Source organism: Onychostruthus taczanowskii, unplaced genomic scaffold (genome assembly GCF_017590055.1).
Source record: "Onychostruthus taczanowskii isolate IOZ18803 unplaced genomic scaffold, ASM1759005v1 scaffold5, whole genome shotgun sequence".
Taxonomy (NCBI): Eukaryota; Metazoa; Chordata; class Aves; order Passeriformes; family Passeridae; genus Onychostruthus; species Onychostruthus taczanowskii.
The window spans coordinates 15,539,762-15,611,155 of NW_024502568.1; the positions used below are offsets into that span (position 1 = coordinate 15,539,762).

The window sequence follows — 71,394 nt, forward strand, 5'->3', positions numbered from 1 at the left end:
ATGGTGACTCGGAGTTAATGAAAATGTCATTTTAAAACGTCTTGACATTTGTCTCTATTGATTTGTATATTTCCATCTCATTCTTTGCTTTCCCCTATTTGATTTTTTTTTTTTAATTTTTGGAGGGGGCTATATTTCTGGAGAGAGGGAATGACCGCTCCGTGGGGGGAGGAATCAACAGCTGGAGCTCGCAGAGACCCCCGCCCCACCCAGCTCGGGCAAGCCGGGGTTAAAAACGCGGTTCCACGGCCCCTGCCAAGGCCAAGGGTATTGCACCTGGACATGGATGCGACCAAACCCACCAGGATTTCCGAGCTGCAGCAGCGCTTCCCGCTCCCTCCCCTCCGCGGGAGCCTCCCCGGCGGCAGCGGGGCTGCAGCAGCCGGGCAGGGCACGGCTGCGGGCTCGGGGACAGCCACGGACACGGACACGGGTGTCCGCGGGGAAGGAGGGCCCGGGAGGGAGTTCATCCCTCCGGAGGCGAAATAGAGAAAGCGGGGGAGTGCAGGCGGAGAGGGCGGCGGGGTGTGCCCAGGGCACCTCGCGGACCAGGCTGGTGCTTTCCACACCGGCCCCGTTACCGGGGCTCCTTCCTGAGCCACGGCGGTGGGAGAGAGGGCCCAGCTCCCGGTGCCAGGCAGCCGTCGGGGCTCGGTCTCCGCCCGGTACCTCCGGGGAAAGGGGTTCCAGGCCCCAAAACCGCGGCCTGGGGAGCCCCTGGGGCTCCCAGCTGCAGCTCCTGCTGTCTGCGCTAAGGAAGGTGATGGGTCCTGGCAGGGTCCTTGCCCTCGGCCCCACGTTCCTTGGGGACAGGTGGGACACAGCAGCTGCCACCTGCGGGTTTCCCCTTCCGAGGGCAGGAGCGGCGGGGGAAGAACTGCGCTGGCTGTGATTTATACTCGGGAAGAGTTGGGAAGACTCGGGAAGAGCCCCCGACTCCTGATAAAGTTTATTTGGAAATGCAGCGGCACGTACCCTCCCTCCCTGCTCCCCGCTTCCAGGCCCGGGCATGAAAGCGCGGGAGGCATTTCGTGGGACATTTGTTACCGGCTGCAGCACAGCAGCGCAAATCCCGGATTCGGGAAGGTTTCCCAGGGCTGCCAAGCAGGCAACACACACCGTGACAGGTTTTTTTTTCCTCCTTTAATGAGGAGCAGGGTAAAGATCCCCGGATATGCACAAGGTGTTTATCCCGACACCCCCCGCCCCCGGCCGGCATGAGCCATTCAGCCCACGTCGCTGTCGCCCACTCGAGGTGGAGGGCAGGAGGGATGGCGGGCGGCCAGCAGCCCTCCTCCGGGGCCGCGGGGTCAGCGTAGCCCCGGGGGACGGCGGCGAGGACCCGCCGGGGGTTCCCCCCTCCAACTCCGGCGCACCCCCCCATTCCCGGAGCCCGCGGGTTTCCAAACTTTCCGTGTCCGCCGCCGCCGTGATTGGCGCGGCGGAGGCCACCTCCATGCAAATGAAGCCCCGCCGCCCGCCGCCCGCAGATCAATAGGGACGCGGGGGAAGGAGCATGCATTCCGCCTGGGTCGGCGCGGGGAGAGCCGCCCGCCGCCCGCCCCAAGCGCCCCCCGAAACACGCCCCACCGACGGCTCCCCGCAGGCTGCCGGGGCACCCCCCTCCCGCGCACCCCGAGCCCCTCTAAAGCGACAGCTTCCCTCCTCTGCTTTCTTATGAACCCAGGATGAGCAGCAAAGAAGACCCGAGCAAGTGCTGTCCGGCGGCTGCTCCCATCTCCAGTTTCACCATCCAGTCCATCCTGGGCAGCGGCAGCGCCGACCCTCCCCGGGAAGCCGCAGACAGGGCGCCCGCCTGGCCCGCCCGCGCCCGGACCCTCTCCCTGTCCTCGGAGGACGAGGAGCCGGAGGAGAGCTGGAAGCACCGCGGCTGCTTCTGCCCCGAGGCTCAGGGCCCCGCCGAGGCGTGCCACAAGCACCAGCCCCTGAGCTTCACCTGTCTCGGTGAGTACCGCAGGGACGGGACGGACGGGCCCCGCCGGGAAGGGCCGCGGAGGGCTCGGCCCCGCTCCGGCCCCCGCCGGGAAGAGGGAGGCGGGGGCACGTCGCATCTTCTCTCCTTTCGGGGCACAGAGTGTTTGCGCCGTCCGTGGGTGAAGCGGGGAGGAAGGAACTCCAGGAAAAATGGGGTGGCTTTTTAAACAAAAAATATTTTCCATCCCATCCGGTGTTGATATCCCCGAGGGATGCGGTGCGATGGATAACGCTCGTTTTCTTAGCTTCTGATTACAGCTCGGGCAGAGGGAAGAACGATGCTTATTTTTTTTATTTTATTTAGCATTATTTCTGAATAAACGGTCTATGAAATGCGATGCTGTAAAGTAAAATTTGCCGGCTCGTGTCGGATAGGAAGCCTGGGACTCAGCTGCTTTCACTGTGGCACACACAGTCACCTGTCCGTCCATCCATCCATCCAGCCATCCATCCGGGGCACAGGGACACCCAGGAGGGGATGGCTTCCCCAGGCGTCGGTTGTGTGTTCCCCCGGGAGCAGAGGCGGGTGCCTGCCCGGGGTCTCGCCTCGGTGCTTCTTCCCTCCGGGCCGGGGGGCTCGGCCGTCGGGGGTCCCGGTGCCGGCCGCCGTGCGACCCCCGCGCTGTCGCTCTGTTGCAGGCAGCGCCAAGGGGAGCGGAGCGGCGGCGGCGGGCAGCGGGGAGCGGGGGCCCTTCCTCTCGCCTCCCCCGCAGGACTGTAAGGACGAGAAGGAGAAGCCGCTGGGACCCTCCTCGCCTTCCTGCGGGGAGAGGCAGCGCGACGGCGGGGACCGGCAGGCCGGCGCCGCCAAGAAGAAGACGCGCACGGTGTTCAGCCGCTCGCAGGTTTTCCAGCTGGAATCCACCTTCGACATGAAGCGCTACCTGAGCAGCTCGGAGCGGGCCTGCCTGGCCTCCAGCCTGCAGCTCACCGAGACCCAGGTGAAGACCTGGTTCCAGAACCGCAGGAACAAGTGGAAACGGCAGCTCTCGGCCGAGCTGGAGGCGGCCAACATGGCCCACGCCTCGGCGCAGACTCTGGTGGGGATGCCGCTGGTGTTCAGAGACAATTCCCTCCTCCGAGTGCCGGTGCCCCGGTCCATCGCCTTCCCCGCCCCTCTCTACTACCCCGGCAGCAACCTCTCGGCCTTACCGCTCTACAACCTCTACAACAAGATCGACTACTGAGCCCCGCGCCCCCCGCCCCGTCGGGAGCGCAGCGGGAGCGGGGCCGGGGCCGCCGCGGGGGCTCCGTGCGGGCTCTCAGGCCGCCCCCGTGGAGGGGACACAGCACCGAAACTGATGGGAAGGGACGGGCACACGGAGAGCCCGGGGCGCCGGGGGCACCCCCGCTCTCCCCTCCTGCCGTCCTGTCACTTGAAAAGGAAAAAAAAAAAATTAATTAAAAAAAGCGCGTTATTTCAGATCTGTAAATATTTTTAAAGAAAGTAAGAAAGGAAAAAAAAAAATTAAAGCGTTTTAAGCCTCGTTTGTACATTTGCCACCTCGGTCGCGTGTCCCCGCGGCCGGGCCGGGAAGGGCCCGGGATCGATGCACGGGAGAGCCAAAACGACTCGTAACGCCGAGGGTTTGTTTTTCCGGAATTTTTGCTCCTTATCTCGTTTCCTGCAGGGAATCCCAGCCGGGCCCGACCGTCCGCCCGTGCCGGGGCCGACGGGGGCTCGCTGCCCTTCTCTCGGCTGGGAGATGAGGGGCATTTCCCGGAAAGTTTCGTTAAACGGGGACTTTTTCTTTTATTTATTTTTTTTTTTCTGTTTTTCGGAGTGTTTCGGTGGAAGCCGCGGTGATGGGCTCGGTGCTACCGGGGACTGGTCGCTGCTCTCCGCGGCTCGGGTTCGCACTGGGCATCCTCGACGGCCCCCGTGGGTCACGGCAAACCGGTAAATCCCGCGGCCACCGGCTCCGAGCTCCGGCCCGTGCCGAGCGCCGGGGCTGTAACAGCAACAGCAACGAGGACAGCGAAAAACAAACCCCCGAATTTATTTCCCTGATAAAATACCCGACGGGATAAATGAGGCGTTTTGCCATGCGGGGAAGGAGAACGCGCTCCCCGCGCTCCACAGCCGGGGTTTGTGCCACAGCCCCGCGGTAGCGGCAGCCGGGCTGGGGAACACGGCCCCGCTTCGCCTTTCGGACTCTGTTTTTAGGGGTAATAACTCGTATTTCGGGTTTTATCCGTTAGCACCGCTAAAGCCCAGCAGCACCCTCTCTCCCCGTGCGGTTCCTCCGGGGGCACCTCCCGGGCCCCTCCGTTATCAGCCGGGGTGGGACGGGGAGGAGGCACCGTTCCCCTCACGCCGCCACTGCCCCGGGAGCGGCGGACTACAACTCCCGGCACGCCCCGCGGCGGCGGGCTCGCGGCGCACGTCGGGGACGCAGCGCCACGCGCGTTCGAACCGGCCAATCGCGGGGGGAGGGCGGCAGTGCGCGCGCGCGGGCGGCGGCGGCGGCGGCGGCTGAGGTGAGGCCGCGACCTCGGGACCGGGGATTCGGGATTTGGGATCCGGGATCCGGGACCCTGAGCACGGCCTGGCGTGACCCGGCCCTCCCGTCCCGGCCGCGCGTTCGTTCCCCCGTGCGGCGCTCTCCCTGCCTGGTTCCCAGGCCCTTCCCTCACTCTCTTCCCTTCCCGCAGCGTTTTCCTCATCCCGGCGCTCCTCACAGGGACCGAGGCCTCGGGGCTGCCCTGACTCCGAAAGCTTTTCCTTGGCGGCCCGTGGAGCAGCGGGAGGAACTCGTCCAGCATGAAAACGGTACTTTGAGTTTCGTGTTTTGTGAATAAAAGCGCGGGAGGGGAGTCCCGGGGCTCCTTCTGCTTTGTTCCAGCTCCTCCGGCCAGCTCAGTGACACCCGTGCCAAGAGGAGCTGTAAAAGCACAGATTTCTTGCTTGCTCACTAAAAATTCTTTTTTTTCCCCCCAATTTTCTTTTTTGCCAAACTGAACCCCGTGGTTAAGTCAGAATCGCCATTTCAGCAGCATGTGCTTTCTCTGTAATATTTAAAAACTTTTTTTCTCAACATTTTACCAGGATTTTTGTTTGAGGTGGGCACAGCGCTATGGTTTGGAATCCTGGTTGTGTTTTTGTGAAAATGTGGAGCTCTGGGTCTGATTTTTTTTTTTTTTTTTATGAGGCAGGATATACTTAAATTCTGATATTATGAACATTGTTCTGGATTTAAAATATCTTTGGGACATCCTTCCAGGTTTCTTGTGTTAGTTGCTTTGCCTCCTGGAGTTGCTTTTGGGCTGGTTAATAATTTGTACCAGGCCCCAAATGATACAGTAAGTCGTACCTCAAACCTCATGTTTTGTTTGAGTTTTCTGGCCTAAGTAGGCACAGCAATAATCTTGTCCAATTTAATTGTCTCAGTTGTTCTGAATTCCTTTAGGTTTTGTGTCTCTGGATCTGCATCTGAAACATCCTCAGCAGGTGCTGCTGAATCCCAAGTAACATTCCCGTGGAAAGATGTGTGGCAAAACCTCAAGCTTCTCATTTCCCAATGTTCCCAAAGCAGGGCTAAAAAGGGGGCTCAGAAAGAAGCTTCTCTATGATTAAAAGGGTTTTTTCCCTTCACTTCATGCTTCAGTAACAGAAATAGCACTTTATGTTGACACAGTGGGTGTATTTTTGTGTTTTATAGCAGAAATAGCACTTTATGTTGGCACAGTGGGTGTTTTTTTGTGTTTTTTGAAGGGTGTCTTAGAGAGCAAAGCTCCCACTCAGGAAATCTCTCTGGTGTAGGAATGTGTGTTCCTCACTTTATTCCACAACCTGATGATTGTTTAGCTGCTGACAAACACCAAACTGTGCCCGAAATTTGCACCTGGCCCTTGGTTCCTCTGCTCCTTGTCTTCTGATTTATTCTGAGGGCTGTAATCTTACCTTCACAGTTGTGCATACAAATTCTGTGACAGTGGTACAGAAAATCTGAGCTAAAGTCACCTTTAGCAGAAGGTAAATGTGCTGAGAAACCTTGAAAAGAGGCTGTGGTTGTTTTGTGGTGTGTAACCAGCACTTTCTTCTTTCAAAGTGCTTGTAAGGTGCTGTTTTGCAGCTGAAATTTGCAGTTCATAACTTCTGCTGTCCTTGGAAGTTTTCAACAAACTGGTCCTGGATTGGGAGTGCTGCATTTGCCTTGCAGTCACTGCTCTTTGATTGAATTGTTGATGTTTTTCTGGTCACATCCCAGTTCTGGGGTCACTCCACATTTCAGCACTTCTCAAAACATAACTTTCCTTTCTTTACCTGCTCTTTGGATTCGAAGAGAGGGGCAAAAACAATCTTAAAGCTTTTTGTTGCACATATTTCACAGCACTTGTGGAAGCCTAAAGGTCTGAAAGTTGCACAGTGCCCAAAGCTGTATAAAAGATGATCCAGTTGCAATTCTTGCAAGCATGTGACAGTCATACCAATCCAGGAGCAAAGCAACATTTTTTGGAGTTTTCAAATCCAATTTTTTTTTCTGCTAAGACATGTTTCTTAAAGCAATTTCTTGATGTTCACAATAACTTAGAAATATTTACTTCAGAAATCACAGCCACACGCTCAGCAGAGTGAGGGAAATACATTTGTAAGTAACAATATCTAAGCTTATAGATTATAATAATGATCATAATATTTTTGTGTTGTTTATTCATGTTGCATTTGATATTTAAAAGCCCTCTGTAGAGAAAGGCATTTATTGAGGTTTTAGACAGGGATTGGCATCTTGAATTCTAGAGTTTGGAGAAATTTGGGTGTTCTGAACCTGTTCTGTGTAAAAGCCACTGAAGTTTTCAGGTCTGCTTTGGGCTGCCTTTCAGAGGCTCAGTCTTGTTCCCTGCTAGGCCTGTGTTCTTTAGTCATTAAAATTGCTTTGTGCCTTGCTGTGTGCAGATGACAGGATCAAACGAGTTCAAGCTCAACCAAACTCCAGATGATGGGATTTCCTCAGTGAAGTTTAGTCCAAACACATCTCAGTTTCTGCTCGTTTCATCCTGGGACACGACTGTGCGGCTCTATGATGTTCCTGCCAACACCATGAGACTCAAATATCAGCATTCAGGGGCTGTCCTGGACTGTGCTTTTTATGTAAGTGTGGGAGGGCTTTTTAAATTATTATTTTACAGCTGTAGAGTGGCCAAAGTATGAGAAATTGTCAATCTCTGAAATGACAGAGCGGGCCTACCTGTGCTTTTTTTCACTGAATGTTTTGTCATGTGGCTGATGCTGTACTGTGGATCAACACTCAGGTTCTCAAATTGTATCTCCCTTCTAAATCCTAGTTTTAGGATTATCCTGCACCTAGATGGGTTCTCAGTCATTTAAAATATGAAGAAATGGATATTATTTGGTCTAGCCTCTATCTGCTTTTTTAAAATTTTTGTTTTACTTCTAAACTAAAGAAATTCTTATTGCTCAAAGCACTTAAGCATTTTGTAAAGCTTCTGTCTGCTTAAATCTGGGTCAGACTTTAACATTTGTGTCTTAATTCCTATCTTCCCAAAACTCTTGAAAACAAGTCCTATGTTATGAGTTTAGAATGCTGAAAGCAGAGCAGCCATGGAAAATTAACAAGGTAAATTTAATTGCTTTATAGGATCCTACCCATGCCTGGAGTGGGGGGCTGGATCAGCAACTGAAAATGCACGACTTAAACACGGACCAAGGTGAGCAGATTGAATTCTAAATGCTGTCAGCAACTGGCCTGAGCTTCAGATTTATGTACTTACATGCACAGATTATTCTTCAGGTTCTTTAGGTGGGGGATACTTAAGTATCTGGTCAGTAAATAACCAGTGACCCTAGCAAGGCCCACCTAAAAACCTGGAAGAATTTGGCATTGCCAGAAGATTTGGTAGCTGCTTGCAGGATTCCTTGAATTGTTTTTCTCATGATAATCCTGCCCTGCCATAGGCTTCAGTGGCTCAGAGTGAAGTAGCCAAGCTGATCTAAAACTGAGCATGTTGTTTTTTCAGAGGTTTGTGGGTTGGATGTATTTAGAATGATCTTTCATGGCAGAGGATGTACAGAGCTTTTGCTTTATCAGTCATGACCTTGTGCTGCAGTTTTTTTCTAAGAAAACATTGCTTGAAAGTACCAGTTCCAATGCCTTGTTGGTGCAAAATATGGATCTAGTTTGTCTTACTTTTTTGTGTATTTTTAGAATGTTAAAGAGAGAAGCAAATTTCAGCCTATCACCAGCACCTGCCAATAGCCAGGGCTTGACAAATCAGTGTGTGCAGTAATGGTAACAAAAAGTTAAAATAATTCTGCCATACCTGACTTCCTACAAGTGTTTTAATATTTTTATTAAGGTGCTCATTGGTTTCTCTTGTCATATTATTGAAGAACACAAGCTTAAGTTGCTTTCTGTGTTAGTGTATTTGTCAGTGTGATACCAGTTGATGCTTTATACCTGTAAAGATCTCTCAGTGACTGCCTAAAATTCTTTAATCCTAAGATCAAGAAACATAAATTTAAATGTAACCATCCTGATCTTTGCACAAGTTATGCTTCTGAAGGCTGAACTATCCTTACAGGGACTTCTGGCATAGAAATGCACCTGTAGAATGTCAGGAAATGCTTGTGCTGCAGTTGTGTTCTTTTTTTATTCTTTATTTCTCATTCTGTTTGTAGGGCCATTAAAATTGCAAAATTTTGTGTTTTCTTACAGAAAACCTTGTTGGTGCCCACGATGCTCCTATCAGGTGTGTGGAGTATTGCCCAGAAGTGAATGTCATGGTGACTGGCAGCTGGGATCAAACTGTCAAACTCTGGGATCCCAGGACTCCCTGCAATGCAGGAACCTTCTCCCAGCCTGAAAAGGTTAGTGCTGCATTCCAGAGCTAAATAATGAATCCTGGGACTGAAACACCACAGGACACTGCCTTGGGCTGAAGCTGTGAAGCTGTGAGCTGAATCTGTGGAGTTACATTTAATGTTTTTTAAACTGAGTGGAAGTGTAGCATTTTAAAAGATTGGAATTCAGAATGTATTGCCATTTTTGTGAGGGCTTTGAGCTTTTCCTCAATGTTCCTTAATTCTTGGTGCTTGTGCTGGACCACTTTCTTAAAATTTAAAATACATTTGAAGGAAAACCAAGTATCTTGGCTTCGTTGTAAAATGCACAGTTGATTTCCTTAAATGTTAAGATTTTAGGTGTATCAGACCCTGACAGTGCCAAGGCCTGATTGTTCTGGAATGTGCACAGAATAATATCTCTGTAGGAGGTCTTTTATGTTGCCTGAAATAATATTTTTGGTTTTTACTTGTGTTCAAAAAATGGAACAGCATTGCTTGTATTGTGATTTGCCTGTTTTGTATTAGTGCCTAGTAAATTTAGATATTCTCCTAAAGCTGAAAACCTCTGTGATAATGGGAGACTCAGAGAAATAAGATAAAATGTGATGATGTCTTCAGCTTTTTCTAATGGCCATATGATGTGTTAACTTCTCATGCTGCTTACAGCAGTGTCATTGAAGGAATCAACAGAAATTCCTGTTTTTTTTTCCAGAGACTCCTAAACACAGGCTGGCTTGCTGGATAATTTTACATATGATTTTTTTTTTGCCTGTACCTTTTAAAAATTTCATTTAGCACTGTGACATCCTATTGTCAAGTCCTAATTATGAGCCATCATTACCTTCCCTTTGCCCCTAAATAGCTCTTACTTTTGTTCCAGCAGAGCTGGATCTACTTCTGGCCAGACCTTTGTGCAGAATAAAGTAATTGCATTATTTCTAGTTTTGATTTATAGATGTATGTAGCATGTAAAGAACTGTGATAAATTGCTGACAGAATATCATATAATGGACAGCCCCGGTGAATCAAGCTGCTTATTGGTTCAGCAAGGTTCATTATGTCATTTTTTTAATGCTGCCTTTGATGAATGTGTACACCTACTCCACTGCATGACAACGGTTTCATTTGATTTATGGCTGTGTGGTGGAGAAAGAACACTCACTGTACAGGTGTGACATCAGTTTGTGAAGAAGATTTAAGATATTTCATGTTCTTTATGCCTTTGTTTCCCTGTATGTACACAAACACATTTTATATAGTGTTTATGAATATTTCTGGACGGATTTTTACGTCAGTAACAAAAAACTGTCTTGTTAAAAGGTGTAACTGCCATTGGCTCAAAGTTTTCTTACCCTTTTTAGAAGTAATTGGGATCATCAGAAATTTTGGGCAACCCCCATGTGAATATTTAAGACTTTCCCATCTTAAAATCTCAGTCTTAAAGAGTTCAATAATCATATTTTAGACAAGAAAGCATGCTGAGTGGATGAGGATTGGTTAAAGGAAGCTTTTTTATCTGTATGTATACATACACACCTGTCTGCTTAGCTTTTTATTAGAAATTAACTTTTTGAAAACCTCTTTGTAGCAAATGAAGAGAACTTGTGTGTGATGTTCCAGTGCTCTCTTACCAGAACCAAGCAGCTTTGTTGGGCTTCATCAGAGAACCACAAAGTGAAACCAAATGAAATCATCCAAGCATGTGCCAAAAGCAAACTGATTCCCTCTGGCAGATCTGTTACACTTTTAATTCCTGATCTGAGGAGTACACAAGATCTGTTTCCTGTGTGTTTGGCTGCAGTTGATCACTGGAAAAAGCTCATTCCCATCGTTTGCTCTTGTTAGCAGCTCAGTGGCAGCTGTGGGTAGCTGGATTCCATCTGCTTATGTATCAACAACCTGGAATTCATTCCATTGCACAGGGTTTTTTGACTAAACCACTTTCCTTTTTGTTGTTTTTTTTTTTTTTTTTTTTTTTTTTTTTTAACATATTGAATGAACTGCATCCCCAACAATAGCTGGAAACAATAATGCACTAAATATTTTCATATGAAATTTGATAGTACAAAATTTCCCACTGAGCCAAGTTTTGGGATAGAGTTAAAATTACAAGCCATTATCTTTTTTTTTTTTTTTTTTTTAATATGTCAAGCATATTGCTTTCTTCAAATTCACTTAGTTTTATTAAAGTACACAAAGTAATGTGTTTTTTTTTTTTAATGATTTCTTGGCAATTTATTTTATTAACATGAAGCTCAACTCAAAATATTCAGTTTATAAATAAAAATACTTGCTTACCAGGTGGAGGAAAACAGAAGAAAATGTGTGATGTGGTTTTGGAGGACTAAACTGCAGGATCATGATCTGACAGTGGGAATGCAAAACCAAGCCAAGATTAATTCCAATATCCAGCATTCCCCTTCTGTTCCTTTGTATGGGTTTTTCTTTTGCCATTAATTTCAGTAAATTAATGCCTGAAATAGTTTTTGAGCTTTTGAATGCTACATCAGGGTGTTCTCACTGTCCAGCTGCACATTCCTGCTGCTTGTCCCAAATTTGGGTTCTAAATGAAAGCTGCAGGGAATTCTGTTGCTGTGCATTCCATGGGAGATGTCTCCAGTTGTGTTAGTGCTCATTGCTGACAGCTTATTCTGTACAAAGAGCAGGGGGGTTTCCAGGCTAATATCACTGTTAAGTACTGTAAATATTGTTTTTTGGCAGGTCTACACCCTCTCTGTGTCTGGGGACAGGCTGATTGTGGGGACAGCAGGTCGGAGGGTGCTGGTGTGGGATTTGAGGAACATGGGATACGTTCAGCAGCGAAGGGAATCGAGCCTGAAATACCAGACCCGCTGCATCAGAGCATTCCCCAACAAACAGGTATGGGAGCAGTGGCAGCAGTCACATTGCTGCTGAAGTTCTTCAGGGAAATGGGGGTTTATTTTCAAGTTTGCTTTTCACTGGGGATGTGTTGTGTAATCAAACTTTGGGAGGGGGAAACTTTCTGGGGTACATTAATTCTTTTTAGTGCAGCTTAGCCATGTTTGCTACTGACTTGCAAGCATATTTTGTTGTTTTGTTCCTCAAGATTTGTCTCCTCTTTAGAAATGATCATGCTTGCTACTGACTTGCAAGCATATTATGTTGTTGTTTTGTTCCTCAAGATTTGTCTCCTCTTTAGAAATGATCTGTTTAATGAATCACAATGCTGACATGTAATTAAAAATAACATCCTTCCCCTCCCCAGCTGCAGTAGAAGAGAGAAAGCCAGAATTGGTGGTTCCTAAGCAGCTTTTATGCATTGTAACCCAGGGTTCTTGAACAGTCTGTGAACAGGGGCAGGATTAAAACTGCATGAATGTCATTTATGTATTTTTCTTTTTTTTTCTCTCTGTGGCATGCACTGCAGAACCCTGGATCCATTATCCAGGGGGAATTGTACAATTCAGGTGCTCCTACAGCTGTTCTGTGCAAGTTAACGTGGTGTGTCTGTGGTATTTCTTTCTTCAAGGAAAGCAAGAAGATTGCTTTTCTCTGCCAAACTAATTTGTAAGGGAATTTTCCCCTGTACAGAGTGATAGTACAGGAATTGCAAGACCTAGTTACTTGTTCTTGAACTGGCATGAAAGCTTTGTCCATTTTCAGTTCTAGTTATAGTAAAACAAGCTGATCTTCCAGATTGTATTGTATGATGGATTTTAAAGAGCCTTGTTATAGCTAGATATCATTGCAATCCTATTTCTGAAAAGATCTATTATGGACTTAACTCAAAAGTGATAATAAAAGCATCTCAGGTTGCTCCAAGTCAGGACTGTAATTAACTGGATAAGTGAACACAACTTGTAATCAAGTTTCACTGAAAATACTATTTCAGCTTGAGTGTTTAGTTGTTAGTATAAAGCTCTGAACTAATTTTAATGTAATGTAATTCTGAAACTAAATAGTCCTGTGAGTATCTCTCATATTTCAGATATTTAGGCCTTGGGGAATAGGTGAGCAAATGGAAGGTGCTCTTATCACTTGAAATTTTTTCCCCAAAGACAAGCTTGTTTTTTGACCTGCAGAAGTAATTACAAGTCTCATTGTCAGCTTAAAACTATGATGCAATGAGAATCTCTCTTAGAAAGCTTTTTTCTAAGCCTTACCACTTTCCTAGAATTTAGAAGGCTATGAAATAAAATCGTATTGCAGTCTTTTCTGCAGTTGTAAACTTCTAAAACATGTAGCTCATTTTTTTTTTCTTGTTAGGGTTATGTTTTAAGCTCTATTGAAGGTCGTGTAGCCGTGGAATATTTGGATCCAAGCCCAGAAATCCAGAAGAAGAAATATGCATTCAAATGTCACCGTCTGAAGGAGAATAACATCGAGCAGATTTATCCAGTTAATGCCATTTCTTTCCATAACGTCCACAACACGTTTGCTACAGGTAAATATGCAATTCTTTGTAACACTTGCCTCAGTTCCTTTAGTTTTGGTGTAAACAGATCAGCCTTTACTTCATATACCCTGGCTTTTTAAGCATTTAAATTGTATTCATGCCATAAGCAGGGTTTTAAAATTATTTGGTATGGTGAGAGTTCTTAACTCTTAATATTTTTTCCCCCAAACACAAGCTTGTGTTTGGATCTGCAGATGTAATTACAAGTCTCACTGTCAGCTTCAGATGCAATCACAAGTCTCAGTGTCAGCTTAAAACTATGATGCAGTGAGAATCTCTCTTAGGAAATTTTTTTCTGCCTTACCACTTTCTTAGAATTTAGAGTTCTGTAAGATAAAATTGTGTTGCAGTCTGTTCTCCAGTTAACTGCTTTAACAGGGAGTTTGGGAAATGCTCATTGTGCTCTTTACCGAATGAATCCACCCTGTGTTTTTCCTGACAAACTAATTACGAGTAGTTCTCCTTTTTTCCCGTGCTGCATCTCTTCAGTTTTATTCCTTTCCTCAATCCTAACTTTTTGAAACCCTGACTCGCAGGCGGCTCTGACGGCTTTGTGAACATCTGGGACCCCTTCAACAAGAAGAGGCTGTGCCAGTTCCACCGCTATCCCACCAGCATCGCCTCCCTGGCCTTCAGCAACGACGGCACCACGCTGGCCATCGCCTCCTCCTACATGTACGAGATGGACGACATCGAGCACCCCGAGGACGGCATCTACATCCGCCAAGTGACAGACGCAGAGACAAAGCCCAAGTGAGTGTCTGCTTCACCTGCACTTGAGGCTTCCTGAGCCTCCACCCCAAGATTTATTAATTTTCCTAAATTCATGAATAGTATTACTGATGGCAGGAGATAGTGCAGCTTGACAGTAGGGCTGGGTTTGATGTTATCTCCTTCGCCCAAGCTTTCAATATCCGTAGGTTGATAGACGGCTGATGGATAAAATTGTGCCTGGTTGTTTAGTGGGAGAAGAATGTCAAACTCTTCTCCTCTTTCAATGGGTGCTATTATATGAAGCTGTAGAGTTATTGCGAGCTCATTGCTGCAGGAATTGAGTGAGGAATTCAAGAATAATTTATTGGAGTAAATGTTACCGTGTTTGGATATTTAAAACTTGGAATGAATGCAATCTGTCACACTGAGTATGCACCCAGCTGTCAGAGTGAGCAGTGAATTTAGATTCTGTTCTAGGAAGGTTGTGTAAAATCAAGGGAAAGCTCTCTCAGTTCCTGCATGTTGGAGTTTGCTGCAGCCCTTTGATAACACGCTTTCCTGTTGTTGTTGCTGTCAAAACGAGGCAAACTGATTGATGGAGGTAAAAATTCCTGTTCAGCTTGCTTTGGCATCAGTGTTACATAGAAAAATTGCCATCCCAGTGCAGAATTGTGCTGCCCTAATGATGGAGGCACAGGAGCAGTTGGCTTTATTTTCAAATTCCTGTGCTTTACCGCTCCTAGGTTTTTTCTCTTCTAGTACTCAATCTGTCTTACACCTTATCAGGTTGTCTCCATTATTAAAGTGGCTGTGAAAACAGATACATAAATGATCAAATTGCTTGAGTTTAAAACCTCAAGATCTTTCCCTCCACACCCTTAAGTAACTTGTCTGTTGCTTTGGAGCAGCTGTTTTATACCTCCAAAGATGAGATATTTATTATCGTATAACTTCCACATCTCTCACTTGGAGATACTGGTTTTAAAGTAATTTTGATACTTCTAGAAAAATAAAGCCAGAACTGTTTTAGTATTTATTTCTCAGAGTTCCTCAAGTAGAAGAATCCAAATATGATAATTAATTTTTTTTTAAATCAGGTTGTACTTATTACATACATTTATGAGTTGTTTTATTTTGTTGTGTTTTTCAAAGTTGATAAAAGAATACTTGATGCTGTTGGTTTTCTAATAGTAAGAACTGCTTTCAGGGTTTTTTTTTCATTCATTGCTAGTTGGAGTTGCTAATTCTGTAGATGCTTCATTCTGCTGCACAAGGAGGTTAATCTACAATTAAACAATATTTCCTCTTGGCCCTCCATTATTTTCTGAAACAGATGGTTCATCATTTCCTGGGCTGTTAAACACAGCAAGGTTAAGGTTAGACTCTTGGGAATCAGCTAGTTTGGAATCTTATTAGGCTGTAGAAGGAAAACTAATAAGAATACTCCTTAATATCATTTTGTGACTGTAAACAATTATTTATTAGCAAACAATTGATCCCAGAAGGGCAAATTGTTTGAGTCAGTAATGAGCTGAGAAAAGACAGAGCATATCTGTGTATTTGGAAAATAATTGTAACGTAATTGCAATGCATTTAGACAGGCATCTTTTTGGACCTGTTTCTATCTTTAAATGAATTTCTGAAAACATTAACGAGGTTTATATGCTTTTCTGACATTTGCAAGTTGCTTGTGCCAACCTTAGGGCACTAAGAATGATGGGTATATTTTAGTGGTTCAGTAGTGTGAGTCATCTGGTTTATTCTAAAAATAAGTTACTTAGGAAAGAAGACTAATGGCAGTTCCATTGTGATCTTTTTGCATGTTAATTTGAGTCACAGTGTTTCTGCACAATGCATCCTTAGTGCATCAAGATGGTGCCACATTATATAAAGATCACTTTTTTCATCATTAAACTCCTATATTCTGTGTCTCGGTACAAGTGAAAGCTGGCTTTCTGCTTTCCTAGGATGGTCAATGTTCTACCTGCTAATGATTGCTCTAAATATTCTTCCTAAAATAGAGTTTATTTATTGCAGGTCCACTTAGACCACTGCTGCTAGTCCTTCTCTACAAGAGATGCTCACCTGCTCCTAACAAGGCTCCACTAAAACCAGTGAAGTGAGAAGAACAATCTTTGTACTCCCGTTGGTTTTAATTAAGAAATGTTTGTTTGTTCATTGTAGTTTGTCTAAATCTGTCATTCCTTGCTTGCTTATAATGTCAGTGAAACTATTTTCTTTATCTGCTGTCTGGAGCTGAATTATTTCAATCCTGTAGATAACCTTTTAAAAATTTAGCTATTTTGTAGTATCTGATTATGAAAACTTCCACTGCTTTCTTATTTGTTCAATAAATATCTATAGATTTTTTGAAAATAAATACTTTGTGTAGCAGCCTTTACTGATTTTGAAACAAATGTTGAGACCAAACCCTTCAGTTGCAGGAGTTATTGAGTTCTAGATCTTCCTGATGGAAAAATTTCTGAATCTTTAATCTTTTTCCAGTGAGATGAACGGGGAAATAAAAAGGCATTTTTTCTTTTGAGTATGACACTAAAAGCTGTCTCACTCAACTCTGTTTGCAGAGCAGACTCAGACTGTTCTCCTGGTAACTTGTATTAGGTGTTACTACTTAAATATTTATTTTACAGTGAATTGTAAGGAGGGATAGAAAAGCTGAGGCTTGAGGAAGGTGATTGAGCTGTGGGTATTTTGGGTTGGAGATTGGATTCATTCTTTGCTTCCAACTTCTTCTCTTCTATCAGTGCCTGTGTAGCCAGTGGGAGCACTTTATTACCTGTAGGAAAACAAACTTGCTGACACCAGGAATGGTACCAGATCGTTGCAGAGAGGGTGGTGATGGAGAGGAAACAGCTCTGTGTGTGCAGAAATCTGACAAACTTGAGCTGTTACCAGGTAGATGTGCTAAATGAGTTGTATGTGGAATATTTTGTAGTTTGTCACGAGCTAGATGTGGATTCTTTGGTAATAGAAACTGGTTCTGATAGGTTTGGAAAAAAGGAAGATCATCCTGAGTTAAATATGAATAATGCCCTCACCACAGTGTCACCCAGCCTCTGTTCTGGTAGCTGTGCACCACCCCTCTTCCTTGCAGTTTTAATTGGCTTTTTTGCAGTGAGGGTTACATGGCTGATGTTGGGCAGAGGTTTAATTTTTGATATTATTTTTAGAATTTTAGCTTTGCTAAAGAGGGCCAAATGGAGCCCAGTCATGGGAGCTAAAGGCTTCTGTCAGAGTGACTAGCACAGCAATAATAAGCTTGTGGAAAAAAAAAAAGTGAGGATGTGTCCAAATTAAAAAAAAAGTCTGAAGGCAGAATTAGGCTGGGACTAAGGAAAAGGTGGTTTAGTGATGATGTAGAGAAAGGAATATGTGAAATGGAGAGAGGATAGAGTGGGGAGTTACAGGTGCAGAGCTGTGGGGAGCAAAGTGACATAAGAGCTAGAAACACAGGGCAAAACCAACAGAATTAGAGGAATCCCAAATACTTTGGTTGACAAAGGAAACCATAATATAACTAGGAAATGATGCCACCTGTGCAACTTTTCAGTGGTAAATATTGGGGGAAATACTTGTTAATATGCTGAGATCTGCATGTTCTAGTGAGCAAAGTTAGCCCAGTATGAGGGAATGGATTTGACTTGCTGGTTCTCTTTTGGCTTAAAACCCAGAGGGAGAATTCCTTGTGGTGAGCTGGTGTGTTATGTAAATGCTTGAAACAAACAAAAATAGTGAGACAACCAGTGGGGAAAATGAATGCTGGTTGGTCAGGGCTACAGCTGTGTCCATGGGTTGGGTGGAAATATCACAATGTGCAGTTGAAATACAGATACTTCTTTTACAAGATTAATCTCCCTTTTATTAGCACTCTCCTAGAAATGCAGGTCAAGGCATAGGTTCATAAGCTGGAGGAATCAAGAAACAAGCCTTTTCTGACTTTTGTAACAAGCAGCTGAACAAAGGATGTACTGACTCTTGATAGAGGAATTGAGAGCTGAAAAAGCTCCTTAAGTCGCTGCTTTTTGGCTGGTGTTGAGGGCCGTGGAGAAAACATGGAGCCACAGCCATCACTGTAATAGAGTCATCAATCACCACTGACTGCTGGCAGCAGTGAATATCCAGGGTTGTCTCTCACAAGAGCCTCATAACACTGTGGTATTAGAAGCCAAGTGGCATCTGTGCCCTGAATGTCACAAAAGCAAGCTGGTAAGTACTTCTTTCTGTTGGCCAGTCCTTCAGGACAATCAGTGTGTGCTTACTTCATGCAGGTCTGGAGCTCTGCTGCATCTCAGGTGGGATGTTTAGTGCTGGTGCTGCTGCAATTATAATAAATATTAAAAAAAGTCTTGTTTAGGTGGGTGTTTTCCCAAGCAAAACCAGTCAAAGCTGAGCTCTGAGCCCCCAACAAAGGCTGAAGTGATGCTGCTGAGGATGACTTTACAAAGCTGTGTAGGTATTGCCAGCTCCATCTTAATTGCCTCACACTTTTGTATGTGCCCAGTGCTTTTCACTGCCTTGAGAATGACAGATTTTCTGTAGTTGGAGTCACTCAGTCCCCAAGTTCAGCCGTAATTCCACTGCTGCATCAAAAGCTGGGTGTTTCTGCTCCTGAGTTCTCTTGCAAATTTGGCCTGAATGACCCATCCCCCATGTGGGGTTGGTATCAGTGGTGTGGAGCAGAGCCCATTTCTTTGGACCAGCAGACATTGCTCTGGTGATTACACCATTAGCTGCTCTCATGTTGTTCAGTATAATCACAGCCACAAAGGCAGTCATTTTTTAGCCAATATGCAACAACTTCTGCTCCTCCAGCAAGGTGACATTTGCTCTGAAAAGTGTCAGGATTCTTTGTTTCAAATGCTTTTAGACAGGTAGAATTTAGAAATGAAGAGTCAAAGACAGGACTTGCCCAGGTATTCTTATAACTGATATCCTAAAGGCTCTCTGTGTGAAATATCTCTTTTTACCTAAGGCTGTATGTGCAGTTTTTCACTGTATCAGACATTTTCCTATAGCATGAAAAGCACAAATGCTAAAACATGTGATAGCAACATGGGGGAATAATAGGTCTTCAGAGTCTCCCGTGATTACCTGCAAAGTGGAAGGGAATAAACTGTTCTCCATGTCCACTGGGACGAGGCATAATGAGCTTAAATTGCAGCAGAGATTAGTGAAGACATTAGGAAAAACTTTTCAAATGAAGGGATGGTTAAGTCCAGGAATAAATGGCCTGGGGAAGCTGCAGTGTCTCCATCTGTGGAATTTCTCAAGCACAGGTTAGACCAGTGGCTGCCAGGAATGGTGGGGTTTTAACTGGTTCCATCTTTCTCTCTTTGGGCAGGGAGGATAAGGCAGTGCAGATTGTTCTTGTGGTTGTTCTGCTCCCCAGTTTCCCTTGGCAATGGGATCTGATCTCCAGGGGGCCAATGCCTGGGGAAAAGCTCTGCAGCCCTTATGGCACCTTCCAGTACTTAAAGGGGGCTGGCAGGAGGATGGAGAGGGACTTTGGACAAGGGCATGGAGTGACAGGACAAGGGGAATGACTTCAAACTGGCAGAGGGCAAGGATAGTGGGATTTTGGGAAGGAATTCTCTGTGAGGGTGGGAGGCCCTGGCACAGGGTGCCCAGAGCAGCTGTGTTTGCCCCTGGATCCCTGGAGATATCCAAGGCCAGGCTGGACACTGGGGCTTGGAGCAGCCTGGGGCAGTGGAAGGTGTCCCTGCCATGGCAGGGAGTGGAACTAGCCGACCTTCCATGTCCCTTCCAACCCAAACATTCTGTGATTCTCTGATTATACTTCAAATCAATGTATGCATTCATTTTGTAGGAACTTCTCAACTTGGGTTAATTCTGAATGAGGGTTGATTTCTGAATGAGGGTCAATCAAGAGTAGCTGACTTTTATTTGCTATGTAAATATTTTGTTTACATCAGCCTTACCACAGCTTTCAGCTTGCTTCACCATCAGCAGCACTGAGCAGCTCAGCAGAGTTGTGTGTTTTAATCTGTTCCCCACTTGCAGAAACCCACTGTGTTCTCTTCTGGGAAAAACACAGCAAGGCAGCCTCAAGTAGAAACAAAGCAATAATTTATTCACTTAGGCCCAAGATTTCCTGATAATTAAACTAAGCAAGGGTTGCTTTTCCCTGCTTGTGTTTGCTGCAAGCCACCCTGCTCTGCAGCCACAACAATGCAACAAAGGCACCCATTGCCTCATCCTCAGCACGGGGGCACTGCCAGAGCTGATTCTGGCTGCAGAATTTGTTCCCTAAACAGATAAGACAGACAAAGGTGGGGAGAGAAGAAATATTCTCATTTCACAGTTGTCAACAAAGGCACAGAGTAAGGAAGTGAATTTCCTTGTCACAGAGCAAAGGCAGGACTTGAACAGATGTCTTGATTCCGAGTGCACTTAATTGGTTTAATTTTTTGCCTCTGCTATAGACTTACTGTGGGGAGTTATTTCAGTTAATCTCTTTTGGTCCTGTGATGTAATTTTTTGGTCAATAGAAGGGCCAGAGCTTCTGTGTAAAGGTAAATGAGACCAAATTGTTAAAAAAGATTTAAGTCTGTCTTTTAAAATGCAATTTGAATCCAGTGTACATGGGTGTGTTGATATTTAGTAGTGCTACATGGCAAGAGAGATTCCAGTAAAATGCCAAGATTGCCTTTCCTTCAGTGAGAGAGAGATGTGACAGGGAGAAAGTAGAAAGTGCAAGCATTATTAGATGCTGTACTTTAAAAAATAATAAAATGTACCATTGTGTTTCTATATAGTACTATCTAGGCAGAAAAAATTTATAATTCAGGCCCTGCAAATCAAAGACCATCAAGAAGTATTAAGCAGAGAATTTGTAACTAGTTTTGTAGAATTAAAGAAAAAAATTGGCACGGCTGTAGCCTGTGTAGCAGTCAAGACAGTGGAGACATCAATAAAAAATGTTATATATATATATATTAAAAAAATATGTATATAAATATTATTTACCATGTTGCATACCCCTGGTTTCTGATGCCTCCCATTGATGAATCAGATTTCTTGTCCCACAGAGACATTTTGTGTTCTGGGGAGCTGCAGTGCTGCATGTGCACAGCTGCAGGATGCTCAGAGCTTGCTGCAAGGCTGTGGAGAAGCTGCAGGTGTGTTTTCCCTGGAAGCAAATGTAGAGTGTTTGTAAATGGGAATGGCCTCCCTGTTCCCAGTCCCAGTTTGCTTTAAAATGTCTATAATCCCTGTTTTGAATTTTTCACTTACTGGTGATAATCCCTACTCCCCTCTGCATCCCTTAAAGATGTCTACTGGTGGCACAGACTGTAATAAAACATAAATATCCTGAATTTGCAAATTGTTTTGAGAACATGATCTTGGTTGTTTCTCTTCCACCTATATTTTTAGTGTTGAGATGATTTGATTTTTTGTGTGAAGGCTTTGTATAGTGGCCTGCAAACACACAGGCTCTGGAAGGTGGTGCTGCCTGAGCAGTGAGGTAAGTGCAGTGCTTCCATCAGAGAATATTAATTTCTGCTAATGAAATTTTGGAAGGGAGCATTTTAAGAAATATTTGTAGATGAACTTTTCAAATGAAACATCTTATGTGCAAAACCCTCAGCCCTATACCACAGATTAAATTGCAGGAATATATCAGGGCTGACATATTTTTCTGTTCCTCTATTTGTTTTTAGGATTTTAGGCCTGGTGTGGGAAAAAAAGTGCTTAAATCCTTGATTTTTTCCCTTGGTTATAATGGAGTCACTGTTCTTTCCTTGTCATCTGCAATGCTCAGATGCTTTTAATCAAATCCTCAGGATTTAAATTATTAACCATCTTTTTGGGATTACATTTTTTATTCCTAATTATACGCAAAAGAAATATATCATGAAATATGCAGCATGTAATTGTGATTGAAGCTTGCAGCCTCCCAAAAGATGGGCCTAACAATTTGATACACCCAAAATTTAATTAGGCAGATAATGGGGTTAGAGGGGAGATGGGTAAGGATGGAAATATTTGGAGTGATACTTTTTTTTTTTTATGGTGGTGCAACTCAGTATGGAACAAAATGCAAATAAAGTCATATTTCTTTCCTGATCTCCAACTGTGTTGTCTTTTTTGTCTTGGTCTTGAGATTATCCATGAAAAACTGAATTTATCCACACAGGGAGCAAGTAATTCAATGAGCTGCAGAATTTTTTACATAGTTGGGTCTTTTGGTTGTTCTTTCTTGAGAAATCAAGTTTTCACCTAAACCACAATAACTTTTCCCAGGTAGATTTCCTGGACATGTTATTAAAGGCTGTCTCCTCTGCTTGGCTGCCTGCTTTCATGAGGGATGCAGGAATTTGATAGCTTTGAGACCTCCTTCCTCTGTCAAGCTCCCTTGTAATTGGTCTCTGAGTTCCCAAGTTATTAGGGGATGAGAGGAGCAGGGGACGGGCAGACAGACACAGCCAATTTCATTGCACCAATCTCATTTCCGTAGGGAACTGGAATCAAAAAATCAATTAAGCTTAAAGACCCTCCAGTCCCCTCCTTCAATTACTTGGGAAGAACAATCCTTTGGCTGGAGTATCCATGATACACAATATCCTCCTCAGCCTCGCACAGGATTAAACCTCTTGGGGCTGTTTGGAGTGTCCAAGTACAGGATAAACCCCTGGATTTTCCATCAGCATTAGCTGAGCTCCTGGAGCCTTTGGCAGTGCCAGGATTCCCTGCTGCAGCTTGCAGGGATGCTGGTTCCTCTGCCAGCATCAGGAGTTTCCTACAAGCTGCATTAGCCCAAAGGAACGTGGTCCCATTCTGCTTTTGTTTCAGCATTAAATGACCTTAGTGCTGCTGATTAACAAATATCTTCTCTCCTCTTGTGAGGGGTTATCTTTATTTTTTTCCACATTCTGGAAATCTCACTGGTCTCCACATAATTCTCTTTACTCTCCCTCCCCACCATACTGGTAATTTGTGTTTAAATATTTGATATTTCATCTTCTACTCCTACAATCAGAAATAATTTCAAAATGGCAGAGACATGTTGAGGGGTTGAATGGAACCATCAACATTTTCAAGCCATTTTCTAGACCATCTTCTAAATCACCATCAAAATCCAAAACTAAAACAAGAAAACCCCAAACAAACAGATTTTTGTTGCAGTTCTGAATGCAAACCAAACCTATATGAGCAGTCTGAGATGATTATGATCTCAAAAGCAGCAGAAATCATCAATTTTCTGTGATCCTGCTTTACCCAGTGGACATGTCCACATTCAACACTTTGGGGCTCTAGTGCCCTTTTCTTCCTCTTATTTCAGTATTTGTTTTGCTAACAGCTTGTTCTGCTGTGGAACTGGTCGCTGTAAAGAAAAAAATCCCCTTGTTTGCCTTGAATCGCTATAGTGAGGGATTTTGTTTGTGTGGAGAGAAGGAAATGAAGGATGGAAATGTTAATAGAGGAAGCACACATGTTTCAGATGATGTATTATATGTATCCCCTTGTTTCTTCTTTTACTTCTCTGCGTTTCTCATTTCTCCAAGGATGTTTTATTAAAAAAAAAAAAACAAAAAAACAAAAAAAAAAAAAAAAAAAAACAAAAAAAAAACACAAAAAAAAGAAGTGATGCTTTCCTGTGCATGAAGTTGAAGACATTTTGGTGGGACTTTGTTGTAGCATCACTTCAGTTTTTTAGTTCCTCATGGAGAGGTGTGGAACCAGGATTCCAACCCTGACCAAAACCTTTTCAACCCAAGGGAGTTGAATTTAATTTCAATTTGCTGCCTTGCTGTAAGGCTGAGAGACAATTCCTCTGGCTAAACTCAGTGAGGAAAACCTTGTTTCTCCTGGCACAGCATCAACCTCTGCATCAAAATGCTGGTAAATAAGGTTTTCCAGATTTTAATTGTGTCTACAGCATCAGAATCACCTTTACAGACAGAAAAAAATATTTATTTAAGATTTTAAGCTCCTAAAACAGAGGCTGTGGTTTATATCATTTGCATGTAATGACCATGGCCATTATTAATTCCCCCAGTAACTCTCTACTATTAGAAAAAAATTGCATTGCAGGGCAGCGAGTATCTACCAGCAGGTATGGTTTTTTTTTTTTTTTTTAGCTTCTAATGCAGCAGCCTTTCATCCCTCTCTGTAAGATTTACCTTTAACCTAAAATCTTTCACCCGTTATCTAGAATGTATAATTATAAATACATTGTCGTCTAGAGTAAGTACAATTAAAAAGGGTAATTAGTTTCCCTCCCTCTCTCCCATCCTCCCACCCAAGTCCTTAGGTTTAATTTTCATGATTATGTTAGATTATGAGTAATTTTAAATCATGGTATCCAGTAGAGACTACTCCTACTCTGCAGCTCTTTTCAACAGTTGTTTATGGTAGTTTCAGCCTCTTTCTGCCTCTCTGAGGCTCTTTATTTTTAAAGCAAGGCAGACAAGGCCTAAAATTATTCCATTAAAGAGGTGCAATTTTTGTAATGGGACTTAGAGTGCTCTGCAGAAGTGCAGGCAAGTTTCTTCAATATCCTGAGCATTATTCGCTCATTTAGTTAAATGATGTTTCTAATTCCCTGGTAATTACATGTAATGAGGCACTCTTTCTCTTCTTGATGAGACTTTAGCTTAATATGAGATGTCGTATTTTTTCTTTTTCTTTTTTTTTTTTTTTAGGGATAATTACCCTTCCCAGGAAAAGCAGGGGGTTTGTTGTGCAGAATATATAGCAAATTATTTTATTTCCTGCCATCTTGACTGCCAGTAAATTATAAAATTAAGTTTCAGTGGAGCATTAGCACCATTTTGGAAAGGCTTGAGATTTTTTTTTCCTTATTCATGTATTGATGTCCTTTGGGACTGTTGAGCTATTATTCATAGAATAGATGTTTTTCTGCCAATTCCTAGTATTAGATGGTATTGAAGCAGCAACACAGGTTTAATTTTTTTGCCTGGATAATATCCAGTACAGAATGGTCTTGTTAGGTGCTTTTCCTATCAGGTAATTATCTTTATAAAGTTTTGCTGACACTTCCCCCCTTCCTTCGTGACTAATTAAATTTATTTTTATGCATGTTGTAATATTAAATGCTGGGGGACTTTTTCTTTTCAGTTCTGGATGAATGTTCATAGATTTCTTGCACAGTACAACATTTAGGGCATTGGAATGAATGAAAAGCTGCAGGATACATAAAGTTAACAACAATAATGCAGCATTTAACTCCAGTAAACATGAAATCAACAGTGATTTTAATTGCTCTTAGTTTCCTACATTTTGTCAGTGTCATTTCCTTCCTGTTATTCTAATGAGGTGATTCTTGTCTGCTTTGTTTTTTTTTTTTCTTTTTGTTTGTTTGTTTGTTTTGTTTTAAAATTCAAAATACTGTAAAAATTATGAATGGAATACCATCAGGGAGTCAAATTGTATAAGGGTAATCTCTGCCTTAGGAGCTGAATTGCCATTTTTAAAGCCATTTAAATGTCTAATTCTTACAGGAAATGGAGGGATAGATTTATCTCCCCTACCTTCAGCTCTCTAAAAGCCAGTTTTCTGGTCTAAATGAGGAAGGCACCAGGCTCCCCTACTTCCAGTGTTTGGAATACTGTTAAATAACAGCTGTTTGTACAAGACACATCTGTTCTGTGCCCCCACCTTGCAGGAGGCAAGAAACTGAAACCAAACTCCAGTAGAAGGGGAGAAAGGCTCCTTGTCCAGCAGGAGTGGCTGGAGAGGGAATCGGAGGAAGGAAGGTGATGTTGTCAAAGTCTTGTGTGATTTCATTTCCTCTCTTTGGAAGAGACATTTCTGCAGCCAGCTGGGAAAATTTACCCTGCTCATCTTGGCAGTGGCACTTTTGGGAAAGAAGGCCATGGAAGAAACTTTGTTAATATCAAGGTGTATACTCCTATGTGAATATATTGCATTTGCACCCTTTGAAGTTGATCACACTATTTACATGGTTTAAAATATGTTAATTTAAGGTTTTGATAGGGTGAGCATCTGAATCTGTAGTGATGAAAGGATTAAGTCTTGAAACTGGTGGGCTCTTTTATCAGCAGTGCACTTTTCCTGTCTAAGAAACCACAGTGCTCTGCAAAGTTCTAAATATAAAGGCACATCTTCATGATAAAACCAAAATTTTGAGAGGCTAAAGTGCAATCAGCGGTAGAAAATAAATGTCATAAATAACTTTTTGATCCCAAATACTGTGACCCCAATTCTATAGAAAGAAGCTGGAAAAATATGACTGCATCTCACTCTTTATTTCATCTTAAGCAATTTGACATCAATCAAATGACTATAGAGGCAAAGGCATGAACGTTTATTTCCCAGCCCACAGGATTGCTGTCAAATTGCAATTTTCAAAATTGAAAGAGTTGTTAAGCTAGATTTTCTCCATTTTCTTCCTAGTTCTTTCCCTCATACTTTCAGAAATGTGCCTCTCAATTTCGCAGTGTACTATCCTACAATGTGCGAGGAAATTAAAGGAGCTCCTGAAAAAATTCCTTACCATGCAGGGGTAAAATCTCATTTTCCTGTCTGCAACTCAGTGTATGAATCTAGAGGAAGACTACATCAAAGAACAGGGAATGAATGAAATTTGAGCATTAAGATAATGCCCTGGTGAGGTTGGCAGCTAAAAGGAACAAGTTTGGTACCCTCATGTTACGTGATTTAAAACTCTCTGGCCAGGACTGGTTACCTCCAGCCTGCTGCATGTCAACGTTTATCAAACACTGCTAAGGAGGGGAACCTGCTGCTTTAAGGGTGTCAGCTTGGGGCAAAATCTGCTCCTCAATATTAGACAGAGGCAGGACATTAAAATTAAAAGCTTTTGCAACAACAGAAGTTGGTTGAGATCTGTGGTCCCATTACCAAGAAAGATACAGAAAGCCTCTCTCATTAAGTTTCTCTGAGTTTCTGAAAGCCAAAGCTCCTGGATAGCCCTGAGCAGGTCAACACGTCCCTCATCTTTAAAATCAACAATAATGCTCTGCTCGTGTCTTCCAGCTGCCTCAGTCTGGTAGGAACTTCAAAGCCTGCCTAATATATGCAATTTTCTCTTAAAACAAGAACAACAAAAAGCTTCTAGTGGAGATAGTGGCTGTCTCAGCTGTGCTGACCCACATTCAGCCCTGAACCCTGGCAAAGGAATTCCAGCTTCTTTCTGAGATGCTGCCACAACTGTTGGGGAGCAGGGTGGTTCTGAGGTATCAAGTGTGATGCAGGAGATAACAATCAGCACCACAACTGGTTCAGTTTCATATTTAAATTAGGAAAAATTATTAAGCTTATATTATTAGGCCCTGAGATGCAGCTGGTGGGCAGGAGAGGAGTGAAGGTAGGTTAGGCTGATACAGGGGTCTGAGCTTATCAGCACTTGATTTGCTATTTTTCAAATACTATTCTTCCCCAGTGTTTGGATTTTCCATTTTCATCTCTTAGTCTTCCTAGTATTTAGCTCTAGGAATTTATCTGATGAAGGAAAAAAATAAAACCAGGTGGGAGTGGAGAGTAGGAAACCCAGTCTATTCCAGTTGTTCAGATTTTACATTTTATACCATAATGAGATAATGCCATGTTGCGAAGCTTCGGTATAAAACCCTGCAAAATCATGGCAGTTTGGGGTTTGTTCCAGGGCTTAAAGATTGGCAGGTGTCACCACGTTGAGCTGGCCTTGCTTGTGACTATACAGGCGTTCAGATACGTACATCAGGCAGTTTTGGACAGGAAATGCTGGAGAATTATTCCCTGTTCTTGGGGAAAGGGTGATAAAGGGGCTCAAACCCCCACTGGTGCTGCGTGGCTCGGGGTGGAGCTGAGCAGACCAGGGTGGCTGCTCTTTGTGCCTGCCAGATGTGAGATGGGGAGCAGCTGTTTGGAGAAAGGGGCACTCTCCAGGAGAAAGGTCCATGCCCCAGGAGAAGGGTCCACGCTCCAGGAGCAGGGTCCCTGCCCCAGGAGGAAGAGTCCATGCCCCAGGAAAAGGGTCCATCCCCCACGAGAACATCCATCCTCCAGGAGAAGGGTCCATCCCCCAGGAGAGGGGTCCATGCCCCAGGAGAAGGGTCCATGTCCCAGGAACAGGGTCCATGCCCCAGGAGAAGGGTCTATCCCCCAGGAGAAGGGTCCACCTGTCAGGAGAGCGAGGGGAGGCTCAGCCCTGCTCCAGGTGAGCCTCTCAGCCTGCTGGGCTGCCTGAGGAGCAGGGAGGTGGGGCTGCCTGGATTTGGCTCTGCTGCAGGACGTGTCCAGCAGCCGCGGATGCTGCCGGTCAGTGCACGGAGACCTGTCTGCCAGGCCTGGCCTAAGCCCAGCACTCCTTTCACAGGGGCTAATTAGGAGCCATCAGATTAAATTCCCTGTGACTTCATTAGTGTCTCTATCCAATGGCCTGCAGGCAAACCCCCTGTGAGTAAATCAGAGGAGGAACCATTTGTTGACGTTTCTGTCTGTCAGCCCCAGACATGGGCCCGTGTGCTGCTGGTAAATGTGGCTCTGTCACATGCACTTCCACCACTGCACATAGTTCAGATTGTTACAAATGCCTTTATCCATTCCCATTGACATTTTAAACAAACGGTGATATATTTAGTACAATAATTACAGTTATTTGATTACCTTTCTTTTAGCCTGAAGTAGAAGGCAACTGACAGATGTGAATACCTCCGAGACCAATGCTCTGTAATAAACTAACATTATTTATTACAAGATGCATTTTATTAATAGGAATTGGCAGTAATTAATTCAGTAAAGTTGATGTTACTAATAATTACATGTAATTCATGAAATATTTATGAAAGAAAACTGTGTATAAAAATGATGAAAAGGTCATTTAGCTAATTAGTTAATAAATGTCACCAACATTTCTAGTGGGTCTCTCTAATTCTGAACACTTTCAGCTTTTTCTTAGGGAAAATCTTTTTGAAACATTTAGTTTTCATGCGTGACATCCTGAGATGGAAGTCAACATTTCTGGTTATTGTTTTGAGCCAATGCATGTACTGTTTCCTTTGCTAATCCACTTTGGCCTCTTTCCTTGTTCATAGTGAAAGATCCTAATTAGAGATAGCACGAGCTCAATCTAATTTAGGTTATCAGTGAGTTGCGGTGTCTCCCAGTTTAAGGATATATGAATATATCTCTGTCTTTTTAACTTGATTCCACTGACTTTCCATGGAATCAAATAACCATCATCCAAATTAATAGCTGACATCTGAACTGGAAAAATCTTAATGTCATTTCTGCCTGGATTGAATGCAATGGCAAAAGAGCCCATTGACCCTGTGAGCTGCAGGATCAGACCCTGGGCTGCCCCACGGTCATGGCTGGAACTGTGATTTTGCACCGGTTTTTGGGAGCCTTTGCCATGGGATGTGCTGGTGTTATTTGCAGAGGAAGGTGCAGAATGAGGTTCTCTTGTCAAACAGGGTGTCCTGTGCAACACAGGCTGTTTGAGATTGTGTTTGGTCAGTGCCAGTTTTTCAGAGATGTCCAGACAGTTTGAAGCACTAAGGGTCAGAGAATCCACATCTTCTCGCCACCTTCAAACTTGGGTGGGGCATGGCTTCAGTTTCCTGCTGCAAGTCTTTGTCAAACACAAATTTCTGGGCTCAAGGAAGAGTTTTGCCTATGAAATTCCTTGTTGCCTTCTGAAGAAAGGCAGACTTGGTGATCTAATCACGTTCTTGTCCATGAGTTTGTGAGAGCCACTTTTGCACTTCCCTCATTCTGGCATTGCTCTCTGCTCAGCCATAAAACAACCTCCAGCACTCTGCATTTTGGCAGAGGAGGGAATTGCTCAAGGACCTCAGGGATGAGGAGGTGAAGAGAGCATCGTGCTCACTGCCCTAAATCCAGGAGTGAGGAGTGCTGACCAAGGGCTGATGTCACTTCTACACGCTGCTCTGTGGGTGGGTTAAATGGCTCTGAAGCAGCTCTGGGCAGGGAGGTGGACACAGGGCTGCCCTAAATCAGGGAGGGGATGTCTTGTAGTTGAGTCTTCCTCAAAGAGCTGTTCTCTGTTTTGGTGTTGCTGCACTGACAAGGAATTCTCAGCCAGCCATTGCCAGGAGATCCTCGAAAGCAAGCCTGTGTGCCACAATTCCTCTTGTTTTGTGAGAGGGAGACTCCTGATCACTGAAGGAACTTTGCTTCTCAGAACTCATTCCTCAAGTTTGCCATTCACAACAACAGCAAAATATCCAAGGATCAGTCCTTTGTTAAGTGCCAGGCTCAGACACTTCCAAATGCCATCACTTTCTACAGTTGTATACCAGGATATACAGAATTACACACTGATTATCTCAGATCTGTTTCTTTACCATGAACAAGCATGAATGTATAAACAATATAAAAACAAAATATATAAATAACATCAAAACGATATCATGGCCACCATAAGTTATGCATTGGAAAGGAATGATTGTATTTAGCAATGAGAGAGGTGTTAACACCTCCTGACACCCTTGTGGTCCCTACTGAGGTGGCCCTGTCCCTGTCTGGTGGCATTCCATATGGAAAACACCTGTGTGGTGTTGAAGAGGATGAGCCAGAGCCATGTCAATCTCTTGGTCCTCCCCTACTAAACCCATCTCAGCTCATCAGTAAATGCCAAGGTTTGGCCTTGCAGTATGATATAGCCTAAGTGAACAGGGAAACAATTTTCTGAGATTATTTTAATTGCCTGCCTTGCAAAATAAAAATGAAAAAGCTCTTGTTATTTTCAATTAATAAACAGACTATCAGGAAGAAATAGCTTCAGCAGCAAGCAGCAGGAATGGCAAAACAAGGGAAACATGCACAGGAGGGGCTGTTGTACAGGATATGTGCAAACCCACAGCACCTCTCCCTGCTCTGGGAACCATCTCAGCCTTTACTTCAGCTCCAAACAGGGAGCAGCCACCCTGGGAAAAAAAGGAGCAATCTTGAATTGCCTCAAATGCGCTTCCTAACCGGCAACTGGTCCTGATGGAACAATCTGAAACTCTCTGTCTCCTTATCTTCTGTCGACATCATTTTTCAGAAGGGGCAACAGCACCAAATTAAATCGCTGTGCTGCAGACAGTCTGTCTGATTGCCTTGTGGCTGTTGCCCGTTCTGAAGATTTCCTCCAGCAGTTTCAAACTAAGTCAAGAGGAGAGTTCATGTGTGCTTGCACAGATGCACACAAGCCCCTTCTCTCACACTTACTCAATTATGAAATGCATTTACATCTTAAGGAATTCAGAGTCCAGTTGTTCTATGCCACAGCCAGTTCCTGACGATTGAAAATGTCAGGAATTCCCTTCTCCACTCATGTTTTTTTTTTTTCCCCAATCCAGACTAGGAACTTGAAAGAAAGAAAATAATTAGATGGATATAAATTAGTTTAATCCAAATATTATTTGTGGAAAGAAGCATAGGGAAGTGTGACTGGCTGTGCTTGTGTCTGATTTGTTGTGTTCACTTAAGCAGGAGCAGAAGGCTTGGTTGTCTCTTTCTCTGGCATTTTTTGAGTCTTCTTCTCATGTATGAAGCCCAGCTTGTCTGCAGAAGGTTTGGGTTTTGACTGAGATGCAGCTGCTAGGGCTGAGCAGACACAGTGAGCACGGTGGAAGGGGAAGAGGCTGGGAAATGAGATGTGCTGCAAGCAGCAAATGGATTTGGAGAACCTGATTGCTGTATAACAAAAGAACCCCCTGGGATATATTTTACTTACTGGTGGGCAGGAGAGAGCTGTGTTCTTGGGCCATCTTTCTGAGGGCTGCAATGTGCAGTCATCACCTTTGGATTGTGTCCAAGGGCTGCTCAGCATCCCGGTGGCTCTGGGGCAGAACTGAGTCAAGGAGGATGGCACTTTGCATCTCGTTGTGAATGCACCTCCTGGTCAACAGGGACTTCTGCCTCGGGGGGAGCTTTGATCCTTAGGAAGAAAGGAGGAAAAGCTTCTCTCCTGCCCCAGCCTGTGGGTTGTTGGGTATGTCACCAACTAATGCCTCCAGCTTTTCATCCAGAGCTCTGTGTTGTGGGATCCAAGTCAGGTCCCCTTGTGTGCCTCTGGACTCAGGACATGGATGAGGACAGGGATGAGCTATGTCTTCAGGATGGAGCAATTGCCCATGGATGGAGCAGCTTCAGGCAGCAATTAATGCTCCTGGCTCCTGCTTCAGATCCTGAGATGCTGTAATTGCCCCATCTCCACGGACTCCAGGACAGTGCTCCATGCATTCCTGCTCAAGCCTTGCTTCTTTGTTTCTGTCTTCAGAAAGTCACAACCCAGCAGGTGAAATCCTCCCAAATAACTCTATAGGCACAATATAATATAGAATAAATATATAATATATAATAAATATACTATATATTATAAGTATAAAATATATAATATATAACATATAGTATATAACATATGACATATAATATATAATAAATATAATATATACTATATGCTATATGCTATATAATATGTAATATGTAATATATAATATATAATATCTATAATATCTATAATATCTATAATATCTATGATATCTATGATATATATAATACATATAGTATGTATAATATATATATATTATATATTATATATCTGGGGACGAAATATTTCATAATTTCTATGTTGAGAGCTAACTTGGTATTAATATAAACCACAGGTGTTATCAGTAAAGAAGCAAACATGAAAGACTGGTAGTTGTTTCTTCAACAGCAAATTAATATATGGAATATGTATCAGTTGAATGTTATTAAATATGCAGATAATCAATATATATATATTAAAAAAGAAAAGAAATAATATTTTGTAAGAGGAAAGGCAGCACACACTGGGCTCTTTACCACCCCAGACACAATTTATCTGTCCCTGAGGATCCAGCCCATTTTTGTGTTGCTGTCTCATGCCTGCCCAGCCATGGTTCCAATGCTCAGCATCCACAGGCAAAGAAGACATGGTGAAATTTAAAAAACACTGAGCAAAGTCAGGAAAACAAAACCACTCTTACTTCTAGGAAAACTTGGTGGAAACCCTAGAAGGTGTTAAATTTATTTAATCCTTGCCGTGTTTTATTTGGCTGCTGTTGGTTTTGGCATAAGAAATGAGTTCTGCTATTTTAGCCAGCATTTCTGAGAGTAGTCTTGAACAGGGGGGTGTTTTTAGAGATGATTTTAGTAAAAGCTGCTTTAAAAACCAAAAGCTCTCCCACACAGCAGAATAGAAGATTTCTAAAGCCCTTTCCCCTCTCTTTTTCCTTGAAAACACATTTGTAACCATTAGTTGGGTGTCACGTTTCCTGATGGGGGTATTTTCTCCCTTTGCATCCCCTCCTAGGGAGGTGAGGGCTGCTGCCTCTCCAGCCCTGCTGCTCATGAATCATCTCAGTCCAGAGGGCTCCAGGATTTGCAGCTCCCTTCCTGCTGCAAACTTCTGCAGAGGAGAAAGAGGAATCTCTTTTTTTTGGAGAGGTTTCCAGGCTAAGGAAGGATCCATTCATTGATGGGACCATTACATTAGGAACTAATTACAAGTACTTGGAAACAGAGCTCCTCTGTTGTGTTGTACTCTAAAAGCAATTTATCTTGTCACTGTTCATAATGCCATAATGTAATAAGGAATAGTCCAAAACTTGCAGAAAAAGCAGGAACCCAAACCAGCCAAGAAGCTATAGCAGAGTAGATACTTTCTATTAATATCTCCTGCTAATACAAACTCCATAAAATTATGAAACTGGAAACTTTATTCATTTCCTTCTAAACAGGTAAATTCTGTGTATATTAAGCTTAGTGTTTAAGGATGCTTAATGAAAACTGATTAAAATTTGAAATAAACAAAAAACATTTCCCCCAGAGACCGATTTCCTATTGGAATTGTTGACTTTGATCTTCCCATGCCTTGCGTTTGTCAGTATTGGCTGCCACTGCTGTTGTGCAATCAATTTGTCTCCTCAGTAGACTTCTCTGAGATTTCTCTGAACTTCATCAGTGCAGATTACTTTCCATGACAACATTTTGCTCCTCACCTCCCACAGCCTCTTGCCACGAGCTCTTCATGGTTTGGAGACCGTGGTTTGGAGTTTGTCAAAAGCCATGAGCTGAGCTTCTGCCTTGCTTCCTTAATATTACACAGGAGCAGCAGGCTCTGTAAAGGATACTCTGCTGAGTTTTTATAATTCCTTTTGGATGTGGGAAGGTCTTACACTGATGGTTTATAACAGAATGCATGTTTGGGTGTCCATGGAATTGCAGAATTGTTTAGGTTGGAAAGACCTCTGAGACCACCGAGTCCAGCCATCACTGCCCCACGTCCCCAGGTGCCACATCCACCTGTTTATTCTACTCTGCCAAGGTTGGTGACTCCACCACTGCCCTGGGCAGCCTGTTCTAATGCTTGACCATCCTTTCTGGAAAGAAATTTTTCCTAAATCCAATCTAAACATCCTCTGGCTAATCTTGAGGCTGTTCCCTCTCCTCCTGTCCCTGTTCCCTGGAGCACAGCCCGACCCCCCCGGCTGTCCCCTCCTGGCAGGAGCTGTGCAGAGCCACAAGGTCCCCCCTGAGCCTCCTGTGCTCCAGGCTGAGCCCCTTCCCAGCTCCCTCAGCCCCTCCTGGGGCTCCAGCCCCTTCCCCAGCTCCATTGTCCTTTGCCTTCTGTGTGTGTGTGTCCCCAGAAAGAAGCCTCATCCATTGTTATAAAGTCAGATTACACTGGGGAGGGGAGAAACTGGGGAAGAAGTGGGTGTTTTAAGTAGTTTACTGAGCAATCCTACAAATGGCATGCATCTCTCTGAGCTATTTTTGGTAGGTTACCAACTGGAGCCAATTTCCTTCCAGATGCAAATCTGTTTGCTGGTGTAAAACTGCAAGGATTTGCAAAGTTACGTTTCTAAAGCAAAGAAAATGTTACCAAACTCCTAAACAAAAACTCCTTCTCTTTATCCAGATTAATCTGTACTACTTACTAATATGAGGAAAGATTCAACAGGGCTTGTAATGAAACCAAACTTCAGAATTCCTCGTGGCACCCCCAAGCTAAAGATTTTTAGGTGAATTGCTGTGGCTTTTTGTGCAGTATATGATTTCCATATTGTTTGACATGCTTTCACTTGACATCAGATTAGCCAACAGGTTAAATATTGTGGTTTCAAAGTGTTAATTTAGCACACTTGCAAATTAGAATTTTAACATATTTGGAATTTTGATGAGACTAAAAGGCAAATTGTAATGTTCAAAGCAGCTGATTTTAGGTGCAGTTCAGCAATTAAGTTAATTTCGAGCTTTCTGATGCTGAGAAGGCCACTCAGGGCTGATAATAGCTTATTTTCTCAGATGGAGATTGAGGAGCTGACTACAAACTTCCAAACGAACACATGTGCTTGATTTGTCTATTTGTATTCAAGTTTACCTTTTCTGGTTGTCAGTAACACTACCCCACCTGCCCTATACAGCCTGTAGTGCTCAAACCTATTTGGAAAATCATGTGAATAGGGATTTGCATCATTACAATTTCCTTTCCATTTAGGAAGCATCTGCTATATCTTTAAAAGTAACAGGTTTGAAGAGGCCACAGGCTGTGAAACAGACTAAACCATTATTAAAATGAAACAAAAACGTAAAAAAAAAAGGTTGCTGGACCTAATTCAACAGCAGTTTCAACATTTTTTTTTTACACTCTTTTTACCTTGAAAAGGTTAAAAGCATTTGGGTCCTTGTGGAAAATGTAATTGCATTTCAGCCTTGTTTATGTGTGAATCTAAAGAATACTGATAATCTGCCACGTGAAAAAGTTCTGTTCTTCTGCTAACAGGCAATCCTTCTTGTTCCTAACAGGTTTTTCTATTAAGAAAACAGTTAAGGCCTAATTGGAACTTTTATCTGTACCACGTCCCTCTAACTGATCAACCATGGCTAGCAGTCATATAAATGTTATTTTAAGTACCTCAATTGTGCAGATCCAAGTACTGCAAGGAAGGAGGGAAAACCTCAGCTGCAGTTTTTCTTAATAACAAATAAAAAGCAAAGTTCTGTGAGGATGTGCTCGAGCAGGTTAAGTTAGCAGTGTTATCTTGCTAACCTTCATGCATATCATTTCCTTGGGCAGCTGGAGGTTTTGTCAGGGGAATTGACTCATCCCAGGACATTTCTGTCTCTAATTAGGTTTTCTGTTCTTTTGAAGGTGGGCAGTGCCATCAAGATACTGCTTCTTTGCCATTTATCTCAAAGGAAAGCTCTAAACCAAAATATTTCAGCCAGACTTCGTCCTTTAATCTGCCTACGTCATCACTGGGAGACCTACGCAAAAAAACCCCACAACTTCCATGATTTTCCTGAAGTGGGACACACAGTCTTCTCCCCAGCTTCTCTCTATTTCTCTGCCCAAGCCCCAGCTTTGCAGGAAAAGAAAACAAATCCTGTTTTAAGAATTGTCTTAGGCAAGCAGGACATTTTGTTTCTGTGTCTGTTTGCTCCATTTCCTAGTCAGTGCCTGGAAATTTGGCTTTGGCTTCTCCTGAGTCTCATTGCACACATCCCAAATGGAAAGAAAAAGTATAACTGCTTTCCAAAAACATTCAGTGTTGGGTTGTTCTTGCTTTCAGAGGGAGCAGGGTTTGGTCAGGACAAAGGGAATCCCATCCCCATCAGTGTTGGGAAACAGGTCCAGAGAACACTTGTGCTGCTTTTGAGAAGTTACAGCTTGGATTTTTAGGCACAGCTCCTTTGATGGTTTTTAATTCTCTCTACATATCCCCTGATTAAAAAATATAAACTTCCTTTTTTTTCCTGGTAGTGTTGTTGGTTTGTGCTGGCTGGCAGGCCCCACAGTGTTGTTATCAGTAGGGTTATTTTGGTGCTCATTAGAAAATTGTGTTTCAAGTGCTTCAAATGGGATTTTGGATTTTGAACACTGGACTTGGGAGAAGAACCTGACTTTGAAAGAGGGATAGCAACTCCCTCCTTGAACATCAGGCCTTTAAAACCCTGGTGTTTCAAATGGGATTTTGGATCCCTCAGTTTTGAACACTGGATTTGGGAGAAGAACCTGACTTTGAAACAGGGATAGCAACTCCCTCCTTGAACATCAGGCCTTTAAAACCCTCTTCCATCTGGCACTGACAAATTAATGGACCTCTAGAGAATAGATCAGTGAGCTCCTTCCTCGTCTCAAGGCAGAACTGAACATATCCCAGTCATTTGGGAGAAGGAAAGATGAATGCTGACTTCCTCAAGAACACCTCGCTAGAGCTGAGTATCCCAATCCCAATCCATCAGCTCATGGAGTGCAGCCCCAATCCCAGTCCCAGTCCCAATCCTAGTCCCAATCCCAATCCCAATCCCAATCCCAATCCCAATCCCAATCCCAATCCCAATCCCAATCCCAATCCCAATCCCAATCCCAATCCCAATCCCAATCCCAATCCCAATCCCAATCCCAATCCCAATCCCAATCCCAATCCCAATCCATCAGCTCATAGAGCGCAGCGTGCACGGGGAGCAAGGACACAGCCAGTGCAGGGTGTGGAAAGTGGGAGTGCTGGGTTTTTAGCTCCAGTGTGTTTTTTGCCTGGTGGTGGTACTTCAGTCCCGTTTTGCTGGCAGCAATGCCCTGACCTGGGGCTCAGATTCCTTCGGGAGCATTCAGAGGTTTGGGTTGTGCTGCTGTGGCCAAAGCTGGGAGCCCTGTGGTGGGGATCTGACCTTCCCAGCACGGAGGGATCGGTGAGGTGCCACTGCTGAGATCTTGCTGGACACAGAGGAGTGGCTGGAGTGGCTCATCCCTACATCAGCCAAGGAGCCAGGGGCTGGCTGTGTGTGCAGTCAGACTGAAAGTGCCTCTGCAGCACGGAAGAGCTGCGCAGAGGGGTTTGTCACACACACACAAAATTCCTCTTTACTCATCCTTTCTTCTCCAAGGCTACTTTGATAAGGGGATTCCATTTTCTCCTCCAGACTTCTGCTGAGGCTCGGGAGGTATCCCGTTTCAGGGAGGCTGTCTGACACTCGGAGCATCACCCTGCTCCATTGTTCGCAGGAGCACGATGAAACTTTTGTGCCCTTGGGCTGAGCTCATGCCCTGCGGCCCCGGCAGATCATTCTCCCTGCAATTAGTGTTCATGGTTAGCTAAGCAGAACTTCTACAACACATCTGCCCTGCTTTGAAGGTTGAGTTACATGGTTTCAAAGTGGCCAGAGGAAAGGTTCCTATATGAGGAGGATATCTGGGAATATCCATTGTCTTTTTGTGTGTTTAATGCTTCTGTTTCAGGTAGGATTTCCTTGCTATTTATTCAGTGCTTTCTAATTTAGCACATGATAAAGTGGGATAGAGAGTAAGAATGCAGTGGTTTTAAAATTTTCCATTGAATTTTGTTCTAGGTTTCCAATTGCTTTCTTGGATTTGGCGGAGGAGTTGATATTTTTACTTCTTCAGAAAATTTTCATGTGTTATTTTTAAAGCTTTTGCATTTTTGCAAATGTTGCAAACATTTTTTTCCCCCAATACTCTATGTACAGAGACCTCAACATATTTGACATTCAGAGAAACATAACAGACTCATAGAATGACTTGGGTTGGAAGGGACCTTAAAAAAAATATTCTAAATGTTGATATGGCCAACATGCTGCATAAATGCTTCCTTAGCTAAAAATATCTCCAGGTCAAAACTTCTTGTGCCTCCTATGAAAACAACCTGGGAGAAGGGGAGGCTCCAGGGAGGCCCCTTCCAGTGCCTGATAGGACTCCAAAAACCTGGAAAGGGAAAGGAAAAGGGCCTGGAATGACAAGACAAGGGGGAATGGGTTTAAGCTGAAAGTTAATTTAGATGGGCTGAGAAGTGCCACAATCCCTGCTGGCAGCACAATCTCTTGATTGCAGTCCTTGGTTAGGGAAAGGATCTCAAACTGTAAAACAGTTTTTTACTGCCATGCTTGAATTAATCTCTGAAATTTGTTGTTTTAATGGATCTAATTATTGGGATATTTAATTTTGTCTAGGATGTGTCAGTGTGTACATGGCCCTCCAAAGAAATTTGTTCCCTTAAGAGATAAACTTTTAAAAAGGAATTATTCTATTGGCCTGTGTGGTAAAAAGATGGTTTACCTGGGTTTTTGAATGGAGAGTTCACTGTGACTGAAATGCCAGTGAAAGTGTATCACGGGGGATCACTTTTTCTAATGTAAATCATTTAACATTGGTAATTTTCCTCTGTTGCTAATGCCATTAGTTACTTTAGAGGTAAAAAATAAAAGGATGTTTTACCTACCTTTTTTTTTTTAAATTTTGCTAGCTACCCATAGCTTAACTTAATGATTTGTATAAGTGATAGTAATTGCTGAAACTACAGTTGAGTATTATTAGCTATAAAATGAACATGGTTATATGTCCAACACAACTAGCAAGGAACAGAAATGCAGTTGTATCCAAGAGAAAATAATTACAGCAATAATCAGTGTAATTCATGATAATGGCTGAATTGAATTTCACACCATAGCTCCAAGCACTTACATTTAATGAATGTAGTTTGTGCTTGTTTACTAAAAAGGTTTTTAGCAGAAAATCGATAATGTAACTTCAGTGTTTCTAATTGCAAATGCAATTTTTTTAAAAAAGTAGTGGTTCAATAAGGATTTTGTAGGGAAAATTAAGGTATGTGAGTGCAGCAAATGCTGTTACTTTAATTAGGCTACCTGCACATTAGTGCTATAGTTCCTTAATATTTATTTATTACTCCATATTGATTAAAATTGGTTTGAATTCCATTTTTAAGACTGGCTAATGTAATGAACATTGAAACTTTTCAGCTGCTGTGACTAAGCAGATCATTTCTAATGGGACTGTCCTCACAAAGAGGTGTTTTTACCTTAAAAGCATCACCACACCAGCAAGGAGGAACAGGCCTAGCTACAGATGTGCTTTCTACATGCTGAATACAAAAAAGTTGTTCATCCTTCACGTGGAATGGCAGAATGAGTGAAGTGATTGTCACTTGGGGGTATAATTATAATTGCTTAATTGGTCCAAGTGTATTCTTGGCCTCATTTGTGATGAGGGAAACTGCAGGGGTTTAAAAGGGTGAGGAAGCTGAGGAATGCAATGCCAGGTGAATTTTTCAGTCCCTCGGCCTCACAGTCTGGGCTGTGGCCTCTTAGAGCAGGTCAGAGGGAGTTTGTGGAGGTTACTGAGATCCACAACTCCAGCAAAGATAACCAGAAACCATCCCAGAGACAGATCTGTGGGATTAAGCCCCACAGTGCTGCTTTTACTGAAGTCAGCAGCAAATCTCCCACTCCATCCCCTGGAGCGGGCTGGAGCACGTCTGAGGCAGGCTGGAGCACAGGAGGTGGGAGGGAAGGCAGAGCAGAGAGAAGGAGCAATCAGAGGTGGGGTTCTGGGGCTCAGCTGTCTGCAAACACAGGTTGCTTTTACCTCCAGGCTCTTGGAGACCAAGGCCCAAGCCCAGCATTGCTGAGGAAAGGGGGAAGAGCTGTGAACCCCTCCTGAACTTTCTCACACAAGCTGCTGAACCACCTTTATGGTCTGCAGGGAGGGTTTTGAATGGGTCAAAAATTGTGGTCAGTGGAGATGTTTTGTCTTAAAATCATAGAACTAGAATGGTTTGGGGTGGAAGGGTCCTCTAAAGGTCATCTGGTCCAATCTCCCTGCCATAAGAAGGGACATCTTCACATGGATGAGAAGAAAGTCATTAAGTCATGGACCTTCCAAATCCAAGGTGATCTTCCAGCTGCAGGGATGTCACTACCCAACCAGCAGCAATAATGCTGTAACTGGACTTAAACTGTGGCAGCAAATTAAGTGCAATTCACCAGGAAAATATGAAGCGATCCGTGGGGTTTAAAAAAAAAAATAAACCCTGATCACTCCAGATTTGTGCTCTGATTATTTTCTGCGGCTGCCTGCCCTCAGTGCTAGAACCAGCACTGCATTTTCTGCTGGGTTCAGTCAGGCATTTTACTCTACAAAAACAACTAGCTCCTTTCCAACCAATGATTACTTGTAATTATGCTTTCCCCTGCCATTATTCTAATAGACTGTCATGCTGCACAGAGGAGGCGTTTGGAGACTGCTTTTATGGATGGACTGTTGGAACACTTAATATAGCTCTATTTTTGAATTATCAGGTTCTATCCTTTTGAAGTCTGTGTTAGTGGAACTCCTATTTATGAAATGTGCTGTGCTTAAAGGTTTGCTATTGATGAAGAGGTCCAACAGAGGCCTTTATCGTAAGTACTGCAGCATTCTCCCCGAGAAATAAATAGCCTTGCTAAAAGGTATGTTGTGTACCAAGGTTGCAAATTATCAGCCAAGCACCTTATAACTGTATACTTCAAAAATGCCTTTCTGCTTTCTGTTTGTTCTCCATTTTTTCCACAACATGAGCAGTGTTTTTAAAAACCACATAAGGAATAGAAATCCCCCAGAACCCAAATCTGTTGGCTCTCTAATTGGACAGCATGTCCTCGTTGTAAGTCTTTAATATTCATATATACCTTGGCAGAAGGTGCTGTTTACAGGTGTGCCATCCTCTGAGTTTTGGGGGAGTTTTCACCTCCCACTCAGAGAGTGATTCCAGGCACTAACTTATTGCAGGATTTCACCACAATGGCAGCCCCACCAAAGCTGTGAGCTGAGCATTACTGCCCAATTACCCAGGACAGGGTAATGAGAACCAATCCATATGTACAGAAAAAAATGGAAAAAGGTAATCAGGTATTTTTAGTCTCTGAATAGTTTTAGTTTACAGTCAAAGTCCAGGTAGGATGGACTTTGCACCTTCATTTTTGGGTTGAAGTTACTGGGAGCTCAGTGCTGCAAGGTACTGCCTGTTCTTCCTCTCTTTTGAAATCAGCTCCTAAACCCTCTCTTTAATTCTGCCACTGCTCCATGTCTTCAGATCTTTAGACCTGAAGACAAAGTGGGCTGATGATATGATATACATTGATTTCTCTATCTGCTGCTGAGTTGTACCCTGGTTTAAGACCAGAGTGAACTTGTTGTCAATAGCATTTATTTCAAAATTAAAAGGAAAAAATATTTTTTCATTAGTTAGTTTTGTATTATCACAACATGGTGACTTCTGTGGGAGCTGCTACAGGCAAATATACCTTTCCTGTCTTTGGGAGCCCATTCTTAGGCTGTGTTTGCAGACCTGGAGTATGCCAGGACTGGGGATCACAGTTCCTGGTGTGCTCCTGGATCTGGGGCTGGCAGGACACCGAGGACACCGAGATGTGTCACCCCAGAGTGGGGTGATCCTGAGAGGGGACACTGTGGGGACAAGGCAAGAAGGTGGGGAAGGTTCTGGAGCCCCAGGAGGGGCTGAGGGAGCTGGGAAGGCGCCCAGCCTGGAGCAAAGGAGGCTCAGGGGGGACCTTGTGGCTCTGCACAGCTCCTGACAGGAGGGGACAGCCGGGGGGGTCGGGCTGTGCTCCAGGGAACAGGGACAGGAGGAGAGGGAACGGCCTCAAGATTAGCCAGAGTAGTTATAGACTGGATTTAAGAAAACTTCTTTACAGAAAGGATGGTCAAGCATTAGAACAGGCTGCCCAGGGCAGTGGGGGAGCTCCCATCCCTGAAGGGACTGAAAAGCTGTGTGGATGTGGCCCTTGGGGACATGGGACACTGCTGGCCTTGGCAGTGCTGGGGAATGTTGGACTCAGTGACCTTGGGGGGCTTTTCCAACCTAAAGGATTCTGTAATTCCGTGATTTTGTGACAAGGGCAACGCCGAGGGAAGCAGTGGGTGCACGGAACGAGGAGGGTGCCTCGTGGAGTGGGTTTCCATTTAACACAACAAATAAGGCAAGTCTTGCTGTAAAGTGTTTATCTGGAGTCGTTCCTTTGGAGCCGTAATGCATCAGAACCCTGACTTTGCACTCCCACATTCATCTTTGCTCATGTATTTTGCCCTCACCGATGGCTTTCCCCTTAAGCCTGTCTATTTGCCTGTAGATTTGACAGATGACAGCTTCTCTTTGGGATGTTGGATGGCGTTTGTAGGGCTATGATGCCAGGAGCGTTCTGAGCGCTGGTGTTGCATATTTATTGATCTCCATATTCCCAATAATCTGATGCACGTCACATTTGACAACATTATGTGGAGAGGTCAGCTGTATGGGGCTAATGAAACTGTTTCAAAGATGGATGTTGTTTTCCACAACATTAACCTTGCAAATAGCTGTCACTAGTGCATTTCACTATGGGGCTTGGCGTTTGAGAACCTCCCTTTTTTTATTGTTGATGTTAACATTAAACAAAACCTGGAGCCATTAAATCTCAGTATTTATATACAATAGGAAACATGGACGACATGGCATCACTCCAAATGAAAATCTTATTAACAGCACACGGTGCTTGTGGCAAAGTCCTGAACAATCTGAAAATTGGTTTGGCTGTCTGAAATGTTTGACAGATTGGCTAAGGATGATGTAAAAGGACTGAACAGGGAACAGCTGAATTCTAAGGATTAAAGTGGCAAATAGAAAGCCCTGATGTAATCAAAAAGCACATTGCACTTTCATATTTTACTGCGATATTACTCTGCTCACCAGGAGCTTATTACATCCAGGGCAATATAAAATTTAGATTACATTTTTATTTTAAAATTATTTCGCTAGCATGTGTAATGTGACGAGGAAGCACTCAGTTTCTAAAGAGGTCTCTTGAAGTTCTTTTTCCTTAAAAAATACTGCTGTGGTGATTTCAATATTTAATTGTAGGTTTTCTGCTGTCATGCTGAGGCACTTCAAAACAGGAGTCCTAAGGGCAATAAAAATAATCCTTGGAGGCCCTTTTTCCACATTACAGTGGTTGAGAGCAGTTGTAGTAACTCTTTTTCGATGTCATACTGCATCTTTTGTAATGTAAATTTTGCACATACTTACAAAGCACAATTCCAAATATGATTTTGATAGGCAAGCAGTTTAGAAAGGTTTGCGTTGGCCATCTGAGCTGTGAAGTACCACATATATTTCCAGTGTCTTCTGGGACTTTAGGGCATTTCAAGTGAGAAGGAAAAGAACTCAACCTTCATCCAGCTCTGGAAGCTCATGATTGTATTTTAATATTTTAAAGAGCAGTTGGCAACTGCTAATACAAACCCCATTGACAAAGGGTGAAATTCTGAGCCCTGCAGAGAGGAAAGGTCAGATGATGGTGATAAGGACAGCTGAATGTGCCTTCACAAGGTCGTTGAGGTGGCTTGAGCTGCTGGAGCTGCTGCAAGGTCTCTGTGGAGCAATAGCTGCTGAGGCTGCTCTGCAGCTGGTGGGCAGCCCTCAGACATCAGGCAATAGTTTTGTTGATAAAACTTGCTTTAATAAAGCCATGGATGCTCTTGCAGGCTCTGCTTGGAGGTGAGATGTGTCCCTGAGAAAGGTGTGGGGGGTGTTCCAATCATCAGCTCATAAAGGCACTGAGGGGATTCTCCCAGCTGAGCTTCATCAGCTTCAGATCACGCCCCTGAATCATGAAATCATGGAATGGTTTGGGCTTGAAGGGACCTTAAAACCCATCCAGTGTCACCCCTGCCATGGCAGGGACACCTTCCACTGTTCCAGGCTGCTCCAACCTGGCCTTGGACATTCCAGGGATCCAGGGGCAGCCACAGCTGCTCTGGGCACCCTGTGCCAGGGCCTGCCCACCCTCCCAGGGAACAATTCCTTTCCAAAATCCCATCTAAATCTACCCACTTTCAGCTTAAAGCCATTCCCCCTTCTCCTTTCACTTCATGCTCTTACACAAAGTCCCTCTCCAACTCTCTTGCGTCTCCCTTTAGGCCCCAGAAGATTTTGCAGTGCCTCAAATGAGCCCCTCCAAATGAAAGGGTAAAAAGGAAGGGAAAGCTGTAAGGCATCTTTAAAAAATGCAGTCTAGTCTGAACCTATAATAGGTTGTGATTCACTGAGGTTACTGTAAATTGTTCAGAAGTTAAATGTTTTCTCTAACCTTGCCCCTGGACTGTGAGCACTCGGAGAGAAGAAGCTTTGGGGGGCAGCGAGTGGGTCAGGATGAGACCTCCTGCTGTCTGGAGGCATCTTGTGATGAAAAATCTAGAAAGGTTAAGGCAGATGCTTAATTTTTAAACTCAAAAGTCAATGAAGTGCAAATTACCCCTGTAAACTACTTTCTGTCTCTATAGAAACTTACAGATAAAAATGTTATTTGTCAATAAATGGTCAGAAAGGAAGAGGGTTGGACTTTATGTTTCATATTTATTTTACAGCACATCTTCTAATATGCAATTTGCTTCTAAAACTTTTGTTAAGAATGCAAATATTCACAAGTCATAAAAAGCAGGTCTCTTCCCTCAGTTTCTGGCAGTTTCTTTGGTGTCTGCATTATTTATTTAGTGACTTAGGATAAGGTTATGGAGAGTTTTTCCAGAAGTAGAATCTAACGCCAAGTCAATGTTTTAGGGAGAGTTAAAACAGAGGATTTATGACATAATTTAGTAATGCTTAACATTGTTAATTGAAAAAACATTCTCCTGTAATAATTCTCAGGTTGTGCATTATCATTATCACATGAAACTGTGCAAAAATGTAATAAGTACATTTCTATAACATCATTTCTGATATTGCTAAGCTCACATACTATAAAATGTTAACTGCTCACTAAAAATGAATCTATGGAAAAAACCCCTTTTTACTCTAAAAAATAATGAGCTATGATTTCTTTTTATTTGTCTTTTGGGTTTAAAGCTTCCAGATCTAATTTTCAAGCTCTTTTCTGAATCCAGGAAAGTTTATTTCCTAAAGAATACAGGGACAGGTCAGTACAGCCTCTCAGAAAGGCTCCAGGAACTCAGACTTTAGGATTTCAAGTAATTATGACACAAACATCTTTAACTGTCAGCAACACTTTGGAATTTTTAAAAATTATAAAAATCTTTTAGAAGATGTTAACTTAAGAGAGGGATCTCCTTGCTGTGAAAATACACATTTCTGTGGAAGCAAGATTCTCCCACAATCTGGTGAATCTGTCTAATGCTCCCAATCCATCCTGAGATTTGGATCAAGGACCACTTTTTTTTCTTGGTTTTACCATGACCTGGGATATTTTTTTTCCCCTCTTGTTTTCTGCATGGTACAAATGTGCCCCTGCACTTTTTGGCTGTTGGCAAAGCACAGAAAGGTGGGGCAAGGCCAGGATGGCTGCTCAGGTGTGAAGGATCAGGTCTCTGCTGTCAGAGGGGTCCTTTGGCCTTGGCTGCCATCTGAGCAGGGCTGGGAGCTGTGTCTCTGTCTGTAATAAGGTGCTGTAATGCTCTGCCTCTTCATCCTTAAAAACTGAGAAATGCCTGCCCTTGATATCACTAATGTCTCCAAAATAGTGCTTAGTGGGGACTTCAGGGGTGGAATGGCTCTAGTTCTGGGCCTCTGGACAGAATCAAATTTATTCCTTAGGGAACCTCATCTTTGCCTCAGAACTGCAAAGTGCTGTGCACTCTACCCTGATTGTTCAGTAACTTGCAGAAATGAGCCCATATAAAGCATTAAAGAACTTCAGAGCCCTGTGTTTGATTGCATGGTGTTAGAGAGAGAGGGAAGATGTGAATAGCAGCCACAGGACCCAGGCCAGAGACCTGAATTAATGGGGAGCTCTAAGCAGAAACCTGCTGGAAGAAGTGAAAGTGGTGCTGGGGTGAGGATTTCAGGGTTTGCAGCAGAGTCCTTGAGACTTCTTCATAAATTAATTGTTTATAAGGGCAGGATTCATTAGCTGCTTATCTAAAAATTTATGTGGGAACTGTTATTTATGCTGAAGTGCAACCATGTGAGTCCTGCTCTTTGCAATTTCTGCTCGGCATCGTCTCAAGGATGCCCATCTGATATCTACTCCTGGAATGTTCAGATCTGCTTTCCTCCTGGGCCCTGGCTCAAGGATCAGGGCCTGGCACTCAGGTGAGATCCTGATTCCATCTCTGATGGACAGGATGCTCTTGCTTTATAGTGTGTCAGGGAATCAGGACTGGCTTGGATATGATGAATTTTTTTTTTTTTACTGGAAAGGTTGTTGAACAGTAGAACAAGCTCACCAGGCAGGTGTTAAGGCTGGGGATGAGGAAGGAGAAAAGTGGGAGATACTTGCCCATGTCACCTTTCCAAGGAGCTTGGTTTCCAAAAACAAAACCCTGTAAAAGGACAATAGAACTTGAAGAATTCCAGCACTGCTTTTCTGGTGGTGCTTTCTTGCTCTGGTAGCACTAAGGTTGCACCTGCAGATGCAGTGGATGCTCCCAGGCACCTGGAGCACACCAGGGAACAAGAAGAGATGCCTGTCTCACATAGGGCAGGACCTGGACATGCAAAAATGGTCCCAGTGGAAGCCTTTGGGTGCAGACCAGGGCTTCCCATTCACCTGCTTCCTGCCAAGGAAACGCAAAACATTTGTGCATTGTTGGGTTTGGTTGCAGCATCGCAACCCGTTTAGAGTTAGCAAAGTGCAGCAAGCAGGCTCTTAAATGCAGGTTAAAGGCCTTGATGGAACACAGAACACCTCAAAAAGACAACCTGAATTTTTGCCATTTTAAACTTTGCATGGCTGGCGTGCTGGAGCAGCCCCCCAGGTTAATGAGCCGCGAGTTTAAACAGCAATTGAAGAAGTCGGTTATAAATACAGAGCAGTTTGCTTTTTGCCTTCCTGTTGCTTTCCTGGGCTTCCCAGGGCCTTCCACTGATGGAGAGCTTTTAATTTCACATTTTGGCCCCCACCACAGGTGATAAACAAAGGTTTCCCATTGCTGTGACTCGGGTCAGTGCTGTAGCCTCGGCGTCAATCCCGCTGCCTGTAATTACACACAAAAGGTTACCGGGATCCACGGCTAATTTGCAGCCTCTGTTTAGCAGAATTTAATAGCAGGTATTACTGGTGCAGCAGTAATTAAGGACCTTTGTCAATAAGACGGAATAGATGGCCACACTTTGTTGTAATCATTGGACTTTTGAGAACCCAGAGGAGTGAAAAGCAGTGAGAGGAGCAATCCATTTCACGAATAACATGGCTGTCCTTTCACCCCCCCACTCCCCCCGCCTCCTGAAACCAGCAATGGAATAATAATTCCCCCAAGCAATGAAAGTACAGGAATAAAAGTACTTACCCTCCAGCCTGTGATTTTTTTTTTTTTTAACTTTTTATTTACTCTACTGTGCTTTTTATTTGCTTCGGGCTGCATTTGATGAAGTATTGTTTAAACAGTGCCGAGCAAAATGGATATAGGGAGATGGAAAATAGAAAGAGGAGGAATTTTAACCAGGTGGATATATGCATTTGCCTTTAAGGTGGATGGCGTTGGGTTTATCAATTATTTCCTCTGGATTTAAAAAAAAAAATAAATAAAGAGAAGGAAATGACAAAAACAAGTGGCTCGGTGAAGAGATGGAGAGAGTCATTTAGAGCTGTCTCTGCACAGAGCCGCTCAGCTGTAAATGGGTCGCAAACAACGGGCGAGGAGTGAAGTTGGTGCAGCGTTGTGGCCCCCTCCTGCCCCCTCTGCAGCACTAATGTAGCCCTGAATGGGCTGGCACTGGTTTGAGAGCCCCAGCACACACACACACAGAGCCTGGCCCAGGCTGCTGGGCTGGGGAGCTGCCAGCCCGGGAGGACACAATTCAGAGTGCTTTAAGGTGTACACTCCTCTCAGTAATTGGTGAAGAAGCTGCATTTCACTCCCTGCTTTTAATAGCGGTTTGAGTAGTGGCTCTTTATGAAGGCTCTCTTTTTTAAAGCAGCTTTAACTATACCCTTTCTGTCAGTAATGCCTGAAAAACTTCTACCTTTAATCATTCCTGGATCAGGCAGCAAACAAGCAGCTCCTTTTCCTTTTTCAATTACATGCTGGATATTCAGCACACATATAAAAAAAGGGGGAAAAAAAAAGAGGCATCTTGAGCCTATCATGTATTAAATGCAGCTCTTTGCTGCTGCATTAAAATAACACCAAGGATCTTGCTTCAGCCAACAAAAGCCAGAAATATAAAGTTAAAGCTGCAGTGCTCTTTTTTATCTGCTCCATTGTGAGGAGGCATTGTAGCACTCTTAAAACAGTGGGACGTTTTTCCATACCTATGGGCGATGATACTTAGCTAAGAGATCCTGACCTTTGTGATTCTGAGACTCATGGCAAATTTTTTACAGCATCTTATGGATGGGTTGTGCTTGATGCTGTTCCTTTGAGGTATGGCTTATTTTTTTTTTCTTCTTCTTTTTGGCACTGCTCTTTCAAGAAGGGAGCCAGGAAATGGCAAACTGGTGCTCTGGCTGAGTTTGTTTTGAAGGTCCCCATCTTGATGGAGGTCCCCATCTTAATGAGTTCACTTATATAAATCAGGCAAATGGTCCTCTGTGGGCACTTTCCCACAATAAAAAAAAGAAAGGATCATTCCATGGAAGATCCAAGCTTAAAATATGAAGGAAATTGAAGGTCAGGGTTGGTATGAATCAGGAAAATCATGAGAGAAATACCAGGGCTGAGAATTGTATTTGGCATTTTTGAGTCAATAGCATTGTATCATAGCTCATATTTTATTTTTTCTCCCAACAGAAGACCAACAAGCTGTGGAAAATGCAGAGAAAAATCTGGAATGTGCAGAGAGAAGGGAAAACTGATGGATACAGCCTTTTGGTGGATGAACTTTGCAGCAGTGTGTTACAGTCTCTTTTGGAAGAGGTGGTATTCTTGATGGAATGAAAGTAGAAGAGAAATTCTTTGAAGGTGAGGTGTTTAGTAACAGCTCTGGTGACACCAAGCTGGAAAATCATGTACAGTTTTCCTTCTGATCAATGCTGGTTTAGTCTGCAACAGATAAAAATGAAGAGACAATGTCAACAGACAAGAACATCGCTGCAGGATAATGGTGCCCTACTGCCACCCAAATGTCCAAGGCTAAGCCAGGACATTTATTTTCCAAGCAGGGGAGCCATTCATCTGGAAAGATATTTGTCATTGCTTTGTAGGACAGCCCTGCAGATGGTATAAACACAGAGAGGAGATCTTGTGGTGGTGAGCTGGAGCAGTTCAGCTGGTTCCTGTTTGATGGGGATCCAAAGTAATCTGGGTTGATGGCTGTGAGGAGTCTGAAAAAACAGCACCTATTCCTGACCTTGGGAAGTTGCCCCTGTGGAGCAAATGGAATCTAGGTGCAAAGGGCAGAGAAGGGCCAGATGTATCCCAAGCTGATCAGAAGGGTGGAGCAAACCTGATCTGCCCAGGACTGCTCTTCTGCAGCTTTGTCAGGAGCAGCCAGAAGGCTAAAGGTAAATATGGAGGTCTGGGGTTCAAAGGTTAGCTCTGCTCCTTAAGGGAAAATGTATATCCTGCAGGAGCAGTTGAAGGTCACTGCTCAATAAGTCACAACTCTTTAACCTTTCCTCTTTTTGGTCATTTGATAGCCAAGCCTCTTCCCTGTAAATGCAGAGAACGTTACATACAATTTCCATGGGTTCAATCCTGTATGCTAGAAATGATAACATGGATTTAATGAAAGGATCGTTTCAAGGTAAATTCATTTGTGGCCTGTGAACAAAGTCTGAGCTCATTCCTCTTTTGCCTCACTGCTCTTCCCACCTGACTTGCCCCCAGTAATGGTTGATGTGGAAGGCAAGGGCCTGGGGCTGACCCTTTGTTCCTCCAGGTGTGTTCCTGCCCCATCTCCAGCCTCAGTCACCACTGAACTCCAGTGAGTTCAGCTGGATCCATAAAACTCCCATTTCTGGGTGTTGTGCCAACTTTCCCATTCTTTGCATTTCAAGGTTTTGATGTGCCTCACCACCCTCACAGGGAAGAATTCTTTCCCAATATCCCATCCAGCCCTGCTGGCAGTGGGAAGCCATTCCCTGTGTCTGTCCCTCCATCCCTTGTCCCCAGTCCCTCTCCAGCTCTCCTGGAGCCTCTTCAGGCCCTGGAAGGGCTCTGAGCTCTCCCTGGAGCCTTCTCCAGGTGAACAGCCCCAGCTCTCCAGCCTGTCTTTATAGCAGAGATATCCCAGCCCCCTGAGCATCTCTGTGGCCCCCTCTGGAAGTGCTCCAAAGGTCCATGTCCCCAATTTCCAGGGAGAATTTCACAAGTGAATTTCACAAAATACATTTTCCCGCAGTTTCTCAGAGAGTTTTGCCTGTGAGGGTTTGTGTTCATGCATGAATCATTCATTCTGACTGAAATAGCTACAAAACCTCTGGAAGAGCTGAGCATCTGTTTGAGGGGAAAAAACCTATCTGGGTCTGTCTTATCTGAATGGCCTCAACTGCTCTTAATATAGGTGGGAATGGAAAATAAACTTTGCAGGTTTTGTCCTTAAAAACTTTTCAATAGGCTTGAGTTTAGAGAGGAATGTGCTCCCTCCTAAGATGTCTGAGGCCTGTAAAACCCACAGTGCAAGCTGGGACTGAGCTGGGGGCTCAGTCTTGAACTGATTTTGGAGAGGGTTGAATTTTTTGTGGCTCAGACCTTTTACATTTGCCAGAATTCACCAAAGGGAAAGGCAACCTTGAGTTGGCCAATAATTCTGTACTAACACTATGCTCTAATTAATTCCAGCTTTCAGAAGTGTTTTGTTGTTCTTCATTGTGTTTCCCAAATGGAGATGACACCACCAGCTAATTTACCAGGCTGGTTTGTGTCTAACCATGGAGAGAGATTCCAGTTTTTCTCCCTTTTGTAGTGTGCTGGGATCAGAGCTGAGGAGCTGAGATCAGATCTGCCCCTCAACCCGCTGCTCTTGTCCATGCAAGGTTGTATGTTTGGGGTTTTTTTTGTTTTTTTTTTGTTTTTTTTTCCCAAATCCTGCATTACAAATATAAATAAAAAATTTGATCTCTGCCACTGGGAAACTGTATCCCATTTTTTTTCCTAACAGAAAAATGGGAATAGGTTTCCTTTAACTAGTGGAAGGGTCTAGACTCTAAAAAGGTTTTTATTATTGTGTGCCCGGGGTCCTTAGTTTTAGACATTTATCTTGTGGCAAACCAGTAGGGAACTAGAAAGGCAGTATTTTGCAACTCCTAGACCCCCAGCTCTAAATAATGACTCCAAGCTGAAATTGAAGCAGGTGCATCATCTCCTTCATTGTGTCACTTTTAGCACAGACATTATACTTTATGGGCTTCCACTATCCAAATAGTTTGTGCAACGGACCCTAAAAGTGGTGATGCATCAATCAATCAGTCAGGGCTTTATTGCTCCAACTTTCTTTACAGGAGGCTTCTAAGCCATATTATAATGCAAGATGAGGAGCCCAGCAGAATACAAATGCCCTGGGCATGCAGCCCCATTGCTGTGTGCTCCCTTCCAGGGCTGGAGCTGCACTCTGAGGAATATCCCAGGGCATCAGTCACAGGCAGCCAAATGCATCCCTGGTGGAAGCTCATCGACCGTGCCCAGCCAGGCTGGCCCAGGGGATGGATCCAGCTGGCCCTGGTGGCCTGCACAAGCTCCTGGGTGGCACAAGGTGCTAAAGAGGATGGGAAATCACAGTGGTTTGGCTGAACTGGTTTTTCTGCTTGTTCACAGCAGGGCTGAGGGGGCTTCACCCATCAGGAGGATGATTTTTGTCCTAAAAGTGGGGTGGGTGACCAGCACCCTCTGCTCCCGACCCCTGGGGTTTTAGCAGCTCCTGCTGGGTTCATTTTGCTGTTTCCAGCTTTTTGGCTGCTTTGGTGTGGAAATATCGCTCAGGCTTTCCATGACCATTGTGTGTGGGCATTAGTTTTGCCATCAGCAAGGACAGATACATCCACAGTGACACAGAGATAAATGCAGATGTGGGTACAACCTGCTTTATGGAAACACTGCTGAAATCCAGGAATATTACACTGTTAGTGCAAGTGCACAAGTTATGGGTTATGACTTGGTGATTGCATGGAAACTTTGCAGTCCAGGCCTCGGGCTCTGATGTAAATGCCTTGGTTTGAGCTGGCAGTGGTTATGTGAGGTGATTGGATCCGTGTTAGTGCTTTCATCAGACACCCTGACAAATAAATCTCACCTTGGAGCTGCGTGCTGACATCTGCATAACTTTGTTTTATCGCCCGCTTCCCATCCAGTTCCAAAGAGTAACTTAGGAAAGGAAATTGAAGGGAAAAGGGATGATCATGTTGAGAAAGGCAAAAAGAATTTGGCACACGAGTATAAAATTCTGTAGGTTATATTATATAGTATGTGCAATGCACAATTCGATGCTTTGGGTTCTCTTAAAGAGGACCAAAATTTGCATAATGTTGTAATAAAAGTTGTTTGCAGATATGCAACCAGCATTTATTCTGCAAAACAGGATATTTTCTAATACTTGTCCCTTCCCCAAATCCCCAAATCCTCATGTTGCTTCTATGAGCTCACGGAGTTTATTATAATATTTGTAGTAGAAATCTCTAATTTGATAATTCTCTAGTGAGTTTAATGAGCCTGAAAAGTGACATTTAGAGCTAGTTTTCTCTTTGTGCTTTGAAAAATGAAATACAAGTAGTTATCTGTTAAATGAGATAATTACAGTGCTACTTTGCTAAAGGCACATATTAGTGATTTTTAGCTTGTTTCGCTTAATTAGAGCTTTACAAAACGTAGAGTGACAACCCGCTAACAGACCTGTTGGAACAGTTACTGAGACTGAGAAATAAAACCAGTTGTTCTAAACAAGTCACAAAAAGAGATTGATGAAATGGCTGGCAGCTCAGGCAGAAATTTAAGCCTTGGCTGCATTAGAGCAAATGTAATAATAGCAGCAAGTAACCCATATTTTTAATTTTACTGATCTTTCTGCAATAATTATAAGGAACTTTTAATGTCTGTAATTAGAATGTTAGAGATAGGGTGACTTAGACCAGTGCTGCACTGTGAAAAATTGGATACTTACCATAATTGAAAATTAATCACTTTTCATTACCAGGAAGGGATGCAGTGATTACTTTGAGTGGGCTGAGAAGCATCACATGAATTATGGGCAAACAAATTCATGTGGTTGAAGTTGGTGAGTTTGAGGCCAGTCTGTGCCAGGAGCACCTCTGCTGGTGTAATATGATGGATAATGAAAATCGGGGTGTATTTGTTTGGCTGGTAATTGCAGCCCAGAATTTTTGCTTTGCTGGAAGTTCTGATGGAGAGGGTCACTGGATTTTATCAGTCATCCCTCCAGCACTGTAATTTTAAACTTCAGCTGGGCAGAGTCACCTATAAAGCCAGATGTAACCCAACAAATTGGCGCAGCTCTGCCAGAAGCCTCTGAGCAAGTTTGAGCAGCGAGGGAGGGAATAACCTGTGAGGTTAGGTGTGGGCAGGATGGATTGTGGATCATTGCCTGTTAGCTGACCACATGGTGGTTGTGCAGAAAAGCTGCTTTTCCCTGCTCAGATCATGGGAGCTTATGGAAAGGCAGCTCCTCATCCCATGGAAACACTGAAATCTCTGGGGTTCAGGAGAGTTTGGTCTTTCTGGCAGATCCACTGGGGAGAAGGCAAGTTGTTTTTCTGTTTAGTTGAAAAAGATCTCATTTATTTCTTCTTTAGCCAGCTCTGCTCTTGTGCTGTGTGTCTTTGCTGATTTATGACTTGAGCCACCATGTGTGGCCCCCTCAGCACCCCACGGTGCCTCTGCATTTAAAAGGTGGCATTTTATGCTCAAAAGATGATGTGAAAATGTCACCATCCTGCTCCACAACTCTTCTCCTTGCACACCGATTCCAGCTGCCAAATGCAAGGGCAGCAGGCAAACAAAATCTGCTCCAGACATTGTTTTGTAAGTTGGAAATTGTCTTTTGCCCAGACAGGGATTTCTCAAACCCCACCTGATTTTAGGGGCGAGGAATGAGCATAGCTGTGAGGGAGATGCTCCCCTTGTGCTTGGCTCTAATGGCTTTGTTCTGGCTGCAGCAGGAGAGGTGAAATAGAAGCTCTGGCTGTCCCTGAGTCTCCATGTGCACAGCTGCACTGTCCTGGCTCTGCACCTTCCTCTCCTGTCATTAGCCTGAGCAAGGATGTGGCTGCTCATGACTGGGTGATTGATGTCAAATGTAGTAGCAACATTAAATTTGTCTGAAATGGACAAAGAAAATCATTATTCACCGTAAAAATCTTGTCTAAAGTTCCCATCTAGCCGGAGCTGCTCCTAAATTACATTTGTATGAATTTTAAAATGTTTTTTTGAATTTCTTGGCCCATGATTGTTCCCAAGGTCACAAACTCAGAAAGCTGGGAACTGAGGCTTGCGGTGAAAAATGTGCCTGTAATATATCTTCATATTTGCAAATGTATTTTATTGCTGTCCATATCCTGTGAGAAAAATCCAATGTTCTTAAAAGACAAGCACTGCTTGTTATAGAGACACTTATTAATGTTTATTAGAAACTCATTTCACTAACATCCATGGCTTTATTGGAAGTTCCTTAAGTAGCAAATCCAATTTCCTTTCTTATGCTTGTGCTTACTTAATTAACATCAAAAATTGAATGAGGCAAAAACAAAGTTTGATATTCATTTTAATAAGTTATATAAAGTTAGCATAATCTCATTGAGGCCATTCTTCATCGCTCCAACTGCAGACACAAAGTGCCTTTGCAGCCGTGTGGGGTTTTACATCATATAGGGTAGATAACCTAGCAACTAATGAGAGAGTCAGGAGAGAAAGGAATTAATTTTCAAATAAACCCTTTAAGGGCTGCCTTCTGGGGAGGCAGGACTTTGTGTGTGCTGGGCAGGGAGCTGGGGATGCTTGGGTGTAGAAAAGGGTTGGGAGGAGGTGCTGGGCAGGAAATCTTCAGAAAACCATGCAGCAACCTCATGTTGTGATGGCCATAAGGACAGAAAACAGGGATCAGCCATCAGAAAATCAGCCATGAACCACAGGTTTGGATGGCTGTGGGGACAGAAAACAGGGATCTACAGGAATTTTCCAGTGGCAGCACCTTTTGTGTGTGCAGCATCCCACACCGTGGTGAGGCCAGCCCCACACGTGCACCAGTTAAGCTGCTCCTGCTTCACTCCTATAAAAATCTGCCCCTGATCATGTGATGTCTGTTGACCTTAGAACAAGCGTTATCATATTGGAAAGTAATGATAAAAAAATCCCCTACTACAGTAAAGCTATTATAAGCTGGAGTGTTTGTGCCATTACTGGGGAATATGGTATTGATTTTTTAATAAATTATGCCATAACCTACATTTTTGCCTGAGGTTAAAATTTAACACCAGAAACAGAGGAAAGGTACAATGCATGGATATCAGAACAATGTATTTTACTCCACCCCAGACTTCAGCACATGTTTGAAAATCAAGAGTGGTGGGGTCTTGGTCACCATCATTTGTGATGTCCCCCCTCCTCTGGCTCCTGGGCAGGACTGAGGACACAGAGGAGCAGCTGTGGAACCCCAAATAAATTTGCTCTGCTGCCCCATTTCCCTTCCAGACTGCAGAGGGTTCAAAAGGAAATTTTTCTGTTCCTTAGTTATATAATAATCTTGCTCCAGTAGTGCTGAATTTCAACAAGAAACATCTCAGAAGTAATTTTACGGAAGCAAAAAAAAGAAATCCCAACCCTACATCCATTGTGACATTTTGATATTTAAGTGAAACATTTTTTGTGTGAAAGTAGATGAAGGTTTTCTTTCTAACTTTCATTTTTAAAATTTCTTCTTAATTTTGGAAAAAAAAAAAATCAATGTCCTCAATGTTTTCACTCTATCTTTTTTTCATGGAAGGGGAGTAAAATATTTAAAGAGAGAAAAGAAGTTCTACACTATTATTCTGGTGGCTAAATATAAATATCCATGTAAATCTTGAGCTGTATCACAGGTAATTAAGCAGGTAAATGGGGATGAAACCCGAGAGTGTTTGCTAGAAGGGCTTTCAGTGCAAACCAAAAGCAGCTCTGTGTGTATCAACATTCATCTCAGAGAGGGAAGGTGGGGAGGGACAGACATTTCTGCTTTGGATGGAGACCTGCTACTCCCGTGTTGTCACCTTTGCTCCTGACACAACTATTTCAAAAGCTATTTTTGCCTCCCATTTTCCACCCAGTTAGCATCAAACAGCTGCTCTTTTCCTCATCATTCCCAGGAGCTCTGGCAATGGGATGTTTTCTTGGAGGTCCTGAGGATGTCACTCCTTTACACAAATGTGTATGGGACAAAGGTGCCAAAAGGTGCCATAAGTAGAAATTATTGATTCAAAATGAAATTTTTGCTTCAAAATAATAGAATAAATGTTTTGATGCATGTACTTGTGCTTATGCTTTTCCTCTCTGTGTACCAGGAAAAATTCAGGTGTGTAAATGCCATCACTTTGAATATTCTTATCCTTGAAGGTGCCTTAATTTGCAGCAGAAAGTTGATTGATGTCTGCAGTTCAGATCTCTGAACTCAGTCTGCGCTGCCCAAGGAGGGCGGGACACCCTGAGGTGGAATTTAGTGGGGGATACATCCAAATCTACCACAAATCACCCATGTGATGAGGATGTACAACAGGGTGAGCTGTTGGGAAAGCAGCTGAGCACAGACAGGGAATGAGAGATCCAGGAGAAGGACATTTTTCCAGAAAAAGAAGAACTGATATGTAGAACGGAGATGGACTCACCGGCCCCACAAGTGAGAGCAAATTTCCTGTGACACAGATATCTTATTAATGCTCTACTGACAATGGGATTAACCCTCCAGGAGAGCAGCTCCAGCAGCCTGTAATCACAAGTGTGCTTGTCTCCCTAAACCAGCGTTTGTGTATCATCTCTACACGGGTGCTTGGAGACTGCTGTGGAAAATTTGCTCCCTCAAAGCAGGAATAAACTCAGACAATTTTTAGATACTTACAAAAATATCTTCTAAGTAAAAAATTTAAAAGTCCCCATTAGTATTAAACATTTCCTTTTCATGCTGTCAGTGCTGCCACAGAAAGAGAAATGTACCTCAGCTTGGCTCAAGCTTAAATTCCCTCTCTTCTTGTACTCTTTAAATAGCAGATTGTCAGCTTAAGAGACTTGTTGCTGGTGATGTCTGAGATTCATGATCCATCTAAAAGATCTGGGAACTTAATGGCTGCTTTTCATATCCTGATAACCACAATGTTTTGTGTTAGAACCAATGCTAAGCCTGGCTTTAGTGGGGCTGCTGCTGACTTCCTACACCTGTGGAAGAGGGGATGGAGGGGCTGTTGGCTCTCATGAAATCAAACAGCCACAGCCAAAGCCAGGATTTTTCTCTTTAAGACACCTGTGCACTTGTGGAGCTGTGCTGCTTTGAAATTCCTGTCTGGAATATCTGAGACATAACACCCTAAAATTAAAAATCACGTTCGAAAATTCATGCTAATTAAAAAGGGATGTCTGAAGCCAAACAGAAAAAAATCAATGAACTTACTGGTCCTTCCTCAGTTAAGTAACAAAATTTGTTCAATTTGTTTTATGTCTCTAAGTGAGGACCCTTTTACTCACTTTGATTCATGGACAGAGGTTAGAAAATGGTACGGTGGAAAGGAAATTAACATTTAACCTGCCTGCCTGCATATCCGAGCTGATGTCTCAATGTGGTGCAGCTGTGAGTAAATTCTCCCAATAAACCAGACACAGAGTCTGTCATATTCATACAGCTACTTGTGCCTTCAGGAGAGCTCAGAGAGTTTTCTGGCTATTAGAGACCAAATCAGGAAAAATAATCTCTGCAGGGTGTGTTGCTGCTTGACATAAATCTGTATTTTTTTGGTTAAAATGTAAGGGGTTACATTGTTAGCACACATCACTGCAAATTCACAGACTGACAGTGCCTGTGAAAATTGCTAATTTGCAATTTTAGTCTGGAGACTAAAAACTTGTTTTTTTGTTTTCAGAATACAGTTATTCAAGAAGAGGCAATGATAGAGCAAAACTGGCATCACTCCATATGATTGTGCAAATTTAACTTGAACTCTCCTTGTTAATCCCAGTCCAGGATCAGACCTATGCACAAGCAGACTTGAGGCCTTCTACGTGTTCTTTCAGCCTCCCTAAAAGCACATTATAACAGGATTGGCTACAGCTCAGAGAGCCAAATAAAATATATACTCAATGTGATCACATAATATTTAGTTTATACAATGATTGAGGTTTTCCCTCAACAAATGGCACGTGGGAGACTTGGTATCAGAAAAAGAGCTGCATCATTTGCTGAGAGAGTGGCTAAGTGTTTAAAATAAAAGTGCAGAGTACATTTTTTATTTCATCAGGAAGTTTGAGGATCCTTCAAGATGTCCCTCAATCTTGTTAGGACTTCATTATGTCCTGTCAAACGTGCCTGCACTGCAGCCATGGTAAAGGTCAGCCCAAGGCATCTGAAGAACACCAGACACCTTTCAATTTTTTTGATTTTTTAAAATTTTCAAATTTTTTAAATTTTTTTTTTTAATTTTTAAAAGAACAAAGATGAATGGTGAGCCAAGTATTTTGCAATGCGAAATAGAAAATGGAATAAAAATCACAAATCCAGCTTCCTTCCTTGCAAGCTGCAGTTTGCCATCCCCACTACGGAAAGTTGTGGCTTTGGATTTTTGACTGCCATGCTGGAGGTACAGCTTTATTAGTTTATTTGTTGCCACCATTGGAAGCAATTGCAATACCACAAATCCTCAATTCTGCCATCTGAGAAACAATCAGACAAGAAGAGGAAGGAGATACCCAGCTATAAAAGAAGAAGGTTGGTGTTTACATTCAGTGATGTGAGTAATCAGCTGTGATGGGGGGAAAAAGGCAGAAAAAAAGGCCTGTAACACTTTAATTGGTGCTTTGAGAAAATTTTTTTTTTTTTTTTAAGTTTGCCAGAGTGAGTCTGTGTTTAATAAGTAGGACGATTAGGGTCCTTTTACATTCATATTTTTGCTCCCTTCATGGTAATAGCAGCCTAATCTCAGAGTAACAAAGACAGGTTCACAAGATCTTATTTCCCTGGAAATTTGAGGCCTGACTTCCTGGGAAGTCGGGGAGGATAAAGGAGCCTATTGCTCCTGCAAAGCATTTCTGAGAATGTCTGCAAGGTGAGACAGACATCAGTCACAGCAGCAAGCAGGGATGCTGCCTATGGATTAAAACCCACAGGAGCTTGAATTTACCCAAATATCTGTCTAATTTTGTGGTTTTCACTGTCCTCCTTGGCTGCACTGCTGTGCTCTGCGCCACATTAACCACGTGCTTTCAGAGATTAGGATCAAATCTTGGTCCCACTCCCTGGCTAAGCAGTTTTGGATTATCCCTACAACATGTGACAGCCTTAAATTAGGACAACTGTCCCATTAAGGGACTCCCTGCATGTGGAGAAAGCTGTGATCACCCCCCAGGCTGTTGCATTTGGAGGCAGAGTTGTCCTCCAGGCTGAGCTCTTCAGGTGCTCAATTCCTCACCTGCTGTTGGTCACCGTGAGCTGGGTGAGCTGGAGTTGTTTGAGGTTTTTGCCAGCCCAGTTCCATGGAAGGAGTTCAGAGCCACCCAGGAGCAGGACACCTTCAGATCTGCAGGGGGTGGCCGTGGCAAGCAGGGCCACAAGCCAGGGACAGCTGTCCCTTGTCACCTTGGATGAGGTGCATGGGTCCCTTCCCACCACTGTGATGAGTGAAGAGATTTTGTATCTCTTTGTTTGTTTTAGGTACATCCTTGATATTCCGGGTGCAGGCTCTTACTGGTATTTATGGACCCTGTTCCTACAGAAATACTTTGAGGATGTGGAATGTAGAAAACAAAAAAAAAAAAAAAAAAGAAAGATAATGTTAAGATACAAGGCAGTGGCAGCACCTTCTACTGTACAAACACATTTCTGTTTCAAATGGGTTTTGGTTCTGTTCCTTTGTAACTATTATTAGAACTAATTTCAAGATAGTAGCTTCCAATGCCTTTTTCAGAGAGAGACGTGGAGTAAAGTACCTGTCTGTGGCAGAAAGGGAAAAAAAAGAGAGCTGCAGAATGGAGAATAATGGTGTTTGAACCAAAAGGAAAAACGCTGTGTATGTGCCGTTAGATGCAGCCTTTTTGTTTGCACTTCATTTGATTATCAGTATTTTCAGCCATCTCAGGCATTAATACTCCCTGCAGGGAGGGGCAGGGTTCATAGCCTTTTCAAAGCAGCACTAATGAGTGCCTTTAACTTAATAAAATGATCATTTGCCAACTACTTACCATAATGTGAACTAGATGCTTTCAGTCCAGAGATTAAAAGGAGTTTTCTTTGCAAAAGCACTGTAGTTACTGCTACTGCATGTCATACAGATATATATATATAGATAGATATATATATATAATGTTCATTGGTTATTTTTTTTTTTGAAATCTTGAGACCTCTTAAAATAGGTTGGAAGGAGTTGTTAGAGTCTATATTGTTTCAATAATATATGGATTATCACTCTCTAAATACGCAATGACATAAAAGGCAATAATGCCTTTTATGGATCCCATGTGGCCTATTACACTAATGATCCATGAATAATGGGGTCACGGGATGAGTTTTGAACAGTGCCTTTCTTTGTTGGTTGTTTTTCTCATTTATTTACCCAGGAAAATTCAGTTTTAAGTGTCTGCTTTTCAGCAGGGTCCTACCATTTACTGAGTTTTCATGTGAGTTAATGGACACCAAAGGGGTCAAGTGACTTCCCAAAGGTTACACAGTGAGTCACTGGATTTGTCCAGGATAAAATACAAGAACCTCTGAGTTCTCTGTCTCTAGCTCTGGCTGATGCTAAACCTGAGAGGTTTTGGATCAGCCTGACCTCCAATAAATCTCTTTTCCTGCTTTAAGGAGCAATCACAGCTTGGTGCTCAGTGGAGAAACCTGAAGCTCCTGGAGAAACATTCCCCATATTTCTCAGGGAAACAACCAGAAAGAGCAGGAATTATGCAAACAAGCTGCTTTGGTCCCGGTGACATAAATTCACTCTTAAATAAAACTAAACAACATGGATTTAAATAACACATGGAAGCCCAAACCCACAGTTCACCCAATGCCAATCCAAAACAAGAGCGTTTAGAACTCTTTATGTTTCCTACCTTCCTGCAGCGGCGTTCCTTTCACTCCAGCTGGAAAACCTCCACATTTTTCCTCTTGATTAAGGAGCAGGAGTTACCTCATCCCAAGGAGAGCCTTGGCACTGCTCCTCCAGGCCCTGTAGAGGTGGAGGCTCAGTTGCAGAGGGCGAGGTGTGTCCTGGAGAGCATCACCAGCTTCCTCTGGATGCACGGCTGCACAGGACGAGCACAGCTCACTATTCCTGCCTCCTCTCAAGCCTCTGCCAGGAGGAGAAGGATTCCTGTGCTGAGCTGAGATTGGGAAGTGAAAAATTCCATGCCCTTGGCAGGTCTCCTACCTGGATATGCCCATGTTTGCTCAGCTGCAAAAACGAGCCCCCTTTTGGTGCCTCGTCTCCTGATTTTGTGTGCATTCAGAGCTCTGCAGCTCCAAAGGGTTCATTAATATTGTTTGTATTATTACTAACTACAGAATATTATTTCATGCGTTTAATGGAGTATAAAGCAATTACAGAATGTAAGGGAGTACGGAAATACAGAAAGATCTGCCTGGAATAATAATTTGATTGTGAAACTTTGTTGCTTAAAGACTTCAGGGTAAAATTGGAGTACAACATATGAGCTTTTAATGAAATGACTCCCATTACTTCGAGTCTAAATGGACAAAACCTACATAACACATGGAAAAATTTTCATTTAATTAGCAAATATTTTGTATTAAGGCATAGCTGTCAAATTCTAATTTATCAAACAATGCTCAGCAATGAGCTGGAAGTGTTTCTAGCACCCGTGCTTCTGTATTTATACACCTCTGAGCTGGAAATCCTGTCAGTTTGACTGAAAACACATCAGGGGAATGCTGTTTCTCGTGGGTGCAGAAACATTGCAGAATATTCCTGCGAAATCAGACGAGGCACCTCTGATCCAGCTGCATCTCAGTGCTGCTGACATCTGCTGCTGGCTGGGGGTGGCTGGAGCACACAGGGGAAGGCGCTGAGGCCACCGAGCGTGTTCGAGCTGCTTCAGCAGGGAAGGAGGTCACCATTAATTAATTAATTAATTAGCTAATGTGGCTCACGACTCTTTAAGCTGTGCCTGCACTGTGTAAACACTCTGCTCTTTGCTGGCTCTGCCTGGGCTCTGAGCGAGCCGGGGCTGCTGCTCCCTGTGAGAGCTCAGTGCCTCCAAGCTCCTTGCTAAAAATCAGATTTCGGACCCCCAGTGCTGGGGAGAAGTCACACAAAGCCTCGCTGACAGCCCGCTGCACACGCTGATCAAGGCACTGCCTTTTAAACAGTTTGGCTTATAATTATATCTTTACAGCTAACTGGGCTATCCAAATGATTTTCCCCTCTCCCCCTCCCCGAGTCTGCTGACCTGTGGCTAATGAGATTTGTGTTTCGATTAGTTGTAGAACATAAATTAACCAATCAATGAGAATGGATTCACATCCTTTCTTGTAAAAGAGCTCTGCTGCAGTGATCTGTATTTAATATTCAAATCAATTTCAAATTCTCAGGATGATTCTGCTAATATGGCAGGCTGGGACTCGCAGCATCTGTATCCTTGCCACAACCTGTAAATGTGGGATGTTTATGGAATTGCCCACTGACCTCCAAAGCCTTCTCTGGTCTCATTGATTTACTATTTCACTTAATAGTGATGATGAGAAGCTTAGGGGCTGGCAATGAAGCTGGGAAAGGCACGGGAGAGAACATTTTCCCTTCCTTTACAAGGTGTTAAGGCTAAGCAGAAGTCCCAGGGCTTTGAGAAATGCTGTTTGGGTTTGGTCTGAACATTCTGGGTCCATTTTATTCCACCTCAAATTTCTCCTGTTCTGGGGATGAGGGTGAAAAATGGTTATTGCCAAAAAGCAGTTTTCTAAGGATGAGGTTCTTTAGTTTGCTTTCAAGGTAGAGAGAACTTTATCTTTTGCCTTGCTGTAATTGTCTCATCTGTACAATTAACCAGCATCTTGGCATAGAATGTGAAAATTTGTACAGTTTTCAAAGCATCTGTGGCCTTTATGGTACAAGTTCTGTTAGTACTGAAGCCACAGAAAATTAAATGTTCCCCAAAGAACTTCCAGATGTGTTTTATTCTAATAGGGTCATTATACAGTAAATTAAAAAGCAGGGTAAATGGAACTGTAAAATTTAAATTAGTCTAAAACCACATCTCTTTGCTTTGAACATTCATTTGTGGGGTTGCATTTGCAATAAATGTGAATTAGGCAGCTGCAATAACTGTTAATCATATATTTATAAAATAGTAATGAGGAAATGAATAGCAGAGTAAGACAGCTGCACATTTCTCTAATAGTATGTCAACTGTGAACATAATAAGATGTAGAAAATTGTTTGGTGTTATGCTGATAATGCAGCTGAATGTAAGAGATCACTTCAACCTCTTAACTTTACAGGAAATTATATATAAAATCCATAAAAAGCCATAATAATACATTAGGCCTCTGAATTGCAGTCAATGTTTTTCTTTGCTTTGATTTTTCTGAAATGGGCCATACTTTTCCCAAAGTAATCTGCCAAAGATCACTGAGGCTTTTGTTTCAGTCTGCACTTTATTCACCATCTTGCAGTTTCATTTAAAAGACAATGCTTCTGAAAGCCAAAAGTGCTCTAACTTCCCTGCTGCAGGAATGCTCCCACATCCCTCTCCTTGAGGAGTTTTGCCAGGTCTTGAGCAACTCAGCTCTGAGCCCTGATGGGGTTATCACAGCTGAGAGCAGTGATCCAGTTCAGAACCCCACACAAGGCATAGCAAGATAGGAAATTTAAAACTGACATACACATAAAATTTATATATATATATATGTATATATGTATATATTTGTATATATATGTATATATATTTTATTTTATTTTCAGATGGGAGATGGCACAAATCTTTTTGGCCATCTTAAAAACTATAAAGCTATCACACAGTGGCAAGATAGGAGCAGAAAATGTCCTTGGTGTAACCTTATCAAAGGAAATGTTGTTCATACAACATCGCCACATTATCCTGAGCCCTCACAAGAGGCAGAAAGAGGGACACAGGATACAGATGGAGACATAGATATAGAGATGCATTCAGGTCGAATTCATCCTACAAAATTTTGGCCTTTTACATGCCAAAACAAAGCAAAAAATTGCTCTTATTAAATATAAATTAAAGGGTAAGCAGTGGAAATTGGGTTGTTTTCAAATTTTTCCTTTTTTCTTCCTTCTTTGAAACAGACAGTTCAATTCTCTGGGAGAAGCAAAGTTCAAGCTCTCATTTCCCACTGTACATTTCTGTGTTAGTGCCTCACAAAATAGCAGTTCATTTCTGGAAATCCTATTACTGTCCACACTCAAGCAGCAACTTTAACAGATACATCTGTTACCTGGCAGCTTCTTCCTACACAACTCCCACCTCTGAGAGTTAAAGCTTACAGTTTTAAAAGGAAAATTGAAATAGGCCAATTTTGAACAATGCACATTTTGGGGACTGGGGGAGAAAAAGAGCACATGCCACTGTCAGCCACAAGAGCCTCATCTCGCCTTGCTCTCGGGTCTGGGCAGACAGAGAAAACAGAGTGGTGCATTATCATTATCTCAGAGATGTTTATTTGGTGTGTGGACACTCAACCAAAGAACTAATGCAATCAGAAAGTTAAAATATATGGGCTGGAAATACAAATTCATTAGACATACACAAAACGTATGCTGCAGTGCATCTGTCATTTAAATTAGATTTTGACAATTATATGGATGGTCTGGTTGAGATGACATACGATTTGCTCACTTTGTGCCATGATTTAATTATTGCCAAAGACGTGTGGAGTTAGGACCCTGTGGTTCTCTCGTGGCCCTGAGTGAAGTGGGGCTGCTCCGTCCGTCATACTTGGTGTTTGCTGCCTGGAAGATTCTTGTGTGTTTACATACATTTATGTATGTGAAATATACATAATTTTGTATTTTAACATGGAATTATTGTGTGCCTGCAGCCGGGGGAACTGATGCAGATCTTTCCACTGACCTCAGCAGGGCTGGGCCTCGCTCCTTCCCCACGCATCGCCCTGGAGGTGCTCCTCATGGAAACCACATATTTTGCCATTCAGGATCCAAAGCAGAGCCAGGTGCTCCCCAGGCTGCTCCAGCCAAGCCCAGGTGCTGTTTTACCTGGCCACGAGCACAGCCATCCTTTTCCTTGCCATCCTGGTCCAGCAGAAGGATGTGCTGGCTCTCCATCTCCTGCTGTGGTGGTCCTGAGCTCAGCTGGGCCATTCCAAATTTGCAGAAACATCTTCTCCCTCCCCACCATCCTTCCAAGAGACATCATCAGTGACACCCTGCCAGTTCCTGGTGTGTCACTCTGGGAGTTTGGCCAGCCCTGTGTGAGGATCTCCAGATGTTCCTATGAATCCTGGATGGAATCATTGCTCTGGTGGAAACCCTGCTGGTACCAAGAGGGTCTCAGCTCCTCCTCACTCCATCCTTGCTCTTGACTGATGTTCATGAGCAATTGATACTCATGTTCAATAAATAAATTGTTCAAACAATAAATTGTTCAAACAATAAATTGTTCATGAGCAATAAATACTCATGTTCATGAGTATTTATTCATATTTCAAACATGCATAAAAAAATGCAGCATCAGGCACGAGCATTTGGACAGAAAAACGATGGTGACTCCTCTGTCTGAACGTTGAGAACATATTAAAACCCCCCAACTATTAAAATGGAAGCATGATTTGATAACTTCTTGCAAATGCAGTAAATGCCACTTCTTACAAATGAACACTAGCAATCAATTTAATTTCTCAAATAAAATGATTAAATTGCCGTTATTGTGGAATCATTATTTTATTGCTGAAACCTTTTAAAATGTTAATTATTGTGCCCCTTCAAAAGCTTTCATCTTGTCTGACTTTGCTCTTATAGAAAAAAGTGTCTCCTGGTTGTGACTTGCAAATTGAATGAAAATTCATGCTTTACCTTTCCTCTCTCTCTATTTTTTTTTTTTTTAACACCTGCAACTGTTCTCCTTGGCTGTAATATTTATATGAATTTAACTTTAATTTTTCTCTGCTTTCATCTTCTGAATTAGTCAGTATAAAGCACAGATCACTCCTTCTCTGCTGCTTTCCTGTTTATTTGCTTTAACAATAGATTCATTAACTAGATTTTGCTGCTCAAGCTATGCGGACACATCCATTTCAAAGGAGGCTTTAATGGCATTTCATATTTTTCTACATTAAGGAAGATTAAAGTATATTACAATACCCTTTACTGCTCTATTTTCTTCATTTTAGAAGTGGTCAGTTTTTAAATTTTTTTCCCTCTTTCTTTCATCTGCAGTGCTCAATAAATTGTCCAGGCCTTTCAGATGATAGTTACAGCAAATTGAGTTCCATATTACAACTCTGAACCATTGTTTAGCCCATCATCAGTCAGATAAAGCACTCCTATTCACACAGGACATCAAAAGAACAAATATATGTTCAAAGTGGCTAAAAAGATTACTGTGACTTGGATATATCATTTTGTTAATTGTTAGTGATTATTCTGCTGGTCTAGAGGTGGTGAATTTGCTGACTCTGAGCTCATGCTTGTGATGTAATCAGAGGGGAATATATAGATATTCACGGCTGGAAATTACACCATTCAAAAAGGGTCAGGTCTATCATCTTCTAATAGCTGGAGGTGGACTAATAGCAACATTTTAATAAGAAGGAAGGTGCAGGCTTGATGTCTTCATCTCACACGTGTGGAAAGGCGTGAAGTGACCCGGGAATTTCAGCTCAGATCAGTCTGAGGGTGGTGGTGGGTGCTGAGCCAGGCTCAGCCTGGCTGGGCTGTGCCTGCACCTGCCCCACTGAGAACTGGGGCTGCTGGCCAGGTGGGGTGGCTGAAGGGAAAGCTTTTGGGTCCTGCTGGTGCAGAGAGTGATTTGGTTTGTGTGTGTTTAATGCTTTCCACTCGGAGCTGTCCCCCGGGGGTGTTTCAGTGGCTGCCAGCGCCGGGGGGCACCCCACTGACCTGATGGGTCTGTCCCCACCGCTGGGATGGGGAGCTGTTTTAGAGCTGGGACACAGAGATATAAAACCTGAGACCCTCCAAGGTGCTGAGGTGGCTAACTCACAGGCTGGAGAGAAACACCCAAACATCTGTCCCGAGTTAAAGACCCAGAGAAGGAAAAAAAAATAACCCCACCAGAATTTCCAGCTCCCAGGCACTCATGTTTTCCTCTTCAACCACTGGCACTTGAGTATCCCTATAAAAACATGCATATTTGCAGGATATAAAATGAACACTTTGCAGGTTTCTGCTCTTCAAAGGTAATTTTGGGAATCTTGCAAATGCAAAAAGCTTAAGGATGAAATTTTGAATGGGTGCTGCCTGCAATTGCAGGCTGCATTTCTTTGCTCGTGTGTTTTACCCTGCACTGGGTAAAATGGAGAGGCAGCACTAAGAATGCCTGAGCATATGAAAGGCTGGAAGACAGATTTTCCAACAGAACAATTGCAGGGTGTAGGTTTTAGGCAATAAGCAGGTAGCCTCGTTCTCTCAAAAGAAGAAAGAAAATAATGGAAAACTGTAACATTCATTTGGAGGCCTCAAAGGCATAAAAAACCCAATTCCAACTGTTATAGGTCCCTGCAGGAGTCTACAAAGGAACTAAGCTTTTTAAGTAAGAAAACTAGATTTTGGCCCAGAGGGCCCTGTCATTGCTGCTTAATAGATGAAACTCTTTTGATACAAATATGCTGTTTACTTCTCAGCTTCAGCTTTCATAAAATATAACCTTTTTATGATTTACGACCCCTGAAAAAGTGCAGGATGGATTTTTAGCTCTGAATTGGTTGAATGTCAACAAGAAAAATATAGATAACATATAGAAATAGCAGGGTGTTAATGCCACACAAAATGATGAAATTATTTTGGTTTAGAAAAGTTAAGTTTGTTCTTAAAGTTCTTCCTGAGTGAAACTGAGGAAAGGGTTTGCTGGTGAAGCTATGGGAGCCTTTGCATGATGCAAAATGTTAGGGAAGGTTTGGATGGGATTTTGGGATGGAATTGTTCCCTGGCAGGGTGGGCAGGCCCTGGCACAGGGTGCCCAGAGCAGCTGTGGCTGCCCCTGGATCCTTGAAGAAATCCAAGGCCAGGCTGGACAGGGCTTGGAGCACCTGGGACAGTGGAAGGTGTCCCTGCCATGGCTGGGGTGGAACTAAAGGAGATTTAAGGCTCCTTCCAGACCAAACCATTCAGAGCTTCTCTGCCTCCTTTTTGCTCTAAGATAGCATTTGTTTGCCTGGAAATTGTAAAACCAATGTCACAGAACTGAGATGTGGCTTCAGGAAGGGACGATGTTCGATGGGGCTGGTGACACCTCAGGTATTGCCCAAACTAAGTTTTACTCATGTGACCACTTCAGATTCATTATTCTAATGGGAAATTAAGGTTTAAAGACATCTTCTAAAGCAATTTTTTATAAGGACTTTTCTTATTTGTAGTGATTATCAAAATAAAACTGAAATTACCAGAAGGGCTGTAATCTCCCTTCTTTATTTGCCCAAGTTATTTTCTTTCCTCTCGATAACCATATTGATGCCTATGGACAAGTTGTAATATATAGACATGTTTTACTATATTGGCCAGTGATTGAAAAGAAACACAAATAAATGTTTGTGTTGTGAAATGAAAAAGAAAGTACTGGAGCTTTGAAGACTGAGACACAAGTGTAAAGATGAGAGAATAACCATTGCCAAGAGAATTGCACACATTTTTTTTCCACTGTTTTCTTCTTTATGTTATCTTTTTTTGCAGCTTCTTTGCTTGGCATTAACAATGTACTTGTTTTTCAGGTGGCTTTTCTTGTGTTGTTTGTGAACCTGCTGAACAACAACACAAAAAACATGTTGATTTTTCTGGATGCTTGGGGAAATAGCCTGATCCCAGACAAATTGCCCAGGAAGTCTCAGAAATGACTTAGCCTGCCACAGAGGCAAGGTTGTAAAAATTGAAAAGGTTTTCACTTTTGACTCTTCCAACTATTGCAGAAAGAGACATTTTCTGGTATATGGTCTCAGAAAACTGTCACTGAGCAAATTAAAATAACAAAAATATCCATCTGTGAACCCTCACACATCCAGCTTTCCTGCCCTGCTGTGTCTCAGGGAATTAATCAGCCAGGATGTGCATGGTGTGCTCAGCGATGGTGACTGGTACCCAGCAGCTGCAGGGCTTTTACAGAAAAAAATTTCCAGGTGCTGGTGCTGGAAAACACAATATTCCACTGGTCTGGAAGCTCCCTGCTCTGTATTACAGAAAAGAGGAAGGGAAATGAAATGGATAGAAAGGCACAGGAGAAGCAGGGATGCTGGAGTATTGTGTGTCCTTCACAGTGTTTACACAGCTCTGAGGATTTTTGTGGGGTCTGAGCACAGGAAAACCACCTGGAGCTCTGATTCTCCAAGTCCTGGTGCAGCCTGATGGATTGGGAAGGGACATGCAACAGCCAGGCCAAGGCTTCCCAGGACAGGATGTTCTGCCTGAGAATTGTCCATGGGACATCTGGGATCCTGTCCTGGAGCAGGGAACCTCTCTGAGTTTTAACTCTGACTTATGTGGTTTTCCTAGGAGTGGTTGGAATAAGCAGGATGAGCTGTCTCCTCTCCTTCACTGATTTCTGTAAAGCCTGTGAGGTTTTAGGCACGTGGTTGAAATTCAGTGTGTGGTTTAAATGCTTACCTGGGTGCCTCTGTCCATTTTCCATTAGCCAACCAGTCAATACCTGCACAGAACTTTGACAATCCCATGGAGGGGGAGCAAGAAGGGAGGCAGACAAACTGGGCATCACACAGATGTTCAGAGTTGCTTGGGAACACAGACAAAGTAAACATTTGCCTGAGGAAAACTCTGAAAGCATCAAATCAAAGAAATGCTGCAGGTCTCTTGGAGATGAGAAGTACAGAAAACTTCAGCTAAAACTTATTTAGAAACAGTAATTTCCATTAAGAATAACTTTTGAACTTTTCACTTCAGCTGTTTCTCGTGGATTGGTCTCTTCCTTAAGTGTACATACTAATGAAAATAAGTAAGTTTATCTATTCTATTCTATTCTATTCTATTCTATTCTATTCTATTCTATTCTATTCTACTCTATTCCATTCCATTCCATTCCATTCCATTCCATTCCATTCCATTCCATCTCACAGGAGAGGTGTTGGTGACATATTTTTTACTGCAACAGTGCATCTGATCTGCCCCCATGCCTTTGAACATGGACAGACACATCCATGGGACACTACAGCCAGCAGCAATTTGTGTGAGCTTGGACTGCATTCAGCCTGGAAATGACCCACCCCATGAACTCCATCAGCAGTATGTTTTCATACCTATCAGCCTTGGAGCTGTGGAAACAAGAAGGAATTCAGCAGCAGGGTGGTTTGTACTGCATGGGTAAGAGAAGGATAGAAAATATCACCTGCTCCTTCCAGGGTCAGTCCTG

General features: G+C 43.1%; 2 protein-coding genes across 2 annotated transcripts; both read left to right on the top strand.

Moving 5' to 3' along the window:
• The first annotated feature begins 1,688 nt into the window (after positions 1–1,688).
• HMX2 (H6 family homeobox 2) lies at positions 1,689–3,182 on the top strand. Its single transcript, XM_041415441.1, has 2 exons — positions 1,689–1,965; positions 2,635–3,182. Exons 1-2 carry the CDS (start codon positions 1,689–1,691, stop codon positions 3,180–3,182), a joined length of 825 nt encoding a protein of 274 aa, XP_041271375.1.
• A 1,245-nt stretch (positions 3,183–4,427) lies between these two features.
• Positions 4,428–16,328, top strand: BUB3 (BUB3 mitotic checkpoint protein). Its single transcript, XM_041415440.1, has 9 exons — positions 4,428–4,476; positions 4,651–4,768; positions 6,893–7,087; positions 7,596–7,665; positions 8,673–8,824; positions 11,522–11,680; positions 13,049–13,226; positions 13,775–13,991; positions 15,990–16,328. The coding sequence occupies exons 2-9, from the start codon at positions 4,760–4,762 to the stop codon at positions 15,997–15,999; spliced, it is 990 nt and encodes a 329-aa protein (XP_041271374.1). The 5' UTR covers positions 4,428–4,476; positions 4,651–4,759; the 3' UTR covers positions 16,000–16,328.
• The last annotated feature ends 55,066 nt before the right edge of the window (positions 16,329–71,394 follow it).

Excerpts from the sequence above, each read along its gene's own strand:
- HMX2 (XM_041415441.1), top strand. The coding sequence starts at position 1,689 with ATGAGCAGCAAAGAAGACCCGAGCAAGTGCTGTCCGGCGGCTGCTCCC. Across the intron at positions 1,966-2,634 it reads CCTGAGCTTCACCTGTCTCG|GCAGCGCCAAGGGGAGCGGA; the intron begins GTGAGTACCGCA and ends GCTCTGTTGCAG.
- BUB3 (XM_041415440.1), top strand. Across the intron at positions 7,088-7,595 it reads TCCTGGACTGTGCTTTTTAT|GATCCTACCCATGCCTGGAG; the intron begins GTAAGTGTGGGA and ends ATTGCTTTATAG. Across the intron at positions 11,681-13,048 it reads GAGCATTCCCCAACAAACAG|GGTTATGTTTTAAGCTCTAT; the intron begins GTATGGGAGCAG and ends TTTTCTTGTTAG.